Source organism: Heloderma suspectum, chromosome 4 (genome assembly GCF_057233095.1).
Source record: "Heloderma suspectum isolate Gila_16-S chromosome 4, 16-S_ref, whole genome shotgun sequence".
In the NCBI taxonomy this organism is placed as follows: domain Eukaryota; kingdom Metazoa; phylum Chordata; class Lepidosauria; order Squamata; family Helodermatidae; genus Heloderma; species Heloderma suspectum.
In genome coordinates, this window is record NC_139461.1 from 282,208,466 (window position 1) to 282,269,413 (window position 60,948).

Here is a 60,948-nt window from a genome sequence, read left to right on the forward strand (position 1 = left end):
TTAAGGGGAAAGGGAAGATAATACCTGGCATAAGAGACAACAAGTTTAAATTAGTGGTGGCTGAATATTATTATTATTTTATTACATTTATATCCCACCTTTTTTCCTCCTTAAGGAACCCAAGGGCATGCACATAATCCTCTCCATTTTTAGCCTCACAACAACAATCCTGTGAGGTGGGTTGGGCTGAGAGTCTGTGACCCAAAGTCACCCAGTGTGCTTCCATGGCTAAGTGGGGACTAGAACCCAGATCTCCTGAGTCCCAGTCCAACACTAACCACTACACCACACTGGCTAAGTATAGCACCTTAGTGGGACAAACAAGCAGAAAATAATTTCTTACTTGGAGAGACAGAAGTAAAGCTGAATGGCTTTCTGGGAGGGTAGGGAGTGATAGGTCACTTACTAAGAGAGGCTGGCTGGCTCCTGACCAGAGCGGTTGCTTCCTTATTAGAAGAGGCCAGGGCTTTAGATATTTGAGCTAGAGTTTTGAGTCTTTCCCTCTGATCTTTGCCAGTAGGCACAGGAAGAGCTACAATTGATGACTGGAGAATGGGGAAGGTGGGAGGAACCAAGCTGGCTATACACTCAGATCGATGGCACCTGGAAAAAGGGATTGCCAAGTCCCTTTGTCTGTGCAGAGAGGCACAGAGTTATTGTTCTGTGCCCCTCTCTACACCAAGAATGAGGACAGATGATATCAGGGGGTGGGGCTTTGGGGGAGGCTTCCGGGGAGACACCTGTCCCCTGATGTCATCTGGTCCCCCGTATTGGTCTCAGGAAGTAATCCGTCCCCCAGGGCCAATCCAGTCCCCCACCCCAGCCTAAAGGGTCTCTCCAAACTCTGTGAATGGGCAATAAAATGGCAAATATGGTTCAATATAAATAAGCATACAGTGGTGCACATTGGGGCAAAAAATCCTAGCCACATACACACTGATGGGATCTGAGTGACAGAGCAGTTAAGGGATCTTGGTGTTGTGGTGGACAGCTCAATGAAAATGTGTGTGGCAGCTGTGAAAAAGTGGATTCCATGCTAAGGATAGCTAGGAAAGGAATAAAAAAACTGCCAGTATTGTAATATCTTCAAAGCTATTGTATCATCACACTTGGAATACTGTGTGCACGTTCGGTCACCGCACCTCAAGAAGGATATGAAAGAGCTGGAAAAGGTGCAAAAAACGGGCAACAGTGACAATGTTTGGGGCTTTTTAGTTTAGAATGAAAGTAAGAGAGGACATGACAGTTCTATAAAAGTATGCGTGGTGCATAGAAAATGGGCAGAGAGAAATTTTTCTCATAATACTAAAATCTGGGGTCATCCAATTAAGCTAAATAGTAAGAGATTCAGGAAAGACCAAAGGACAGTGCGTAGTTGAAACTACAGAAATCACTACCACAGTGTGGTGATGGCCACCAACTTAGATGGCTTTAAAAGGGGATTAGACAAATTCATGGAGGATAAGTCTATCCTAAATATTTGTCCCTGCAGCACTAACATTATATTACGTTAGTGCACAGAAATCAGAGTGTTCCATCCAAAGTGAATATTTAGTGTCACAGCACTACTTAAGATCAGATCATAAGACAAGCTGATTGCCTTCCAAATGTAAGGATGAAAGTGGTGGATAACAAGGAAATATGTAAACAAACAAACAAAAACCATTTTGTTTTAATGGCTGAAAAATGGGTTTATAGATTTGTATACACATTTCTAAACAAGACATGACTGTTAACAGAGCATGCAAAACTTTGCCAGAGACATCTGAACTCTAGAGCATAATGAGTTAGCTTGACGATATGTCACCTTCCCTTTTTCCAAAGCACAATTAAACCAAATGCCAAAGTGCTCTTGTTCGGCAATGCTAAACCAGCTGGTGTGTGCCTATAAACTTTAGCCCCTTGCAACATGTCAGAAAAGAGAAGCACTGCATCAGTAACATGAAGCAGAAGTTGTGGGATTTCACGGGTATCTCAAGCAGAATATGGTAGACAGATCCATCAGTCCATGTCTGAGATGTGGCATGTGCATGGTGAGGGACACAATAAGGCATCTAATAATCTACAGGGACAGAGGAATAAATAATAGTTTATATTTACCACGTGAGCAAAATGTACCTTGTACAATAAAATCTGAAGTGTATATATTATTACTGAAACTTGTGTTTTCCTATACAGGAAAATAGCTGCTAAGGCTCTCTGAGTGGCTCAAGTCACTAAAATAGACCTTGCTTTGTAGCATTATTAGAAAGAGAGTTCTTTGGAGGTACCAGTTGCTTGCCACAGAAGGTGACTGTGAGATCCAGATGGCCATGGCAGTGACCTTTAACTGAGGAGCTCCTTATTGCAGTTTGACATTTTAGAAGATGAGGGAATCCCAGGTGTTGTCATCCACCCTTCCACCCTTCTGCAGCCTAAATCAGAGATCTCACAAAGTTGGTCTGTCATCGTGACCCTCTGGAGTCATTCCAGGTTTCTTCTCAGTAGCATCATCCTCCACTTGGTTTTCTGTAAAAAGAAGTGATTAAATGACCGGTTGTGGAGAAAAACAACAACAACAACAGTGTTTTTACACTGAACCTAGAGATGTAAACCCTCTGGAAATGTTGAGGTCATGGGAAAAAGTGGTTTTTTCCCGACGAGTTTTGGAAAAAATGGAAATTCTGGAAAAATTGAAAAATGAGCAATAATTCTTTGCACTCCTTACAGATCTAAAGTTGTTTTGCTGCTTTAAGATAGCCTGCCCCAACCTGGTACCCTCCAGATATTTTGGACGTCAGTTCCCATAAGCCTCAGGCAGCATTACCAATGGTTAGGAATGCTGGGCACTGTAGTCCAAAACATTCGGAGGAATCGGAGGGCACCAGGTTGGAGAGGACTGTTTTAGGATCATAAAGCAGACTTTCTGTTCCTAAAGTTATTTTATGTATGACTTAGTTTGCTCATAAAGTTATGATTACATTTTAAAACTTGTAAAAGTAAACTCAGTTAGTACATTTGTAATTATTGTCTGCTCTGAACAGATTAGAACTACATTAAATTACTGCTACAGCATCAGAAACACAGGACTCTATAGAACGAAACCCAAGCTGTCAAGAATGCACAATGGTGACTCTACTGACATGTTGGGAGAAGTAGCATAAATGTCTATCAGTAAAATATACTTTAGAACAATAATCTTAATAAGGAATGAAAGAAATAACTATGCTGGGAATCCTACAGAGAGGATTAAAAAAGGGCTTCATTATTTCCAGACATTTTACATCTCCAGTCTTTCTATAAAAGTGTTCTTATTACATAGTTTTTTGAAATCATTTTGGGCAGAGTAAAGGCTGGGTAACAATATATAAGTACTTTGTCTTAAATTCTAAAAGAAAATGTTTCATAATCCAAAGCTATTCAATTTTTCAGGGGGAAAAACAAAAACAGTGGGGTTGGGGGGAGTCCGAATTGTCCCAGTTTTTTCCCAGGCCTTCACATCTCCAACTGAACCCAATAAAAGTTCATAAATGCAGTTTGGCTAATAGCAATGATTCTCTGGTACTGGCAGGTTTGTATTTCACTCCATGCTGGCTGTCTCAATTTGTGCCTTGCATGGATAAGGGTTGAAGAGGGAGGATAAGTCATGTTTGGTATTTCCATGCTTACCTGTGCTCAGACCACTGACCTTTTGGCCCTATACTAAAAATAATTGCCAAATAACTGAGCTCTTTGAAGGAAAAGGTCTTATCAGGAAGGAAGGGTGGGATACAACTTGTGGTTGCTGCTGCTGCTGCTATTTATTTTTATTATTACTTTCTTGACATATTTCGTACTGATGCTTATTGTGCATGATGGCTGTTCAAGGGGAGTGGATGTAAGCTGACCCCAAACATTTTTTGTCACAAAGAATATGCTCTGTATGTAATTTGAGAATATTTTGTTTCTTGGCTCCCATAATGCTCTAGATGGGCAGATAGTATAATGGAAACCTTAAGTTTAAGATAAAACATGGAACAACATTTTCCGTAGGATTTCCAGTGACCTTGTCCTTATAAGTTCTCCCATCTGCCTCAGTAATGCTCCTAACAATAGCTATGTCCTTCTGCAGAGAATATGCAGAATTTTATCGCTTCTGAATCAGATTTTTTTCCTTCTGTCAGGTTTTTTGGATTGTAAGCCTGCAGGCAAGAAATGTCTCATTTTCTAATATGTGTACAGCACAATAAATTCCATGTGCAGTTATGATGGTGAGATCCACTGTAATGTGCTCTATGTGGAGCTGCCTTTGTACCTGGTTTGGAAGCTGCAACTAGTGCAGGATGCAGCAGCTAGTGTGCTCAGTGGGACACCCAACTATGTTCACATGACACCTGTGTTTAAAAAAAAAAACCCGCACTGGCTGCCTATTAGCTAGCACCAAGCCATGTTCAAGGTTATGTAGTTGATATATAAATCCCTAAACAACTTGGGATCAAGATACCTAGCGGACTGCCTTTCCCAGCCAACCTTTAAGATCTTCAGAGGAGGCCTTAGTGGTCGTTCCATGACCAACAGAGCATCGCCATGTAATATCTCGAGGGCGGGCCTTCTTGGTGGCAGCACCATCCTCTGGAAAACCCTCCCTTGTGCAGTTTGGGAGGCAGAAAATGTGGTATGTTTCAAACACGTCCTGAAAACACACTCATTCCCCCAAGCCTTCTCTGGCTTGTAAATAATTGCAGTCAATCATATGCTGCTCCATTTTACTCCTCTTCCTATTGTTCTTTATTGTTATTGTAGATTTAAATTGTTTTTAATAGTGTATTTTAAATGTGTTTCTCTTTCTATTGTAACTGAAATTGTTTTACTAGTGTATTTAAATGCATTTTTTAAATATTTATATGTGAATGGCTTAGGACGCAATCCTATTGGGATGGCTGTAAGCCTCTGAACTCAGTCTTACGGTCATCCAGTGCAGAGCAGGAGGAGTGGCAATCTTCCCCTCCACCCTCCTCCCACTCTGCATTTTGGCTCGACGGGGCTCTGTGGAGCAGGAGGGAAGGGGGCTGGGGAGGCCCAAGGTTACATCATAAGCCGGCCTCCGCAATCCCCTCCCCGCCAGCATACACCCTTTCCCTCCTCTCCAAGATTGCCTTTGTGACCTCAGAGAGGCAGCCAATGTGGTTCTCTCCACACCAGCTGGGGTGGGGGGGAGCTCAGACTCATGGGTCCAAGCACTGACTCCAACCTCGGATCCAGGAATCCAAACTATCCTATGGCCCCCCAGACTCTCTCAAGGGACCATAGGATTGCCCCCTTAGAGATGTTTATATTAAGCAGTATATAAGCATTATTAATAAAATAAATAAAATGAAATAAATGATGATGATGGAACCCGCACATTTAATTTTGCCTCCTTTGATAGCACAATGCCTTGCTCACTTGCATGAGTCATCTGAAGCAAGCTTCTCTACAGGCACACTGGTACACAGCAATTTGTTCACTCCTGCTCTCTACTAAGGGATACTGTGGTAGTATGAATTCTGTGAATCAGTCTGTAGGAAAGTTGAGGTATAGAGGACCATGCCTTAGCTGGGATTTACGGTCTTCTGCTTTCCCAGTGCCAAGATTTTACTAAAAGAAGGAAGCTGCTGAAATGAAATGGTGTTTAATTGTTGCTCACACAAAGCAATGGAGTGTGCAATCCTATAGGGATAGGTGGCCTCCTCCGAACTTGGAGGCAGCTGCCTATCCAATGCAGGGCAGGAGAAGCACAGAGGGCATCATCCCCTCCCCGCTTCAGCCGCCCTGCATTTGCAGGGAGGCAGCCAATTTCGGCTGTCTAGCCGCAGGAAGGCGGAGCAGGGGAGGCAGCTGCCGAATGACACACAGGATGTGTCGTACCGGCATTTTCTCCTTCCCCACCCCGGAACACCTCTAGGAATGCCCCATTTTCACCGCAGAGCACAGGGCCGTTCTGAGCTGCCTGCAAGGCAGCACAGGAGGGTGGAAGTTCAGTTCTCCGGGAACCGACCTCAGAGCGCAGGGTCTGAGGTCGGTTCCCAGAAACCGACGTATCCTATCGCCATCTAACCACTGACTAGCGGCCATAGGATTGCGCCCTAAAAAGTTGATCTTAAAACGTCCATAGAAATCATTTTTGAATAATATTGCCAAACTGAAAAATTGGACATAATATGCTCCAACTGTCTGTCCCTCTTTGACAGTCCTTGTTTTCTGGTACCTGTCCCTCATCAATCACTAACCCTATGTTTGCTACTTGGGGATACATTGAGAACATTTTGTTGATGCAAGTTGCTGGAGTTATCATTATTCAGGTTTACCTCCCTCCTTGGGGTCCCTAGAAGTGAAGTGTATGAGTGGGTATTGGATGCATCTTGTTTCTAGCACACATCCATGTAAATTTCATGTCCATGTACACTAAGGCACCACTCAGGCCACAGCTCGCCATTCCACACACTGTGGCTGCTCAGCTGTATTCTGAACTAAGCTGTGTTTTGAACTGATTCTATAACACATGGTCATAGAATCAAAGATTTGGAAGGGTCCTTGGGAGTCATCTAGTTTTGGTCCCTGCTCAATGTAGGATCTGCAGTGCAGAATGCAGCTACAGTATCCTTAACAGATGGCAGTCGAGCCTCTGCTTAAATACCTCCAGTGAAGGAGGACCCTATACCTCTTGGGGCAGAAGAACAAACACCCTCTTGGCTTTGCAATCAATGGAGGATTGCCTACCGTAGAGTAAACCAATGCAAAGGTAGAGGAGACCCTTCAGCAGTATGTAAGAGTGGGGAGTTGGGCACCGATCCTCCAAATGAGACTTGATGTTAGAAACATGCCCTTATCCTCATCTGTGAAATGTTGGCTGATATGACATCACACCATAGATATGGGTCCTACTCAAGGAAATATGAGCTCCATGTGAATTACAAAAACATTTGCACATGAGCTTCCTGAATTACACCTGCTGATGGGAAGCTCTAGTGGAGCGAAAAGTAGCTCACCTTCCTTTGCAATGGAAATATCATCCATGGTGCTCGCCAGTTTCTCCAGTTTAAGGGCAGCTGCAGCTGCATCTCCCTGAAGGTCGTGGACTGCATTTCTCCGGCCGCTCCGGTCACAGCTGATGAAGTCAGAGTAAGCAGGCTCAGTGTCCATAATCTCATTTACATTGTACGTGGCAGAATCCCTGTGTTAGCGGAGAGGTGAATAGTTGAAAAAACATCAAAAGGCACGGGAGACACTAAAAATCCATGTTAAGCATATGAAATCACTGTAGCTAGTCAGCATGAATGAGGCATGGTCTTCACACGATGCTTCTCGCTATCGCTCATGGCTGATACAAGATATGATATAGGAACAGGTCCAAACTGCCTGATGAAGGGTCCATCTAGCTTGGTAGGAAATGTCAGGTTCTCAATGAGGAAGAGAAAGCCCTATAGGGACGCCAGTAAAGTAAATCCTGCCCTTTATATTGAGCCCAGGGGATGGTCTAGGAGTCTTCCTCCTTTGTTTTCTAGTGAAAACCACCACGGAAGGCTGACATTGGGAATTTCCCTTCCTCCAGTTTGTCTGCACAAAAGTAGCTGCTCTGTAGCTGCTTTGAGGAGAGAAGCTTGGAGAGAGAGTCCCCATTTTGAGTAGACAGTTATATAGCCCCTCTCACCTCCTCTGGTGGGGCATTAGGAGGAAGAATGATGAAAGTGCCTGCTCTTCCCCATGTTCTTTGGCCCTCAGCTTTGGGCAATCCCAAAGATTAGGGCAGGGGTAGCCAGCCTGTGGGACATGGGAGCCACAAGCAGCAAAAGCAGTAGCTGTTTGTAGCATTCCTTGAGAGAAGCAGGTTCAGAGAACTGGTCATGGCATTCAGTTAGACCTGTCTGCCAGCCTGTACCAAACAGTTGCCAGCCTGGACTAAACCACACCAAGGCAATGTGTGCGTGTGAGAGGGGGGTGGTGATGGCTGGGGGTTGTAGATGCACTGCAGTGCACACTAGAACGACACCACCATCCTATATCATACTTTGGACAACTTGTAGCACAGCAGCTGAAAGATCTGGCCATTACTGTTTAGAGACACTTTTGGGAAACAGTTGTATGGTCTGAACATTTGAATTATCCATTGATATTTTTACCTTTCAAGGATTTGTCTTTAAAAAACACCCTATTTGCCTTTGCCACATCCCATCATGACAGTGAGCTCCCATGTGCCATGGAAAGATGGAAAGGAAAAACCTCTTGCCTTTACAGCTGTACTCATGCTCATTCAAATCATGCACCACTAAGGAATCCTCAGTTATATGGTTGGCCAACATATGAGGCTGCCTTATACTCATTCAGTGGACCACTGATCCATCTAGCCCAGTACTGTCTACTGCAGGGGTCCCTAACTTTTTAGGACCTGTGGGCACATTTGAGCATTTTAGACCATGCTGTGGCACCATCACAAAATGCCTAATCAGTGGATCACCCCTTTGGCGTCTACCTGTTGCATCTATGGACTTTTGTTTTGTATGTATTGGACACTGCAATGTCTCTTTAATAAGTGATTGTCTAATTTGGCTAATTGCTGGTGATGTAATATAGCTAATGCTTCTTTTAAACTTATGTTTTGGCAACATCCAGTAGTTGCTTCTTTTTGGGAGGAGGTTATTACACAGATAAATGTTGTACTGGAACAGTCTTTGATATCCACTGATGTACACGCTCTTTTAAATTTACCTGCTTCATGGAAATTAACAAATGGTCAGCTTACATGGATTCTCTACACCCTTTTAACTGCTAGAAGACTGACGTTACAATGCTGGAAGGATAAGCACTCACCTATAATGCAATGGACTGAGGACCTTACAATGCTTTCAATATCTGAACAGGGGCATATAGGTGCCACTTTCAAATGGATACTTTTTTGGATATATGGTCCACTTTTGTTGAAACACATGTATAATTGCTAGAAAGTTGTATGCATTTCATACATATCCATGTATGTATATTTAAAAAATGGAAAAAACACCAAAAAATAAGGAATGAATATATATATATATATATACACACACACACACACACACATACACCAAGTGCCTGAAGGTGCCACGCTGGGGACCCCTAGTCTGCTCTCTACTGAGCAGCAGCCCTCCAAGGTCTCAAGCAGATCAGTGCTCAGGATGACAGCTCTCACAGTCGACATGGCGTACCTGATAGGGCTGGGAGGTGGGGAGCTTAGTTCTCCTGCTGCAAATGACCAGTTCAGGCTCACAGAAAGAACAGGCAGCACAAAGGACTGTTTATTACTCATGAGGCACCCATGAGGCTGTTTATTCCTCCACAATGCAGGAATGGTAGGGTGAAGTTCCATTTATGTTATTTCATGCTTGTTTCCTCCCCATTCCCCACCTTTAATCTGGAGTCCTGCCCTTCAGAAATAAACCTTGCATGTAGGCTGCATCCTGCACAGCAGAGCAAAGGCAGAGTAGCTTCCAGGCGACACACTCTCTTCTCCCCTCCTTTCAGCTTAGCAGGTTTGCTGCAAAGGTCCTCTCTTTTCCTGGCCATGAAACTCCCTCCCCGCCCCCTTCCCACCAACCCAGCTGTAAAGTCCATGATTGATGAGGTGCTAAAGGAACATTGAGCTAAAAACTGATTCCCCTTGAGAAATGTTTTCTCCTTCAGCATTGTGAAGATATCCCTTTCTCCAGCTGGGGCATTCTGTCACCTACAGCACTACCCTCTGTGCACCATCCAGAATGAAATACTTGGTCTGAACTCCTGAAGTTAATGGTTTCCTCACTGTCTCTCCTCTTATCCAGGTTTGTCTTGGGTTGTCTTTTTCAGGATCTGAAAATATGGGCCTTCATTCTCAGTTATAATGTTGTCCTTTCAGACTTATTTCTTGAAACAAACATGCCCTAAATGGTGCCATACTAATTGATCAGCCTGGTATACTGGTATGGGAAGCATTCCTTCTTATGACTAGGTGATACAGAGTTGGCAGAACAGCTATATTCAAGGGCATCACTCAGTTTTGGCAATGGGATGGAAGCTTCCAGAAGAAGGTAGTGGACATTTCTTGTCTCTGTTCCCTGTACACAGCAGCATCAAGAAAGTCTCTCAAGAGCATGACCTACTGGTCTCAGGATATAAATTAAGAACCAAAAGCTGTGGGACTGGAACTGGGGGGAGACTCAGGTTCAAGTCCCCACTCAGCCACAAAGCTCACTGGGTGACTTTGCAGCAGTCAATGACTCTCAGCCTAACCTACCTCACAGGGTTGTTATAAGGATCAAATGGAGAAGAGGAGGATCATGGATGCCACCTGGGGCTACTTGGAGGAAAGGCGGGGATATAAATGTAACGAATGAAATAAATTTGTTGAATCATGAAATCAACAGGATGGTCAGAAGGGGAATAAAGAGAACTTCTATTTTCCCATCTTATTACTAGCTTTAATAGCATGTATTAATGCCATTGATCTCAGCCTAATTCTTGGCAAAAACAGGACCATTTTCTTTTACTCTCAAATTCTTTCTGTTTGCACAACTTGATTTTGTAAGCTGAGGAAAAGTAAACAAATTTGCCAGTGCAAATACTGAATTAATTTTGACTTGCAGATGAACATACAAGGACAGGTACATCTTTGACCTTCTGGAGGCAAGTGAAAATATATTTATTTCAGCAAACATTTGCCTGACTAGCGTTCTGCTTTTATTTATTTTTTCTGTTTTTCTGTTTGAATTATTGGGGGCAGGGATAGTTAGCTTAATGAAATCCACAACCCCCCCCCAGTTCCCCACTTTAACCAAATCATACCCCCTGTGACCTTCCAAAAGCAGTCACTAAGAAGGCTGTCACAAAGGCTATAAAAAAAAATGCTTGCATTTGGGAGGGAAGCCCTCTCTGTCTCCCCCCCCCCCAAATTCAAGCATTTTTTATTATAGGTTTTTATTTAGTATTTTATATGGATTAAATATCCTTAATTTTAATAAGAAAATACAGAGTAACAAATTTATACATACATTTTTACAAATGGAAAAGTACTTGTGACAGTCCTGAATCGTGCTTTCCCCAAGGGAGAGCCATATTGTGGCAAAAATAAAAGTCCAGTGGCACCTAAGAGACCAATACATTTCTTGTGACATACACTTCGATGGGCTAGTGCTTATTTTGTCAGGTACATCATGACAGGACTCTTTTTTGCTTTGGGGAGTGAATCATTAAATATGAGGTCTTCAGAGGGGAAGTCTCTAGTTAGGAGTCCTGGCTTTGATTTTAAAGCTGCAGAAGGAAAAAGGATAGTCTAGCATGCTAGGTTCAGTACGTGCTTGGCCAGCAGATGGAGCCCTTGGGTTATATTTTTCTCCTGCCGGCCCGCCCACAGCAAACACGTTGCACAGGATCTTGGCAAGGTCCCAAAGGACTGTTCTGGGGCCTTGCTGGAGTCGCTGTTAACAAACAGCATACTTGACATGGCTGAACTGCATCGGAAGCTACTTTATACACACAGATTCCCACACGAAATGGTGCTGAGGTGGCTTTGTTTTTAAGCAGCAACACTGAATGTATTAATTGGATTCGGTGGTGTCAGGGAGCGGACGGTGGCAATATGTCCCAGTCTAACTCCTCTGTGACATAAGTTGATAATCTCTGAAAGCTTTGCAAGAACAGCTATTTTTAAGATTTTATGTTTCTGAGCCCAGAGGTGGTCCATCTGGCCCCTCCACTGTGGCAGGGGGTGCTTCCAGACAAGGCCTTTATTGTGAAATCCCCCTGCCTTATTAATGGATTTTTATGGCATGACGTTGCTTTCAACTGGCAACCCTCCTGTGTTTTCCCAGTACTTCTTCCGTCTTTTTTCTTTCCACAAAATATCCATTAAGGAGGGGACAACAAAACTGCTACAGAATGCCTTCGATTGCTAGCCTTAGGAGATGTCTATCTGCATGCACCTGTATATATCTTTTATTATTGGATCCACTTCTGAAAGTAGGAAGTCTGTCAGTAGAAGCAGACTCTTTATAAAATATTTCAGAAAAAGAAAAAAGGCAGCCAAGCTGAAATATTACCACCTGGTGTGTTTTACAATCTCCTTTCAGTCCAGCTGACCTGATCCTATCTTTATCAAAGACTAGACTAGACCTATTGAACAAAGTGTGCTTGCTATAGGCATCTGTCGCCTAGCCCTTGCAATAATACATGCCCAGAACTTTATTCAGAGGATATAAAGCTGCGCCCAATTATTTGGGCAAAGAACCCAGAGAAAGGAATGGGACAAATGCATATTTAACTAGGCACAATGTTGCAGCTGCAGTCACTTAAATCTGGGGTAACATAAAAGGCACAATTCTATGCATGTTTAGTCAGAATAAAGTCCTACAACTCCCAGCATGCCCCAGCCAAGTGGCTGGGGCATGCTGAAAGTTGTAGGACTTTTTTCTGACTAAACATGCATAGAATTGTGCTCTAAATGTCTGAATTTCAAGAACTGGCATCAGAATCTCTATATAGAGATGGGATGCATACTTCATTATAAATAAGAAAATGTATTAAAATGACACTGTTGCTGTATTCATTTATGAAGACTACAGGGCAGGGGGGACCCTGCTACCCAGACTTTCTTTTTCTATTTACATGTAAACTTTGCCTGCAGAATAATGGCCCTGGGATGTGGTTAAGCATCTGAGTGATCCCTTGTCTGCATAAACAAGACACCTATGAGCTCTTTTGCTAGGACCCACTTTTAAGGTACCCTATGAAGGTTTAGAACTTAGAAGCCATGGCTGGGGACACATTTGGTTAAGAAAATATTATTCTCTTTTCCCTTCTCTCTTACTCTTATTAGTTATGTCATGCCCATCTAAGTTTCCCCATAAATGAAATAAAATTCTCTGATTTAGAACCACAATCATGAATTAGTAACTTCAGTTTTGGATGTTCTTGATGATGTACTCAATCCCAACAGGACTAGAAGTATGGCTTTTGACAAAGTGTAATCAATTGTTGTGAACCGCCCAGAGAGCTTTGGCGATTGGGTGGTATAGAAATATAATACATACATAAATTGGTTAGACTGATTTTTAAAAAACCTTTTTAAAATCAAGTAAAACTCAAAATATTGGTCTTTAATACAAGATTGCAAGTGTTATCTTGGTGTCCCCCTTCTTTCTTTCAGAGGATTGAATATCTCATCTTAAGATACTGCCTGCTATGACATACATACACATCATTTAAAAATGAACTCTGCTTTTTGCTTTGGAAGAAAACTACTGTTTTACTTATATGCAAGTACATGCCAGCATAATTGATTAATCAATTGACTAAAACTCACTAATCAATTAATATTTCTTTATTAATTTCTTTAATGCTGAAATTCTCAGGATACTCCAAATATCATTGGATGGAAAATTAGGTATGAAATACTCCACTCAGAATTCCAGGCCCTCTGCTAATGAATTTAATAGTTGAATGGGCTTAAAGAGTTTGTGATAGAGACTGATCTGTTCTATCCATGTTCAGTCCAAAGGTTCCTTGTTCTGCAGCCCAGTGGGGTATATGGGAGTCAAGTCATGCCACTAGTTTTGATTTCAAGATGGAAAAGCCAGCGACATTTCTCCCCAGTTTGCACATCACAGAGGAAAAGCACACCCATGTGGTAAGATACCAAATTAACATGTCTTGAAAAATCAGTAGAAACCCATTTTCGGTATGCGATTTTTCCAAATGGAGATGCTTTCACCACACCTCCTTATCATGTGAAAATCTAAGGGGAAAGTCATCTTATGTCAACAAGTATACAACCTGAAACAGGTCCATTCCATAGAACTCAGTGCTGGTGCAAGCTCTTGCAGAGATCACACCATCCCTAGCTCATACTGGTCAGCTAAGTGGCAGTGGGTTTGAATGGGTGACTGCTCCAATCACTTTCCTTCCCTCTCGCATAAATCCTGACTTTAAGAATGTAAGAAGGCTACTGCTGGATCAGACCAAAGACCCACCCAGTCCAGCGTTCTGTTTCCAACACTGGGCCACCAAGTGACTCCAGGACATTTACAAGCAGGGAATGAAAGCAACAAAGTTTCTCTGTTTCTCCCATCTAGCACTTAGAGGTACACTGTCTCTGAACATGGAGGTTCTATCTAGCTAACATGGCTAATAGCTATTGAGAAATCTATCCTCCATTGATTTAAGGCTTCTTTCAAAGCCATCTAACTTGTGGACGTGCCTCCCACCTCCTGTGGCAGTGAATTCCATCCCTCAGCCCAAAGCTTGCTGTTCTATTCTGCCTTACCTCTTGCCTTTTTGAATGTTTTGCTGCTCCTCTCCTGCCTTGGCTTTGCAGCGAAGACACACACCTTGCGCATCTAGCATGTCTCCGTTCATGTCGACCTGGCATTTCTGACACTGTTTGAGGCAGGCTCCCTTTCTGTTCTCAGACATTCTAAATGTTAAACTGGCCAGCTCAGCCAGCCTGGACTTACTGTAGCGAAGGGGAATTTGGAAAAGCGTTAACAACTTAACAATAGGTTTGCAGCAGCACTGTGTTTCAGTTTAACCACCTACTTCCCTTTGTATAGCCAGGAGCCACAGTCCATCCCAGTTCCACATGCTTAGGCCTACTGCAATCCTATGGCTAGGCCACAGACACAGGGTGTCAGCCTGCCATAGAGGGAGCAAACCAGAGCCCTAGCTTTGAAGTCCAGCGGCATCTTTCCCTTCAGGTAATTCCTTTTAAAAGGAATTTGGCTTTGGTAGAATGGCCAAACCAAAATATCAGTACTAGAGGCCACAGCATTTCATATTATTGGGTTGGATCCAGGACCTTCCTTCTGGGAGAGGAAGGCAGATCCTGCCCCGCACACCACAGCTCACTCCATTCGGCAGGGTCTCCTGACTCTCTGTGCAGGGGGCTGGAGGGTCTGCTGTGGGAAGGATCGGGTGGGGAAGTCAATTTCTGCCAATCCTGCCAGCACAGTTGATCCAGCGTTAATCTGGATCCCACCTAATAATAATAATAATTTAAAAGACACATGTATATAGCACTTTAGGGCAGACTTCTTCAACCTGGTGCCCTCCAAATGTTTTAGACCTCAACTCCCATCAGAACCAGCCAGAATGGCCATTGGTTAAGAAAACTGGGAATTGTAGTCTGAAACATCTGGAAGTCACCAAGCTGGGGAAGGCTGCTTTAGATATTTTGGCCACCTAATGCAAAGAGAAAACTCACTAGAAAAGACCCTGATGCTGGGAAAGATTGAAGGCAAAAGGAGAAGGGACGGCAGAGGATGAGATGGCTAGATAGCATCACCGATGCAATGAATATGAACTTGAGCACGCTCCGGGAGAGAGTGGAGGACAGGAAGGCCTGGCATGCTATGGTCCATGGGGTCACGAAGAGTCAGACACGACTTAACGACTGAACAACAACAACAACAGACAACATGGCACCCTCAGGCACTAATGTGTCCCTGGCAGCTTTCTTGGTGCCCTCCAAAGTGCCCTTCCTCTCCCACTTTTTAAAGAAAATGTACATATTTTCTTACTGCCAGCTAGAATTGCTCCAGGCAAAATGAGGGCCTCCAGTTCCTGCCATCTTCTTTTCCCATTAACGCCTAATACGTGATGGGACTCAGAGATATTCTTAGGAAATGAAGATGAGAGAAAGAGAGGATGGATGGGCATATGTATGTGAGAGACTACATCTCTGGGTGGTGATCCAGACTGAGAGAGAAAAAGAGATGGGAGGAATGCGTCGGCTGGCAGAAAAATGCGGGAGAGATAAAAGTTGCTTTATATGAAACAACTGGGTTCAAAGGAGTTGTTTAGTGCATTGTGACTCAGACCCCACCTTTCCCTTGTATACAGTCATTTGGGCAGGTTAGTAGTCCTTTGTGAGTAGCTATGCCCTGGCAGCCATTTTGTGGTGGTGCCCATGAGTCTCTCAAATTGCACGTGTGCCCACAGGCCCCAAACAGTCGTCTACCTCTGTGTTAGAGTATTCAAAGTGCATCACATAAATCACCTTGTTGTAATCCTTACAACAACCCTGTAACGTGGATCAGTATTATGATCCCCATATCGCTGAGGGAGGGATGCTGAGGCTGAAAGAGTGGCTTGCCTAAGGCCAGCTCATGGAACTATGGAGCTATGATGTCTTTTCTACTGTGTATTTTGAAACATGAACATTTTAAAATGAAAATCAGCAGATAAATTTAGCCACAGGATTGCTCCTTTGCTCTGCTGATGTGTATGTTTGTGGAGATACATATCCTCCAAGATTTCACAAAGGGAAATTATGAGACCCTTCTAACACATGTATTTTTGTATAACAAAGAACACAGCCTAAAACTTTCCCCACAACACACAATTATTTCACATTGCTTAAAAAAATGTATCCTGCCTGCTGTATTTACTTATTCTCGGTCGTGCAGCTAGGTAATTAATGGTCTTTCAAGTGCTCTGGCCCCTTTAGACAGCCTTGAGTATTACTTCAGTTGTGAAAAAAGGTAAAGGTGTCCCCAGCCAGTTGTGTCCGACTCTAGGGTGTGGTGCTCATCTCCATTTCTAAGCCGAAGAGCCAGCGCTGTCCGAAGACGCTTCCGTGGTCATGTGGCCGGCATGACTGAACACCGAGGTGCACGGAATGCTGTTACCTTTCCTGCCGAGGCGGTACCTATTTATCTACTTGCAATTTCTTGCTTTCAAACTGCTAGGTTGGCAGGAGCTGGGACTGAAGATGGGAGCTCACTCTGTCACGCGGCACTCGGGTCTCGAACTGCTGTCCTGCTGACCTTCCAGTCTGCAATTCAGCGTCTTAACCACTAAGCCACCGCAGTTCAGTTGTGAAGCAGACAACTAATAGTTCTCTTCTCCCCCACCCCTCCACTAGCATTCTGTGCTGTGTGACAACCTTGATAAAAAGACAATGTGCCATTTCACATTTTAAACTCTCTTAAACTGTAGTACCGCCATGGCTGCCGGAATAAAATGGAGTTTTCTTCGGCTGCCCTGATACTAAGCACATTTAATTGGGAATACACACTATTTTGTTGTAGAAAAGGATAGTATATTTAAAAGTAAAAAATGATAAAATGAACATCTGCAACGATGTATATGCCCAATCACCTGCCCCCTAATTTTGTAGAAGAAGAAGAAGAAGAAGAAGAAGAAGAAGAAGAAGAAGAAGAAGAAGAAGAAGAAGAGATGCTGTGCTAAACACTGTCAGCTCCAGTGGGCCCTGGCATAACCATGCTGGCCCGGGTGCTGATGCCAAGCCTGGCTGTTACTGGCCCATCACCTGCTACTCTGTGGGTGGTCATTTGGGCAGGGGGGTGGGCTGAGTTGCAGGACCCTGGACTTTGACCCCAAAGTCCAGCCCTAGTTGTGCCACTGTTTATTCTGCAACAACCTGCCCTCTACTAACTTAAAAACAAAGAGGACATTTTTGTTTTGCTGAAAAGATATACTAGGAAAATGGTAATTGTCCTCGAGCAGGGGTAGGCGATGTGACACCCGTGGGCCCCAGTGCGCACCTTTCTTGGCATGCACCATGGTGCCCTACCCCTCCCACTTTTCTTTTTTATTACAAAGTTTTTTACTGGCCACTGGGATTGCTTCAGAGTAACGTCAGGGCCTCTAACTGCACCCATCTTCTTTTCCTAGGAATACCTCTGGACCACACGTGGGGCTCAGAGACATTCTTAGGAATGAAGGTGGCAGGTGGCAGGAAAAACTTCCTGACTGTTAGAGCAATATGACAATGGAACCAATTACCTAGGGAGGTGGTGGGCTCTCCCACACTGGAGGCCTTCAAGATGAAGCTGGACAGTCACCTGTCAGGGATGCTCTGACTTGGATTCCTGCATTGAGCAGGAGGTTGGACTCAATAGCCTTGTAGGCCCCTTCCAACCCTACTATTCTATGATTCTAGGTGGTAGCAGGCTGATGCTTTCATCTGCAGTGCATCCATTTTGTGGTGGTGCCCAGGACAGTCTCTCAAATTGCCAAATTGCCCCTGGGCCCCAAAAAGGTTGCCTACCCCTGTCCTAGAGTATATTACCAGTTAAAACTAGACCTTAGCTGCTGAAGTGTGTGTGAAATGGCAGACCATGCACTGCATGGTGCCTTACTGTTCATGGGCTTGTATTTGCATTCATGTGCGAGAGAGAAAAGATGTCTCTTTCCCTCACTTGCAGTTGTAACTGCTGAAGACAAGGGAGGAGGCAGGATAGGGGCTGTTGTTGGGAAATAGGGGTAGTTGGACTGTATGGAGATATGGTAAATGAGCGCCTATTTTATTCAAACATTCTCCTGTTCTAGTCAGTCTAGCCATGTAGCACCCTTTTGCCCAGCTCCTACTTCTGAGTCCGACTGGGAGGGACGCCTGTGGTATCTATTTCTTGCTTGGCTTCTCCCCTCCCTTCCCATTCTGGCTGGTATAGTGTATGTAGGCCAGAGGCCCTATTACTTATGGAAGCCATACTGCCGAACAAAGGGTACATCATGGCAGCCATTGTCCTTTCTAGTTCTATAGAAGGATGTAGGCCAACTAGGCCTCAAGCTAGGCCTGCCACTGGCCTCATGGGAAATGGACATGTGAAGCAGCCCGCTTCATTCACATAACCCCCACCCCAACCTTATATAATTTCAGCCACAGAACGAGACATCTGCCCCACCCTACCCCATAGCATAGCCCCTTTTAAATGACCTGGCAGTGGCAGTTAGGATCCAACAGCCTCAACTGTGAAACTGACTGAACGACACGTATGGTTTCTCCTGCCACTCTGGGGGTTCCGAGTGGAATCCTTTACTGCCTCACCACTGTCAGAGCAGAGGAGATGGGATTAGAAGCAGGATTATATTCCACACACACACACATGAAAGGTTGTATGGTACAAGCAACAAAGGCTACTTCCCACTCCAATTGTGAACAGTCCTAATTTGCCCCCTGCCCCCCCCCCAAGGGACATATGTGTGAGTCACAGAGACCACGAAGAAGAAAGGATCCTGAAGTAGATTAAGACTTCCTCCCCGCAAGACGTGCTTCCAAACAGATAGCTCTCAGCACTACCAAACAAAAGACATTGTGCAGCTATTCCATCTTTTCCTCAATGGATTTCTTTTTGGCAGGGGGTGGGACAAAGAAGATGGAGGGCATTTCTACATGAGGCTTTTATCCTGCACTTTTTCCAGGGCTTCTGCTTCCGGATTATTTGCAGGATTAAGATGGGCTCCTTTTACGTGTGCTTTTTTCTCTGCCATTATATGTGTTTCATTATACAGCCACTAGATGGTGCTGTGGTATGGAATTGCGCAATTACATGCTATAAATATAAAGCCATTCAGAAAAATACTCCACTTTCCTCAATCTAAAAAACCCCCGTGTTAATGGTTGCAAAGCACAGGAGGGGCCTTAAAGGATGATGTCGTATAAAGGACCCACAGACTACCGTGAGTGAGCAATCACAAGTGCACAATAAAAGCCTCGTGTAGAAAGGCTCAGAAGCTGTGGGAAAACACGGAGGGTGCAAGAGGAAGACGTCATCATCTAATTCCCCTGTAAAATTACATGAATGAAGCAGGGTGATTGCATGATAAAAGCCTCATCTGGAAGCATCCTCAATGAGGTTTGGCACTGCAGGCACCAATGTCTCTTCTAAAAAAGCAGGCACATAACAAAATTTCCAGGAGGGAGAAGAGAACTGAGTGGACTGAACACTCCCTGAAAGAGGACCCTTACTGATCCACATTGCTGTCTTGGGCATAACTGTATTTCCACTGGCCCATCATCCCACACTCAGGGGATGGGGGTCTAAACTAGATATTATGCACAGATCTGTTTAATGTCCCCCTGACACCTTTTCTGATACCAACACCCCTGCTCAGTGCTTCCAGAGAGGTGATTGGGATTGGAGAATATGGGGGAACAGTGTTTGACCCTTCCCCTGCCTACTGTTCACACCCCCAGTAGCTTTAATGTGTGTGGGGGAGGGGGGTGCTGAGGGGTTGGAGTGGAAAGGGTAAGCAGGGAGAATGTGGATAGGAAGAAATTTTTCTCCTTCTCTCACAATCCTAGAACCTGGGGTCATCCCATGAAGCTGATTGGTGGGAGATTCCAGACAGATCAAAGGAAGTACTTCTTCACACAGCACATAGTCAAATTACAGAATTTGTTACCACAAGACGTAGTGATGGCTACCAATTTGGATGGCTTAAAAAGGGGGTTAGACAAATTCCTGGAGGAGAAGGCTATCAATGGCTACTGGTCCTGATTCTATGTGCTACCTGCAGTAAGCCTATGTACACCAGTTGCTGGGCAACATGGGTGGGAGCCTGCTGTTGCACTCATGTCCTGCTTGTGGGTTTCCCATAGATAACTGGTTGGCCACTGTTTTAACAGAATGCTGGACTGGAAATACTTCTTGGTCTGATCCAGCAGGGCTCTTCTTATGTTCTTATGCCCTACTTCATCCCTGAAGGCACATCTGATGCCCTACTTGGTAAAATAGACATGAAGGTGGGACTGACATAAGAAAAGCCCTGCTGGATAAGACCAAAGGCCTATCTAATCCAGCATTCTGTTCAAACAGTGGCCAACCAGTTATCGATGGGAAACCCACAAGCAGGACATGAGTGCAACAGCACCCTCCTGCTCATGTTCCCCAGCAACTGGTATTGAGAGGTATAGTCTGTCTGGTAATGGAGGTAATATGTAGCCATCATCATGACTAATAGCCATTGACCAGGAGGAAATTGGTGGGCTATCAAATCTCCTGCTTCACTGGGGAAGATAAAACAGTAAGTCTCCAGGTTGGAATCTGACATCTCTAACTGTGCAGGAACCTTCACAGAAAAAAGGGCAGCAACACTGATGAAAAATGTCTCACAGTGCTTCTGAAAGATGCTCTGGCTTTGAGGCTCCCCAGGAAGGAAATTGTGGGACAGCTGCCAAGAGAACACTGCTCCGCATGCCTTTGTTCTTTATATGACTGAAGTGGTTCCTGAAAGCTTTAGTATACAATTATAGGAGGAACTGTTGCACATCCATCCAGTGGGCAGTATATTCAGTTTCTATGTGCAAAGACCTGGGAGGGGGGGGTGGATCTTCATGACAATGGAATAAGAAGTGTGTTGGAGTATTATCCGGATTTTTCATGGAACTGGCTTTGGTCTGTCAGGGACACATGAAGCAAGAAAAGCCGAGTGTACCATACCTTTCACGGGCCACACAGTGCTTGGAAGCAACATACTTCCCAGTGGGTTGGAGGGAGTAGAACTGAACATCATCAACCTGGCAGGTGCTGCTCAACCAATGAGAGAGGCTTGTTTCCCACCCCTGTCCAGGCTCCCCCCTGCTACAATATTATTATGAACGGAGAGTAACTAATTCACAATTCTGAAGGCTAGAAAAAGTGCTTAAAAGGCAGGCTAGATACTCACTCCCCATGAGAGCACCTCACCAGCGCAAATAAGCCCCATTCCAGCAAACAGTCACAGACTTCTAGTACTAACCCCCCTTTCTCCTAATCTGGCCACTTCTCCCTGCTCTCAGTGACAGGCTTCTCTGCTTCTGTGATCCGGAGACTGTGCTAGATCGCTACTGTGATAAAGTGTTTGTGCGTATTTGTTTAGTGCCAAAGGGATGGTGGGGGAGAAATGCTCACTTTTCAATGAGGAAGCCAAAATCTCCAAGTATCTAGTGCAACATCTGAAGTCTCCCTATAAGAGCACCCCACCACCCCAATTTCACCCCATTCCATCAAACTGTTGTGGAGTTATAGCTTCCAACCCCCTTTTTCCTTCTCTGGGCACTTCTCCCTCCTCGCAGGGACAAATTTCTCTGCTCCTGTGATCCCGAGGCCGTGCTAGATTGCTACTGCAATAAAGCTCCTAAACACATCAGAGGAGCGAAGTAACGTGATGTCAGAGAAGCAACTTTACACAACATCAGAGAAGTGATTTAATACTACATCAGAGAAGCAACTTAACACAGCCTCAGAGAAGTGGCTTAACACAACATCAGAGAAGTGACTTAACACAATATCAGAGAAGCTAAGTAATACAAACATCAGAGAAGTGCATAATCTCAGAGGCTAGTTAGTCCCACTGGCGAGAAGGGAGTGTGGTGCAATTCTGAAGGCTCAAAAGAGTGTTGCAGCATTTTGATGTGTTGGAAAGTCAGACTAATTACTTTAGTTACCTAGGTTACCAATGGCACAATCAGGTGAAAGTCACACACACACACCCGAAATGTCCTGATCATACCAGATTTAAAGTGGAGGGATGGGCACACAGCAGCTGAACCACAGGGGAGCCGAATTAAAGAAAAACAACGGAGTAAAAGTACTCTGCAAAAATACGGCTTCCCAAAGGTAAACGCCAACATGGCTGCAGAATGGCCACAATGCCAAATGGTCCCAATCTGCAACAAATCACCTGTGAAGACAGGTCCCAGAATATCAACCGCACTAAACACTGAATATTAACTGTAAGACAACACCAGTTGTGCATAGGCTGTATGCTTTATACATAATGGACATGCGCTGCACTGCCCTTTATTAGTGAGTTCATGCATGCATTGAATATGAAAGGATATTTCCAATTACATAATATGGTAATAATCAACAGTGGTATGGTAATACTTAGCATTTCTATAGTGATTCCAAACATTCAGAGCACTTCTGATGTACACTGGATTAGATCTAGAGTTTGTTCCATGTGCCCTACCACTGGAGAAATGGAGTGGAAGCTATTTTCGCTGATTTGTTTTTTCTCTGGCACCCCATGAAAAGCTGCTGTGGAGGACTGCAGAACCTCCAAAGTAGTGTGAGAGGGGGCTGCAAGCAGAAGAGGGAACCGATGAAAATCACCTTCCCCCTTCCTCCAGTAGGAAGCTCTGCTGGCTTGCAGGTCCTCTAATGAATGGAAGAAGCCCTTCTGTTTGGGAAGGAACACCCTGGATCCAACCCAGAATCTCAGTTATTCTTGCAAATTGCTACAAAGAAGGTCGGTATTGCTATGGCCATATGTCCTATTTTACAGAAGACATTCCTCCATTTGAAGGCGTGTTCTAGCTGAAGGGCTGTCCAGCATTTTTTTGTAAAGGGTGGTATAGAAATAATAATAATAATAATAATAATAATAATAATAATAATAATATCTGACATCCCTAAATTATGCTGCTGTCACCATGTGAAGTCACATTATATGCTTGTTCCTCATCCGCAGGGTGAGTCAGATTCTTTTTGGCTTTTTGTAACATAAATGACAGACAAGCATTCCGAGAATCAAATGCTGGCTCAGCCGTCAGTCTCACAGTTCAGGGCAGCCTGACCACCTTAAAAAGAATAACAAAGTAACAGTGCCACATGGATATTCATGTGTTTCTGTTTGTTTTTTTCCTTAAAAAGTGTGGGGGGACAATGTTTTAAAAGGCAAAACCACTCTTGGGATTGTGGGGGAGGTTTTTTGGTAACATTGGTTGGTGGGCAGCCAATTAGTACTGGACACAGCTGGCTTCTGTTTCAAATTTGCAGAACGTTCCCCCTCCCCCTCCGAGTTTGATCCAGGAATGGAAACGTACATTTGGACTGAGCTCAGTAAGGGCCCTTCCTGTATAGCCCCACTGCCCTAACGTAGGGTGGCCAAAAAAGAGAAATTCCACCCTAGGGTTTCTTCACACGGAGCTTTTATCCTGCGATTGAGATGGCTCCTTCCCAGAAGTTTGCGGCCTCTTTACATGACACCATGATCCTCCAGGGTGTCTCCTGCACTAAATGCCCTTTGTTCCATTTTCAAATAGATCACAGATAATGAGTTATCAAATTGCCCCATTGTGTTCCGCTTCAGTTTCCTCTGTGAAAAGAGTTAAAGTGGCAAGAAGAGGAGCGAGATCAATGAAAGTTAATGGAAGATTCAGATATGGGGAGAAGGAGGGGGGAAGGGGATGGGGGAAAGGAAGCGCGTGTAAAGGGAGTCAGTTGTGATCCTGCATTTAAAATAGAAGCAGAAAGACCCATTTTAAATGCAGGATTTTAGGCTGGTGTAGAGATGCCCTACATGACACCATGACCATTCAAGGCGTCTTCTGCACTAAATGCCCTTTGTTCCGTTTTTAAATAGATCGCAGATAATGAGCTATCAAATTACCCTATTGTGTTCCGCTTGAGTTCCCTCTGTGAAAAGAGGAAAAGCGGCAAGAAGAGGTGCGAGATCAGTGAAAGATATGGAAGACTCAGATATGGGAGAAGGAGGGGGAAAGGGGAGAGGGGAAAGGAAGCAGGTGAAAAAGGAAGTTGTTGTGATCTTCCATTTAAAAGGGAAGCAGAAAGCCCCATTTTAAAAAATGCAGGATTTTAGGCTGGTGTAGAGATGCCCCTAGTGAGGACCTGTGCGCCCACTCAGTCTGCTATCCAGCTGCTGCTGATGGACATTCGAAGCCCCTGCTGTCTTTCCTTATGGTTCTTTTACTCTAAACCAGACTTGGCCGGGACAGCCTAGCAAACAGAGGACACCTTCAAATAGAGGACTGTCATCTGCCAGCTGTCCAAAATAGAGGACTGTCCTCTTTAAAGTGGGACACCTGGCCCCCCTCCAAAAAGCATTATGTCTGTTTTTGCCTGCCAGCAGCCCACCAGCCTTGCTGTTCTTACCCCTGAATATGTAGTTTCGTTAGCATACTCTTCTCTATGCCATCTTCCATAATTCTGTGGGAGTTGCTTACAGCTTTCCAACACAATATTCATTTCGCATGGAAAGTGAGTTTTAACTCACTCGAAGAAAATGCGTTTATAATGGTTTATAGGAAAGCAGGAAACTCCCTTTGCTCTGTCTGCAGCTCTCTGTAAACAGAAATAAAACAAGACCCAAGAGGGCATCACCATGGAACAAGGTTTTGCTGAGTGGCAACAGGAAAGGTATTTTTTTATCTCCCAAGACATTATTATTTGTATTCCACCATCTTCTTGTGGAAAACAAAATAAGCCAGCAAACAATGCATTCCTTTTATTTGGCTTGGGAGGAGGAGCTGAACATTTCCTACTTCTTGGGATTTAGCATTAGGAAGGCTAAAACAAAAAGAAAAGAAAAAAGGCTGTAGTGTAAGAATGGGTTAGAGCAAATTACTCCAGTCTTGCCATATCGATATCGCACTGCAGACTATTCATAAGGCTGATAATTCAAGGCTATATTTAGATCACTTGCTTCTCAATACAGCATTACAATAAACGGGACAGATTTGCCTCCACAAGAACTGTTTGATGCTTCATGAAAGAAAGGATAGGATGTTCATGTCCTGCAGCACCTTTCCACACACTTTGTCGTCAGATCACGCTCCCGTCCCATACAACAACTTGCTAACAACACAGCGGTTGCAGAATATGGATTCCATTGTAATGTGCACCTGGGGTGGGGAGTGGGGAATTCAGAAGCAACCCTGCCTTGCAGAAGCCCAGATAAGGTAGCAGGGTCCATGACAGCAGGGAGGAAGAAGATGGAGAGCTGGGCAGAGAGGGGCATCACAAGAAAGAAGCAGCTCTGCTGTGGAGGCAGCACTCAGCTCCTTCTGTCTCTGGTTCCTTTGACTCTGAGTGAGGCCTCCTCATGAGTAATAGCCAGCTTGTGAGTAAAGGCCTCCACATGCATAAGGGCCTGCTCATGACCGAGACAAGGAAATGGGCACTGCTGGGGAACCACACCTAAAAAGCAGAGGAAGGGAGTAGGGTGGCCATGTCTCCTACTGTTCACAGGACAGTCCTCTAGTGACCCCATAGGCACAGCTGTTTCCACATTGCCAGTACTGGCACAGAAGCAGTGATCCAGGAAGCTCTGTGTGTGTACGTGTGCCTCCCCATTACCCCAGTGTGTGTTTATGTATGGGGGTTTCCTCACCACACCCAAGTGTGTGCGTGCGCGAACCCCAGTGTGTGTGCACATGCATATGCAGCCTCCAGATCCCCTGGCAATACCGGATGTGGCCCTCAGTGCCAAAAAGGTTGTGCACCCCTGTTCTAACGTATCAGGAATGTAGAAGCAGTTATTTGTTTATTACATTTCTATACTGCCCGATAAGGCATTCCATAACTGGGGTGCCACCCTGAAAAGGCTCTCTTCTTACCCATCTGTCTCATCTCATTTGGCATGGGCATCCAGATAAGTGCTTCTAAAGATGCCCTAAGGGTCTGGGTAAGTACATATGGGAGGAGACGATCCTTCAGGTAACTTGGCCTCAAACCATTTCAGACTTTAAAAGTTAACACCAGCACTTTGAATTGGGCCCAGAAATGGACTGGAAGCTACAGCAGATTAAAAAGCACTGGTGTAATATGATCATAATGGCCAGCCCCTGTTAACAATCACACTGCCCTATTTTGGGCCCACCGAAGTATCCAGGCTGTTTTCAAGGGCAGCCCAGCATATAACACAATGCACAGTGATCCAAACGAGAGGTTACCAGAGCATGGATAACTGTAGCTAGGCTATTTCTCTCCAGTTAGGGCTGTAGTTGGTATATCAGCTATGTTGATAAATGGTGCTTTGTGCCACCCACATATGCCGCCAGTAACAATGCTGGATCGAAGAGCACCTGGTTTTTAGAGCAGGAGTGCACAATGTGTGGCCCATGGGCCAAAGGCAACCCCCCCCCCCGCCAAGCCATCTTGCATCCCCTGTCCCCCTAACTCCAGCTGTCACCAGTAATCTGCAGCTCACCTCTGTCTCTTTGCAATTGCAAACAGAGCATTCTGGGAATGGGACTTGTACACCTGGAACCGTACAGCTCCTAGCTTGATTCTCTAACTTCCATGGCTGTGACACTGGCTCTCAGAGCTGCTTTTTAAAAAGTAAAACAACAACCGCTTGTGTTTAGTCTACATGATCCAGGCTAGGTCAGAAGATAAATGGTTATACATATATTCGTTTATTCTCTTTCATCTTTCTTTTTTTTTTGCTTTTTTAAATATTTTTTATTTCAAAATCGATATGGTATGCTGTATTCAAATTTATTGTTTGAGGGTAATAGTGCACACGCATTTATATATAAAATATATTACTGATTGTTGAGGGTTTATTTTAAGTTTTATTATTATATAACACTATATTTCTTCTAATTATTATTATTAATACAGGCTACTGGGAATGAACTGTAGACCTGTTTCTTTGATATAAGATTGATGATATGATATTGAAATGTAAGGTTGTTTATTAAATTGTAAGATTGTTAAGGTTATAGATATAGTTTTTAAAATAGAATGGCATCGGAGGCCTGGGGGTATTGGAGTTTAAACTTAATTCTTTAAAGGGGAGGGAGAGGGAGAGCGGGAGGGAAGGGGAAAGAATCTTCTTTTTTCTTCACTTCCTTTCCTCCTCCCTTTTCCTTTTTTTTTTTTTTTTTTACTTTTTCCTTCTCTTTTTGTTATTGTGGTGTCCTCATCAGAATATTGTATTGTTGGGAAATTGTAGTATTGATCAGGTTGCTGGTAATTTTGGTATTGTTTATTTCATTTATAAAGATAAAATAAATAAAAATATATTCCAAAAAAAAAAGTAAAACAACAACAACAGTGGAGCTGTGGGGGCTGGAGAAATGTGAGCATTGCGCGGAGGGGGAGGGAGCGTATGTGCAGAAGTTGTCCTCAGGGGCGAAGAGGTGAGACGGCTAGAGTGCCTGTGGCGGATGTCTCGCTCCAAAGACGATCAGACACAGGCTAGAGCTGTATCTTCAGCCTATCACGTGGCGGTGAAGGCAGCAAAAAAAGGATATTATGCTGCCTCTATTGTGTCCGCAGAGTGCTGTCCCGGGAGGCTGTTCCAAGTGGTCCGGAGCCTGGTCGGTCCAGTTGCTCTGGAACCGCTGGAGCATTCTAAGGCCTCCTGTGAGGCCTTGGCAAGGCACTTTGCAGATAAAATTGATCGGATTAGGAGTGTTATTCTGTGCACTGTGGATACAGTTAGTGAGCAAGAGGCGGCCTGTGGCAAACCAGTTTTGTGGGATCGGTTCCAGCTTCTTCCTTCTGATGAAGTGGACAAGGTGCTTTCATCTGTAAGGCCGACCACCTGCTTACTTGATCCTTGCCCATCTTGGCTCATTATGGGCTGCAGAGAGAGACTGGGTGAGGGGATCAGGGCGGTGGCGAATGCCTCCCTTGTGGAGGGAGTGATGCCATCAGCCCTCAAAAAGGCAGTGATAAGACCACTCTTAAAGAAGTCCTCCTTGGATCCCCAAGTTCTGAATAACTTTCACCCAGTTTCGAATCTGCCATTTTGGGGCAAGGTGACTGAGTGGGTGGTGGCAATGCAGTTGAGGGCACACTTGGAAGAAGCCGATTATCTAGATCCATTTCAGTCGGGCTTCAGGCCTGGGCATGGGACAGAAACGGCCTTGGTCGCCTTGGTGGATGGATATGAAGAGGGCTCTGGATAGGAGCAAATGCTCCTTCCTTGTTCTCCTCGACCTCTCAGCGGCTTTTGATACCGTTGACCACGGTATCCTCCTGGACCGCCTGGAGGGGTTGGGCATTGGAGACACCATATTACGGTGGTTCCAGTCCGTCAGGAACCAGAGGGTAGCACTGGGAGAGGAGGTTTCAGACCCGTGGCCACGCACTTGTGGGGTACCACAGGGTTCCATCCACTCCCCGATGCTATTTAACATCTATGTGAAGCTGCTGGGGGCTATCATCAGGAGGTTTGGGGTGCGGTATCATAAATATGCAGATGACACAAAGCTCTACCTCTCGTTCAAGTCTTCACCAAGGTTGGACATAGAATCCCTGTCCAAATCTCTGGAGACGGTGAGTGGCTGGATGGGGAGGAATAAGCTGAAGCTGAACCCTGACAAGACCGAGGTACTTTAGGTGAGAGACAAGAGGAGGTTGGGGGATGTTGACCTGGTGTTGAATGGGGTACGGCTACCCTTGAAAGACCAGGTCCGCAGCCTGGGAGTCATTTTAGACTCCCAGCTGTCCATGAAGGCTCAGGTGTCAGCTGTGAGCTGGACAGCGCTGTACCAACTCCATCTGATACGGCAGCTACGCCCCTACCTTCCCGACCATCTGCTCCCATCGGAAGTACATGTCCTGGTCTCCTCTCGTTTAGACTACTGTAATGTGCTCTACGTGGGGTTACCCTTGAAGACAGTTCGGAAGCTGCAGCTGGTACAAAACACGGCAGCTTGCCTGATTACAGGCAGCCGCCGGCGAGATCACATCACTTCAGTGCTGAAGGAGTTGCACTGGTTACCAGTTGTTTTCCGGGCCAAATTCAAGGTGTTGGTTTTGACCTTTAAAACCCTATATGGTTCCAGCCCAGCCTATCTCAAGGAGCGCCTCCAGCAACACCAGACAGGCCGCTTAACAAGATCAGCCTCGGATGGCCATCTCTCTGTCCCATCAGCCAGGACAGCTAGGCTGGTGAGGACGAGGGAGAGGGCCTTCTCTGTGGTGGCCCCCAGTCTGTGGAACTCCCTCCCTAGGGAACTCCGCCATGCCTCCTCTTTAATGAGCTTCCGCCGTGCATTAAAAACGTGGTTGTTCAGGCAGGTATTTGGGGTGGGTTAGGGTATTTTTTTATGATGTTTTTAATGTAGAATCTTATTGTTTTAACTGTTTTGTTGTTGTACGTCGCCCGGAGTGGCTGGGTGACCAGCCAGATGAGCAATTAATAAATTTAATAAATAAATAAATTTTAAAGAGAGGTTGTGTACCCCTGCTTTAGAGGGAGTGCAACCCCCTCCAGAACAGGTTTAATATTACTCAGCGGGGCAGACAATCTACCCACTAACAGTAAAACACAGAATGGCGGGGAAGGGAGGGTAAGAAGAGAAATGTTAGTTGTGTGGTCCACAACTGGGGTAATACACATGGCTGTTTAAAGCCAGGAGGCAGGGATGTAAAAGCATTAAGTCCAGGGTCTAAAATTACCTAGCTGCATTACTGGATATACCTGACTAATACTGGAATCCTGTGCATGTTTAGACAGAAAAAGGTTTAGACAGAAAAAAGACAGAACTGTAGAATTCCCAGCATCCCCAGGGTTGGCTGGGAATTGTAGGACATTTTCTGTCTATACTTGTATAGGACTGCACTCTTAATTCATTTTTCTTCTGTATAGGACAATTCACAGAGGTCTATCCCTATACGCCACAAGGCACCAAGTAGTTCTGAGGAGCAAGAAGGGAAAGCAGGAGATAAATGCGATAAAATTGGTTAGGCCCTTAACGATGAGCCAACTCTTCTTTCACCCTCTGTGACTACACGTGCCAAGGCTAGACAAGTCTTGAGGGAGAATCACATCTCAGATCAGAAAGAGTTAAAAGAAAGCTTAAAAGAAACATCATTGAACTGACTGGAGCCCTAAATAATGAGTAAGCTCATTTTGTATACAGAATTTTTTTTATTTAGTTACTGCATTTCTTGGCACATATGAAGCTCAGGCCATTGGTGTATCTGGAGCACTCTTGTCAGGAAGAGCAACTGTCCCCTGTTTTCAAGCCAATTTGTTTTGCTGATGCAGCAAGAGTGCAGCACAAGGGCGGGGGGGGGGGGTTCTGTGAGGAGGAATAGGGTCCCCAGACTGCCTGAAGTTGCCCACCCCGGTCTACTGTGATGGCAGCAGCTATCCAAGGCCTCAGGTGGACATTCCAGCTGTAGATGCTAGGGACTGAAATTGGAACCTTCTAGATGCAAAACATGGGCTCTACCCCTGAATTATAGCCCCTTCCCCACAAAGCACACACATTGTGCATCGGATGTGAAGTGCACATGCATGTATTTCCCCCTTGTATCTTTTAAAGTATATAGAACCAGCAATGCCCTGTTCCACTTCAGTCCACTCATGTATATAGTAAAGAAACATGTAATACAAAATATATGCATGTATTCTTCACCTCTGATGTTCCGTATATATTTTGCGTATTTGGGTTTTGTATTAAAGTGCAGAAATATGAAGCAGTCTCTTGATCACCTGTGCTTACAAGTAACAAGGCAAAGGAATACTAGAGGATTCCTCTGGATACACATTAAACTGGATACACATTTTTCTTTCCTTGTTCGATAGAGTCATCACTACTGGTGGTGAATGTATTTCTCTCTGTGTGTTATGCGCGGTGGTTTTCGTGGTTTTGTGTTGCTTCTTTGCAACTCCTCCATTCACTTCAGCCTCTGATCATATTTACAAGTGAAATGCATTTATATTCAAAGGGGTGAACTTGAGAGATTAAAATGAGCTGAGAAGAGAATCTACAGATCAAATGCTCTTGGCTCAGAATAAGCACAGTTCATTGTTCCACAAAGAGACAATGAACTGTAAATGACCCCAGATAGTCCAAGACATCCTGACATTCCTGCTGATGTAGATAGCAGCTGTTATCTCAAGATAACAAAGCTGGATTCATAATGCCCGGATAACATTTGAATCTTTAGCATTAAGACAATCCCCTACCGTTATGCTTATCCAAACACGTCCTCCTTCAGTGGACTTCATAGGACTTTTCTCAAGTGAAAAAAAAAAAGATGAGACAGCCTAAAGCAGCCTTCCCCAACCTGTTGCCCTCCAGATGTTTTGTACGACAACTTCCTACATTCCTCACCATTGGCCATGTTTGGCTGGGGCCGATGGGCTTTGAAATCCAAAACATCTAGGGGGTGCTAGGTTGGGGAAGGCTGGCATTGTGAGTCTCTACTGGAACAAGTACCAACATTTCCGCTTAATTTCCCCACATACAATAAATGTGTAGCTGCTACTCATGTTTGTAGTAAATCCAACCAACTTCCCTCAGTGTAATGCTCTGTTGTGCGGATCCAACAGTTTCCCAACACCCAAACGGCAATGCTTATTCCTAAGAAAATACAGTCCCACCCAGTAGGATGACCACTGCTGCCCCGAGTTCATTCAAAGAGTGGGATGTAAATGAAATAATAAATAAAATCAATATTGTGAGGGCTGTGTGGAATGTCAAGGGCACCTACTGGATAGTACCTGTGACATCATTACACACCCCTCCCTGCATGCTTTACCATTTTGTTTTAACAATCTTATTTAGAAACTGATCATTTCTACAGTGTATCCTGGGGTGGCCTGTCCATATAGGCAAATTAGGTTGTTGCCTAGGGCACCAAATTCGAGGGGAAAAATACAAATTAAAAAGAAAATACACATAAAAATGAAAATGTTGTGTTTCTCTTATGTCTGATCTCAGAAGCATTGGTTGGACAGACGGAAAAACCGAATAATTATGACTATGTTTAAATAAATATGCTTTAAAAACATTAAACAGAAAATAGGGGCCACATGTTTCCCAGTTTATCACAAACCTAAGACTAGATCCGCCCTTGGGGTTTGAGGGTATGGGCACTGATTGCATGGTTCGCCTAGGGCAGCCCCTATGGTATTATTTCAGTACAAGAGTATTGCATTTGCCCTTCCAAAAAAGGAGGAGGAGGAGGAGGAGGAGGAAAACACCAGTAAGGCAATATCCTCCACAGGCACCAGTGTAATTCTTTTTCTTTAAAATTCTTTGTTCTTTAGGTCTTTGAAGGCTGTGCATTCTACACTCCAGTGCAGAATGAACATGTTTCTGCTTTTTATTTTAAATAAGTGAACAATGGTTATTCTTCTAGAGCTGGGATGGGGAACCTCCACTCCACGGAGGTTGCCCCTCCGACCTCCAGAGCCTCCTTGGATCCCTCCAGGGGGTGGAGCTTGGCCTCCAAGTCCCACCCCGTACAGGAATCCCTGCTATTATCTCCAATTGTGATCAGAGATAACAGTGGGGATTCCCCTGCATGCTGGTTCCCCTCCCAATTGGTCCCCTTCCCAGTCCCCCACCCAATCACAGATCAGAGATAACAGCAGGTATGTGGGCGGCAGGGGACCCAGTTGGCACTGGGAGGAGCGAGTGCTCTTCTCAGCTCTGGCCAGGTTCATGTGTCATCCCCACGCGGGTGACCTGTGACCCTCCAGATGTTGTTGGATTCTAATTCCCATCAGCCCCAGCCACCATGGCCAATGGTCAGGGACGATGGAAGCTGAAGTCCATCACCATCTGGAGGTTCCCCACACCTGAGTTAAAGTCTGTATTGCAGTGACTCCTTATGAGTATAATATTTTAGACAATTCTATTTTTGCTAATATGGAAAGATCTTGCATAGTATGTATTAAAAACAGCTGTGCAGGAAAGTTTTCTTACAAATGTCTTCTCCTTAGATTTACTGCTGGCTTGCATAAATTGGGCTATCCATCCTCCAAGTTTTTAGCCTGCTGGTTTTCTTGCAAAGTATGCAAATAAATCTGTCTCCAGCTGAGTTTTCACTTTAAATCCTGAAATTCCCTTACTAGATGATTTGAGATCAGGAAATATCTTTGTTAAGTTAGTTGCAAATTCACACAGTAAAGTCAAGATAAGAGCAAAATTCCCAGTGGTTTTAATTATTTTGGATTGCAGCCAGTACTTTTAAACTTCTCTTGGGTTCCTAGTTTTCTTTGCCATTATTTGGAGCTGCATATTTGTATCTGCTCTTAATGTTCAGTCAATATATTTCCTTTGGTTTCTGACAAGTGCTGGTGCATTGCATACTGCTGACCTGAAGACCTTAGCCAACAACTAAACATTAGCTCTTCTACCTCCCAGACCAAGGATAACAAAGTCAGGGACCTTAAGGGGGAAAAAACTCCAAGTTTCATCTCAGAAACAGGCAGAGAGCAACCTGCTGCAGATAGAGTAGATCTACAATGTTATTTCCAGCTACCTAACCAATCTGCCTTGCTCTTGCTATCACAGCAATTTTCTGGCCCTGCAATGTTTGCCTTTGGCCCACCCCCTTTCCCTTCAGCCCCACACAACTGGAATGCAGCCCTTACGAGCTTCTCCAAAATGGAATCTGGCCCTCAAGCTGAAAGAGGTTCTGCATCCTTGTCGTTAAGACTTGCGACTGTCCGCACATTTGCTTGGAAGTAAGTCCCCATTAACTCATTGGCCCCAACTCAACTCTCAACAGTGCTTTCTATTATTATTGGCCCATTGATTTTAACAGGACTTACAGCCTGAAACTAGCCAGGTTTACTCTGAAGTAGTAAGACTCACTGACCTGGTTCACATGACACGCCAGGCTCACCATGGGTTATTTAACCCACAATGAGCTGTGATGTGTGCCAGCCACCATTTTGAATATCCTGAATAGCTACCAATGTGGTTGCAGCATGTCATCCGTACCTGGCCATTGGGGGTTATGCAAAGGTTAAACAAGGAAAAGGCTATCAATGGCTACTAGTCCTGATGGCTATGTGCTACATCCAGTATCAGAGGCAGTGAGCCTATGTACACCAGTTGCTGGGGAACATGGGTGGGAGGGTGCTGTTGCGCTCATGCCCTGCTTGTGGGTTCCCAGTCGGCGGCTGGTTGGCCACTGAACAGAATGCTGGACTAGATGGACCCTTGGTCTGATCCCGCATGGCTCTTTTTATGTTTTTATGCCCCAAACAACTTCACATAACCCTCAGTTTGTTGTAGGGTTATGCGAGGATTGTTTAACCCTCACATAACCCTTGTTGGTCTGGTTCAGATGACACGCCGCAACCCCATTGGGGGTTGCATATTCAAAATGGCGTCTGGCATACATCACAGCTAATTGTGGGTTAAATAACCCAGGGAGGGCCTGGCGTGTCTTGCGAACAGGGTCAATGAGTCTTACTACTTCAGAGTAAACCTGCCTAGTTTCAGACTGTAAGTCCCGTTAAAATCGATGGGTCAATAATAATAGAATGCACTGTTGAGAGTCTGAAATTAAAGGTGCTACCTTGATTCAAATTTTCCTCCTCTTATCATCTCAAGACAAAGTAGTAAAGTACTGATAACGTTCTCCATTAAGGAATTACCAGTGCAAACCTATTCATATCTATTCAGAAGTAAACTCCATTGAATTTTTAAGTGAGACTTAGTTATTTGGTAGATTTATATCCCACTTTTTGACTCAAATCCTCAAAGTGGCTTACAATATCTTTAAAATGAAGCACATAGAACCAAGAACCACATGCTCAAAAAGCAAACTGAGCAACCCAACCATCTCCACTTGAGCAAGAGCCATCATCTGGTGTTCCTTCCCACAGGGCAGTTGGTGTCAGTTGGCCCTGTGGCTGGGGGAAGTTCCAGTGGAGCAGATCTTTGCCTGCTTCTGTCTCCCTCACTGCTGCTTCCTTCCCATAGGAAGGAACTTACTCCCAGCAGGTAAGTGTGCATAGCAGCCTTTCCCAATCTGACACCCTCCAGGTGTTTAGGACTACAGCTCTCAGCATTACTGACTATGCTGACTGGGACTGATGGGAGTTGAAGCCCAAAATATCTGGAGGACACCAGGTTGGGGAGGGTTGGCGTAGAGGCTTGCGATCTTTAGGATTGCAACCTAAAGGCATATAGATATGGTGCCATGCCCTACTAGTAGCTTTTTAACTAAAATATAAATTTTCTTGCAACCCAGAAAGCACATCTCCATATTAGCATCTCCATGTTAAGCTTCACATATCTATCCTTTTTTATTAACATACAATATCCCCCTCCTAATACTAAGCTTTCAGAACAGGTGTGGAGAACCTGTGGCCCTCCAGATGTTCTTGGAGTACAACTCCCATCACCCCTGACTATTGGCCATGCTGTCTGGGCCTACTGGGAGTACCCCCACCTCGGTTTTAGCATCACAACAAAGTTGTCCTCAAAAAGGTTTTCCCTGTTTTAGATCACCAGGTACTATCAGGTACAAATATCTCTGGTTATAAACCTGAACCAAGTGCATATGGAAGATTTTTTAATCTGAATTTCTACTATTAAACCATTTACCTCAGGGCAGATGTTCCCAAAGTGCATCTGCTCAACAGATGCTGTGTAGACCGATTTTTTTATTCCAGAGAGGAAATCCTTTTATGTGACAAGCCAAGGTGACAGCAGGATTTGAAGGTCAATCAAACAAAACATATTTTGTTTGATTGGATAAAATTGAGTAGACATGAATTGTTGCAATAGTGCCAACCCAGTTATTAATTTACCTATCTCTTTCACTAGGTGATCAATACATTATACAAAAGAGAAAAAGCATATTTACATCACAAACTAAATTGGTTTAATAGCCATGCCCTGTCCTTCAAAAACCTTGTGAACTGTAGTTCTGTGAGATGATACTGTGAGCTCTAACAGAGAATCCTCAGCCCCTTCATGAAACTACAATTCCCAGGATTCTTTGAGGAAAGCCATGAAAGTTCACGTGGGATGAGCCAGTATAAGTTTATAATGTGGATATGCCCAAGGATACTAGAGCACTCCTGTAGAGCCTCATTATGGAGTATTCAAAATGCCAAATTGTGGCATTTCTTCCAAATGTCCATTAACTAATTGCAACAGCCAATCTGCTTTGTAGAATTCTCACTAAAGATTGAAATCATCTGATATTGTGTTCCACAGATCAGTTAGAGAGTCTTTACCTCCCAATTCATCAATGAAGCAACAAAAGAAACTAAGCTATCATGTTCTTGAACTACAGTCGGTGATGATCTATCATAAAAGATGGGTTTAGTGCCTTTCTCATCACAATATTTATTGGACCAGTTACTTTTTCCTGCAATCTTTAGGATGCATGCAGTGAAGCAGAGAGAAAACAGATGAAGATGTAACTAGCAAGTCCTTGTAGTGTAGGGTGGTGGACACTTAGCATTGCCAAAGAAACGCATCACCAAAAACGAATACCAAAAAGATACTGATTTGCATAAAATTTGCATATGCTAATTTATATGTTTAGATGCAAATTTATAAATAATCACTATCATTTAAATAGAAATACCGTACATCACACCATAGTGGGAAGAATCTGACCAGAGTAGAGTCTTCACTGGAGTGTCTTTCATTTCTGAGGTGATGCTCTGTTTTTCTCACCCAGTTGCTGCTCTGTGATCACATGGAATGAATGCAGCACAGCATTCATCACATGGAGCTTTTATCCTGCTATTGAGATTGCTCACTCACGGAAGTTTGTGGGTCCTTTAGATGACGTCATGAACCTCCAGGGCACATCCAGAGGTATTTCCTGATTATTCCACCTCAAAAAAGATTAGGAAATAATGAACTATCTATTTAAGTCGGGATGTTGTGCTATTGAAACAGCCACTAGATGGTGGTGTTTCATTGAGTTCTATGGAACCTTGAAAATTAAAAGCTTCCCCTTTCAGAAATCACGTGGTTGCCGCTGTAAATGCAGAAAGGCTCCATGACTGCAGGTTTTTTCTTTAATATAAAGGCAGCCCAGAACACGATTAAGTGTCCCAAGCACAGATTTTCTGTCTGCATATCCCTTCCTCCTGAAAGAGGAAGGTTGGGTGAAATGTTGCAAAATGAGTTCTACAGCTTTGAGGCCACTCCCATTGGTAAGAGTTATAATATCGCTTGATTAGAACATACATAACTCAGTTGTGCCTGGGATTTGGAATCGCCTTTTAAAAAATCACAAAAGTAATCTGGGGAAAAAATGGAATATTGCGTCAGATCAATGGGTTGGGGAGTGCGTCGTGTTCTGCATGAGGGAGCCAGACATTACAGTACCAAGGTAAAATGCCCGTGTAGACTGGCACCTCGTGAACTGTGTGCTTGCAATGCTCAGTCTGCTGTCCAGGTGCTAACTGTGGATGGGGAATTCCAGGGCCCTCATCTCCCTTCTTAAGGTTCTTTCTCTTTAAACTGGACTTGGCCTGGACAGCCCTTCAAATGCTGCCCACTGTAAAGTACAACACAAAGCCACCCTAGTGTATGGAAGGGCCACTGTTCAGAGCAAGAACATATACTTCGTTTGCAGAAAGTTCCATGTTCTATCCTTAGAAATTCAGTAAAAAGCCTCTGAGGTAGCAGGGATAGGAAGGATCTCTGCCTCAGATCTTGAGGCACTGCTGTTGGTCAGAGTTGACAACAACTAGGCTAGGCAGATCAATTACCTAAGTATGAGGCCGCTGATGTTCATACATATTTGCTAATGATAAGCTTTGCCAACGTTTCAGACTTGGCCTCCACTCCAGCAACTCTTGCCTTTTGGGCCCGTGACACTCTGTCCTGCTCAGATGGCCAGAATTTTTCAGTTCAAACATTAGTATTCTAAGTGACCTCAAGGTATCCAAATTTCATTATACTAGCATTACCTCCAATCCAGGGTAAACATCACAGTGTCCTGCCTCTAGGCATAAATTGTTCATTAGGAAAACAAAACAAAACAGTACATTTAACAGAGAGCTTCAGCTATTGGGCAGTATAGAAATACAATGAATAAATAAATAAAATTTAAAAAGTTCACAATAGGTGAATCGGGTTAACAATCAACAGTGTTATTATTCTTATGCATACAGTTAAATAGTTTCTCTTTCTCCAATTCCTTCATTAGCAGAATATAATAAGCTGTACTATGTTAAATGCAATAATTTCCAGAGTACGTGGGATTATTACACACACCGCTATAATGAAATAGATCACCAGTGTTGCTAACAGGACTGAATGTTGGTTTTCTAACAACTTTAATCCACTTTATTTGTCCCTGGTTGCATCAAATATAAGATTCCTCATCTTTTATTTCAAAATTGACCCCTTAATTTAATCTATGGTCAATAGCTAGGAAGTTGCCATTCTTTTCGACATTGGTTATACAGTTTATGGTTAGCAAGATTCTGCCGCACCCACAATCATTCGAGCAAAAACACTCCACAAAAATATATTTAAAACACATTTATTCTCAGGACCCCATGCAACCACTCCAACGTACCTTTGTTTGGACTAGGTTGGCCCTTCAGTATAACTGCATACATTTTGTGCCATTAAAAAATACCGTTTCGACAGTTGCTGCCTAGCACTGATCAGCATGCAAAACTATACTTACAGAAGATGGCTCCAACAAGCTCTCGGAGTAACAGCTTAGGGACCCCCGTCTGTTAAAACTCAAGGCTGAAATACAGCATGATCCCACATCTCCTAAATGTGTGTGGCTGGAATGGCAAACGGCCAAAGTAGCCAGCTTAGTCACGCTTTCAGACTTACGGCTTCCTTGCTCTAAAAGCAGCTAAATGAAGTTGCACTTCTTGGGCTCAGGAGGCGTTTCCTCACTCCCATGCCAAGTAAGTCCCTGTTTGTTGTAATCCAATGCTCAGCCTCGGTGATGTCAAACGGCTACTTGCTTGGCTCTCACCTCACTGTGCACAGGAGGGATCTGTTTCCTTTCCTTTGTTTAGCTTCACGTTGAAACCTCATCTCTCAGCAGCTGGGCGCGTTGAAACATCCTTCCTCCTATTTTCTGTTTGTCAAAAGAGGCTTCCTACTGTAACGCACCCACCTGTTATTTAGGTGCGGACAGACACCTGGACTCGACGTGACCTGCTCAAGCATGGCCAGAATGCAGCGTGGATGTTGGACAGCGTGATTACTACTTGGAAGTCCTTCCGCAGGGAGATTCCAGCCCAGTTTCCACACACTACCCACTGTGCAACAAAGTTCCTTGAACTATTAGGCAACAAATGCAGTGGGCTTGATGATGACATAGGAAAGAGTGTCCGGACCAGCCTTTTGCCACATGGCCATAAATCACATGGCCTCCCAAGAGTCATCTGCATTTCCCGGCATGTGCCAAAAGTGGATGCTTGGTCTGGTTCGTAGCCCTTCACAACATGAATATGCAAATGTGAAATGCTTTACATGCCTAGCAAACAAGCTTAAGTGTGGCTGCGCTCCAGCGCTTTTCTGTGTGTGAGCTGGTGCAGCATAGTGATTAAGAATGTAAGCTGTGACTATGGCAGTTGTTGGCTCACATCTCCCCAGAGGTGGCAAACTCACTGGGTGGCCTCAGACAAGTTGCTATCTCAGTACTTTCCATCTGTGCTCCTAATAAACCAACTGCTCCCTGCCCCGACTTAGGGTTTATTATAAGATCTTTATGGTGGCAGATAGAAATATGAGTAAATAGTAAATAATCAACAGTGCAATCCCTGTAACATGTCTCCTCAGAAGTAAGCTCCACTGAGTTCAATGAGACCTACTTCCACGTAAGTGTGATTAAGATTACAGCCTAAATTTATTATTACCTAGGGATGCTTCCAGAGAGAGGGCTCATAGCACTACCAATGAGAAGGCATTGTGCAGCTATTCCATCTTTTCTTTTTTAATGGATTTTCTGTGGTAAGGAACAAGAAGGAAGAAGTGGTGGGAAAACAGAGGAGGGCCATGAATGGGAGACATCATTGTCTGGATGCCCTGTAAAATTCTGTGAAAGAGGCAGGGTGATGGCACAATAAAAGTCTTGTCTGGAAGCACCCTTTATCATGAGGCCATATAACCTTTTACCAAACTGTCTTATCAAATGACAAAAGCTAGAAATGGGTTTGTGTTTGTTTGTTTTTTAAGAAAAGCTAGAAATGATTATTATTTATTTATTATTTATTAATTACATTTCTATACTGCCCAAAAGCTGAAGCTCTCCGGGTGGATCACAAAAATTAAAACCACAAGAACAACATAAAAATGATATAAAATATAAAAACCTTAAAACTACAGTATAAAAGTACAACCAGCGTAAAACCTAACAGCAATGCAGAGATTTAAAACACAGTAACAAATTTAAAACAGCAGAGCTAAAGATCCTTTGAAGAAGCACTGCTCTGCATTTAGCATCCTCTGCTGTTCATGCATTAGTACACCAGTGATTTTGTGTAAGGCATAGAGGGTTGACTTCACACTTGAGCTGAGGGATTTCCAACAACAGCCTGGCACAAACACCGCTAGAACTGTGCTTCAGGGGTTGCAGCCTGAAGGGCTTTACTGGCATTGGGTTAACCCATCCCAAATGGGTCAGGGTATGTAAAATGCCCCCATCATGGATCACTGCCTTGTCGTGGCGAAGGGGCTTGCATAACTCAGTGAAGCCATAAGCTATGCCATGCAGGGCCACTCAAGACAGACAGGTCATGGCGGAGAGTTCTGACAAAATGTGGTCCACTGGAGAACGAAATGGCAACCCACTCCAGTATTCTTGCCAAGAAAACCCCATGGAATGTATTGCAAGGCTAAAAGATATGACGCTGGAAGATGAGCCCTGCAGGTCGGAAGGTGTCCAATATACTACTGGGGAAGAGCAGAGGGTATTTCCAAGTAGCACCAGAAAGAGTGAAGCGGCTGGGCCAAAGCCGAAAGGACACTCAGCTGTGGATGCATCTGGTGGTTCTTCTACTTCCAGAAGAAGTAGAGTAGCTTTCCCCAACTTGGTGCCCTTTGGGAGACTACAACTCCTAGTCTCCCCAGCCAACCATAGAAATAAAAAAAGAAATAAAATAAAATTATAAATATATAATTTATATATTTATTTTATTTGTTATATTGGAGGAAGGCTGAGCTAGAGGGCAGACAGAACTGGATTTTCAGGAGTCAAATCTGTGGGGTTTTAGGCTCAGCTTGGTTACTCCTCCCGGTGATTGGCAGAAGCAGAATAAACTATGCAAAAAATCAAATATATGTAGAGATGCTTAATCTGCATTATATTGAGGGTGCAGAATCCAGCTCTTCTTGATGCAGGATGTGTGCGACCCTGGTTTAGATCCCCCCCCCCAGCACACCATATACACAGCCCTCCTTTTAGCCCTCTCATAGTTTGAGCAGAGCAGGAGGAGACAGAGGAGGACCAGTAGAGGTAGACCCACACTGGTACACTACTTCAAAAGTAGGGGTCCACACTTGAAGGCCCATAGGCTAAAGCTCTTGACCCCTGAGTGCTGATTGAACCCTCAGCTGCCAACCTAGAGGCAAAAGAAGAAAGGGAGAAATAGTGCCTTAGCAAGCGAACTTGCTGACAGGCCATAGGGGGCGGATACTGAGGTACTAACCCACCTGTCACTCTATTCTCAAAGTGGCCCCTTCAAGAAAAACAGGAGCCTTTCTACACAAGGCTTTTATTGTGTGCTTATGACTGCTCACTCACAGACGTTTGAGGGTCCTTTACACGACGTTGTCATCCTCCAGGGCTTCTCCCATGCTTTGCGACCATTATCACTTTATTTCTTAATGGGGAAAGTGTGATATTTTTTCTGAATGGCCTCTATTACACCATGGAAATCTCATGCAATTGTGCAATTCTGCTATACCACAGTGCCACCTAGTGGTTGTATAGTGGAACATATAGAAAGGAATAGAAAGAAAGTCCCAGGAAAAAAAACGTGTAAGGGCGCAATCCTGTGGGGATAGACGGCTGCCTGTCCAGTGCAGGGCAGGAGAAGCACAGAGGGGATCGTCCCCTCTGCACTTTAGCCACCCTGCATTTGTGGCTAGACAGCTGATTTTGGCTGTCTAGCCATGGGAAGGCGGAGCGAGGGAAGCAGCTGCCAGACGACACATAGGATTTGTTGTACCGGCATTTCCACTTTCCCCGCCCTGGGAACGCCCCCCAGAACGCCCAGTTTTCGCCACTTTGTGCTCCTCTTCCAAGAGCAGAGCATGGGGCCATTCCAAGCTGCCTGTGAGGCAGCGCAGAATGGGGGAAGGTCAGTTCTCCAGGAACCGACCTCAGAGCGCAGGCTCTGAGGTCGGTTCCCAGAAACCGACATATCCTATGGCCATCTAGCCACGGACTAGAGGCCATGGGATTGCTCCCTCCAGTAACCAATCTTAATCCCACAAAGAATCTGGAAGCAGAAGCCTTGGTAAAGGTGAGGGTTAAAAGCTTCATGTAGAATAGCCCCAGGTTTCTAAAGCTTCTGGGACTGGATGCTGTTGTTGACTGTTGGAAAAAGAGAGAGAGAATTATTTTCTGAACAACCAGGACAGGTGTCAGCAAATGGCAATCAGCCGTCACACTTGGCTCGCTCTGTGATGCATACAGATGTTCTGAAGCTCTTTCATGGGCATGGCATCCGTACACCGCACGGAGGCACCACCAGATGTACTCAGCTGTTTGGCTTTTCTGCTTTTCTTGTAAGGAGCTATCTGCAGCTTATTGTGGGAGCAGCTCCACTGTGTACATCTCTAGATCTCTGGAAGGAGACTTGGACATGCAGAGATCCAGGTAGGTTACACAGGAAAACACAAGAGAAGGATAATGTTCATACATTTCATGAATCCTCTTTACCCAAGACAATTCCCAATTGTATAAAAAACTGCAGACCACATCCTATCCCATGTGGTTTATACTTTTAATAAACTAGAGACTAATAAATTTTGATGCATGAGGCAGAAACTCCAGAAAGCACCCATCAATGTTGTATAAATAAATAAATGTGAAGAATAATAATAAACATTGTAAGATTTGAAATTGTAAACTCCTCAGGGCAGGGACCAGTTGTACCCTGCAAAAATCCGAAAACATTGATAGAGGCCATATAAACAACAACAACAACATTTAAATAATCTTGATTTCTAATAATACTTTAAATTAATGTTTTTACTCCTTCTGTTGTGGTATTTGTAAGCCACCTTGTGGCAATGTTTATTTTTTAAAAATTGGGTATAAATGTGTAAATAAATAGACAGCTTGCTGCCTTTTAATGATCTCTCAAATCCACTGCAGGGATTAGCTGCAGGGATTAGCGGGCCACCTCACCCTGCTCATTGAAGGCCCACTCTTTCAGCAACTCATGCTTCCCCTGGTCTGAAAGACCACAATATTCAACAGCGCTACCCACTACCTTGTTGTTGTTGTTCAGTCGTTCAGTCGTGTCCGACTCTTCGTGACCCCATGGACCATAGCAAGCCAGTATACAAACAATGATAGTATTTTTATGTTCAATCCAGCTTCCCCAAGTCGTGAAAAGTTTCAAGGATACAGCATTTATCCAGGTTTGTCTTCCTTTGGGAAGGAGGTCATTAGAGGCTTATGGTGGTCACTGGAGGCTTATCGTGTTTTGTAATTTTTGAGGATGATTTATTTATTTATTTATTTATTTATTTATTTCAAATATGCAGGTTGAACATTGGCAGAGGCAAACAGCTTAAGGGCACAATCCTATGCACGTCAAGACAAAAAAAAAGTCCTACAACTCCTAGTGTGCCCCAACCACCTGTACTGGGTGGGCATGCTGGGAGTTGTAAGACTTTTTTCTGTCTAAACATCCATAGGATTGCACCCTAAACTGTCTAGCAGACAGCCAAATCCACTGGCCCACATCAGATTTCCCCAAGAGATGCATCTCTCCATCCCCTGATGTTGTTAGTTTACACAGCCCCCAAAGATCCAGGTCTCCCTCTCTCCCATACTGCTTCTATCTATGTATCTCTCCAAAACTGCTTCTGTTGTTTTCCAGGCACAGGTAGCTAGTCCCCTCCCTCTGGCTGGAGGAGGGGAAATAGATTAGTTATTTTCTGCAATTATACCCTTCTTGGGCCATGTACCTGTAGTTACCCTAACAAAAACTTTGCCTGGCAGCTTTGCCAGTGAATCTTCAGCGGCATTTCTGGCTCCATCTTCATCATAAGAACATAAGAAGAGCTTTGCTGGATCGGACAAAAGGTCCACCCAGTCCAGCATTCTGTTCACACAGTGGCCAACCAGCTGCCCACAAGAAACCCACAAGCAGGACATGAGTGCAACAGCACCCTCCCGCCCATGTTCCCCAGCAACTGGTGTACATAGGCATACTGCCTCTGATACTGGAGGTAGCATGTAGCCGTCAGGACTAGTAGCCTTCTCCTCCATGAATTGGTCCAATGTCCTTTTAAAGCCATCCAAATTGGTGGCCATCACTCCATCTTGTGGCAGCGAATTCCATAGTTTAACTATGTGAAGAAGTCCTTCCTTTTATCTGTCCTGAAGCTCTCACCAATCAGCTTCATGGGATGATGGTTCTAGTATTATGAGAGAAGGAGAAATGTCTTCCTATCATCATCATCACCACCACCACATTTATATCCCGCCTTTCTTCATCTTGCAAGGTGGTTTCCATGGCCCTCCTCTTCCTCCTCCATTAACCTTCTCCTGTCTGAACCTTAGTTAATTAATACCCACCTTAGTATTAATTGCATGTTATCCTTAAATCCAAAAATATACCAAGGGGGAATAAAAATATGGGCACCATATGAATATTAATGCTACCAGACTCTGCACCTCATTCCCCAGCCTAAGTATCACCAGATAAACAATCTTCTCTTTCTAGGCCACCATGTCTTCTTCTGACAGAGAGAAGAAAAAGACCAGCCAGCCAGCCAGTTTCAGTTAAGCCTCTATTTTGTTCCACTTCACGGAAAGGAATGGGCCGTGATAATCTAATACAATTCCCCATTAGCGACGGAAACTATCTGCCAATGCAAGCAAGAAGAGAGAAAGTTAATCGGATTAGCAAGTAGAGGAATTGCCCCCACAAAACACACCCTCCCATAAGACATTGGGAAGAGAGTTTCCCCGCAATCGCCTCCCTTGCCAGGAATAAGCCTTCTTTCTACCTGATATGTTAAAATTAGCAATATCAGAGATGGCCAGGGACATTATGGTGCCTGAGCCAAGCAAATCTCACTGTGGCCCCCAAGGTGTCATCCGTATAAGTGAAACAATTGACAGTTGGTGCCTTTTAATGGCACTTCTCAATCTGCTGTTTGAGGCAAGACACCCAAGCTGCCTACTGGTAGAGGTGACCCTAAGCACTATTACTGTGGAGTCATCTTTCTTTAACAAGATTAAGGCTGCAATCCTATGCATGTTTAGGCAGAAAAGAGTCCTACAACTCCCAGCGTGCCCCAGGAGTTGTAGGACATTTTTCTGCCTAACCATGAATAGGATTGCACCCTAGCAGCACAATCCTATACATGTCTCCTCAGAAGTAAGTGCCACTAAGTTCAATAGGACTTATTCCTAGGAACATGGGTATAAGGTTGCACTGTTATTTATTTAAAACATGTATTGGCTGCTCTTCAACCAAAGTTCCCTGGTGCCTTTCAAAGATAAAACAGTAAAACACAATAAAATACCTAAGAATAAATCATTTAAACAAAAAATCCCAGAGGAGCAATAACATTCCATCATAGCATACATTTTTATAAAACTTGGCAAATTGAGAGGCCTGCCTGGGCAAATAAAAAGGCTTTCAATTTGGCACTGAAAAGAAAACTAAAGATGGCACAATGGACTGTAGGTTTTGGTGAGTTTAGGGGTGGAACCCAGTTCAAAACCAGCCTAAGCACTGCAGGGGTATGCAATCTGGTGCCCTCCAGATATTTGGGACTATAATGCCCATAATTGGGGCTGATGGGAGTTGTAGTCCAAAATATCTGGAGGGTACCAGGTTGCCTATCCTTCACTTAAGGCCTACAGCTACAAAGAATGGGGTGTGGCCTTACCCTTTGCTTTTGTTTTTTTAATTTTTATTTCAATGATGCAAATTACATACAACAAACTCATAATAACAAAAAACAGAAACAAAAGGAAAAAAGAAAAGAAAGAGGATAACATTATCAAGGAAGTAGTAAATACAAAATTAATAGATTTTAAGATTTGATATTTCTATTATATAGCCTAAATGGCAATGATTCCTGACATAACCCATTATTTAATGTGTAACAGATAGTGAGAAGCATCTTGTGTGTATGTTAGGTTTTTTGTGCTACCCTTTGCTTTTGTGACAACTAGTCCAAAAGCAAGAGAAATAATAAAAATCTGGCCTGTTTTGTTGTTGTTATCATTATTGTTTTTCTGGTCAGCTGGCAAGCCTAAGTGGTTCTGGGATTCCTCAGACGAATCATGAATGGTAAGAAAGTGTTATACCTCAAGACGTAGTGATGACTACCAATTTGGATGACTTTAAAAGGGGGTTAGAAAAATTCAGGATAAGACTATTAATGGCTACTAGTCCTGATGCCTCTATGCTACCTCCAGTATCTCAGGCAGTAAGCCCATGTACACCAGTTGCTGGGGAAAATGGGTGGGGTGCTGTTGCACTCACGTCCTGCTTGTGGCTTTCCCAGGGGCAGCTGGTCAGCCACTGTGTGAACAGAATGCTGGACTAGATGGATCCTGGGTCTGATCCAACACAGCTCTTATGCTCTTATGCCCTAAGCAGCACATTATCTCCATCCTTGGGTTTGTAGCTTTGGGTCCTTGGGGATTGTGGATGCACAACGAGAGAAGATGGTCACCTTTGTAACTGTACTAATGAACAAGGCAGAGAGCTCTCCTGCAAGTGTTTACTCTCAAAGAACTATTTATAGCTCTAGTAATCTGTACTGAGATGATAAAGCATGGGCGGGCAAGTGAGTAGCTGTTCTTTCCGTCTCTGGAGGATTTTATTTCACAAGTGTATTCCAGCTTCTTCCTGAGAGAACCTCCCTCCTCTGTTTTAAGATGTGCATTTTTTTCTCAGTTATTTTGCTAATTAAGTGTGATTCTGAACACTTTAAAGAGAGAAGAACTTTTTCATTTCCTTTTTTGGCTACAAAACACAAACATGCTTCTCAAATTTCAGGGTTTATCATTTGTATTTGGAAGTATACAACAGTAATGGAAGTTTATGCGGGGGGGGGGAATGTTCTGCATGCTTTTGTATAATAACACTTTGCGATTAAAGACCTCCTAAAACATGAAGCTAATTAGATTATGGAAAGATAACAGATTCTAATGAACCATTCTCTATATCTGTGCAATGAGCACAACAGTACTAGTGTCAGCAGCCTTAAAAACTCATGCAAGAGCATTTCTACACTAGGCTTTTATTGCACGCTCATGACTGGTCACTCACGAAAGTTTGTGGGTCCTTTACATGACGTTGTCAACCTCCAAGGTGTCTCCTGCACTTTTTCACCTTTATCCTGCTTTTTAAAAGATTGGGGATAATCCAATAAGGAACATTAATCCAATGTGTTGGCGGTGTGTAATTGTGCAGTTCTGCTATAACGGCAGTGCCATCTAGTGGCTGTAAAATGAAACATATAGTACTTGTTGAGAAAAGAATTCCCCAATACAAAGCACATGTCTACCCATGTAATGCAGCCAATCTTAATCCTGCAAAAAATCCAGAAGCAGAAAACCCAGTAAGGATGCGGGATCTTAGCCTCGTTTGTGAAGCTCCAAGTCTTCAACCTTCCCAGATCTGGTGCCCTCCGCGCTGGCTGGGACTAATGGGAACTGTAGTCCAACACATCTGAAGGGCACCAGAATGGGAAAGGCTGAGAATATAGAATTCCTCTGTATGGACATGATGAGGCACTTTCTCTAAATATTAACTCATCTGAGTGCCAAACTAGACGTGATTGTTTTTCAATTAGTGAATAGCAACCGTGAGGAGTTGAATCCAGACTGGGACTGCAGCCAGGGATGGGGGACAAGGGATTTTACCCTTTGTCCCCACTGGGGAGGGGGGCTGATTTGGATCATGGGGCCCAGCTACCACTATTTTACTAAGAGCATCTCTGTACCAGCCTAAAATCCCGTATTTAAAATGGGGCTTTCTACTTCCTTTTTAAATGTAGGATCACAACAGACTCCATTTTGCATGCTTCCCCCCCATCCCCCTCTTATCTGAGTCTCCCATATGTTTCATTGGTCTAGCTCCTCTTCTTACAGCTTTTCCTTTTTCACAGAGGGAACTCATGCGGAACACAAGCGGGGTAATTTGATAGCTCATTATCTCCAATCTATTTTAAAACGGAATAAAGGTCATTTAGTGTGGGAGATGCCCTGGAGGTTCATGACATCATCTAAAGGGCCCACAAACTTCCTTGAGTGAGCAATCTCAATAGCAGGATAAAAGCTCCATATGAAGCCCTATAATCTGCCTTTTGCACGTATGTATTTTTGCAGATAGGAAAACTGTGTATCCCAGAGCTTAAGAATTGGTACATGTGTCTGGTGCTTATGTATTTTCTCCAGAAAAATGCGGTAATCATTTACCATTCAAAATGTTTAGAATTTAGGAACTCTTTAAGGCACAATCCTATGCATGTTTAGACAGAAAAAAGTCCTACAACTCCCAGCATTCCCCAGCCAGCAGTGCTCGTAGGAATTTTTTCTGGCTAAACATTCTTAGCTAACCTTTCTGAAAGCACAGTTTTCCACTCCATTTATCCACTGAATCCAATCTTTTGTTTCTCCATATGGGTAGGTTAAAAAAAAAAGTATAATTCTCTTTAAGGAATTCACTTTTTAAGATTTATTCATAGATTATTCTACTTATATTCAATCTTGTAGACTTGTGTTTTGTTAGGCAGATTTTCAAACATGTATTTTGTGTCTTTTTAATACAACAGCTGCATTTTGCATCTCATTTATCTTCAGGTTTTTTTCTGTAAAGGTTTTAAGCTTTCGTTTTTGTCTGTTCCTTTAATTGGGATTAGCACAGTGTTTCTAACCCTTTCTAGCCCAAGAAGTTAAAATAATAGTGGAATTCAGGAACCATCATGATTTTGTGGCTCACTATGATTAACTTTTTGGCTGCTGGTAACAGTTCAGTGTAAACTGCTCTATTGTGCTAAACACTACTGATAAGTAGATATATTGAGGCTTGTTATAAGGAATTGAGCCCCCCCCCCCCCAATACTTAGGCAGCAGAAAGAAGAGTTTCAAGGACTAAGTGTTAATCATTAAAGTACATTTGGGATGGCGGAAGCTGGTAACTACTGTTTTTGTGCATTTTTTTTTTTTTAAGAGAAAACTGGCGATCGTGCAAACCAGGCCTTTGTCTGCTTTCCCCTTTCAGAACACTATACTGTTGTTGATCCATAGGGTATATTCTTCTGTTATATGAGACTAGTCTTTTAGTGGTATTTTGGTGGATTCTGTGGCCCACAGTCCAGAGAGCTGGCGTAGATAGCTTTTTGATAACCTTTCCTGATCTGCATAAATTCTACTGGCTTACTTTTCTACATATGTAATGTCTTCTTTGAGCTGAGAGATTATCAGGGAATTGTTTGGATCCACGAAGTGTGCATTGATGACAAACAGAAAATTCCAGTGGGGTTGTCAGGGTATGATGTGGGCCAGCCTAAAAGTTGCAGAGTTGCTATGAGATGCATGAACTCTTAGCTGACCCCTTTAACACATCACCCTCCCCCACATTTAGTTGGAGACTTAGCCTTCCTTTCGTCAGGGGTATGTATCATTTACTGAGACCAGTCTCTTCCAGACATGGCTTTTATTGTGCAATTTCCCTACCTCATTCACAGAATTTTAAGGAAGGCTGATGTTGCCTTCCACTTGTAACCTTTGCTCCTTTGATCTTTTTTCTTTCCATGCAAAAAAGCCTGCTAAAGACGAATAGCTGGAACAGCTGCACAATGCCTTTTGTTTCATAGCACTAGGAGCTGTATGTCTAGATGTGCTCTTGGTTATATTTGATTTTGCAAGTGTCCACTTCCCCAAGAACTAGGATGTTTTGAGGTGTTCACATGAGTGTGTGCATGGGGGGGGTGGACTTTTAAAGGGTGCCTTTCCTTGTGAGGAGACAGCACTGGGAACGGATGGCATTTTTGTAATATCTGCATACTAACAAATACTAGTGTTGAGCATGGGGGAACAAGTAGGTAGATACCCTGACAGAAAAGGCCAGTCTGAAAAACAGCATCCCTCAATAGTGTTTGTGGAACACTCCAAAGTTCTTTCTTGTCAGCCAGGGGCAAAACCTAGCTGGGTTCACACATGCATGGGTGTATAATAAGCCGCGGTAGCTTGTTTACCACCCTTGCTTGTGCTGGGTGCAGTTTGTCATTATGTATGAACCTGGCAAGGGTGGTTAACAAACCACCCAGAACCCACACTGTAGTAGGATTCCTGGGTGGTTTGTTAACCACCCAAGCCACACACCCTTGCCAGGTTCGCATTGAGCAACGAGCTGTGCGTCTGCAAGGGTAACTGGGGGAATTGGGCGGCATGTACCCGGCACATGTGGGGAAGTGGTTACCAAGCCACTGTGGCTTATTAACCACCCATGTGCTGTGTGAACCATGCTGGCTACCTTTCAACTCCCACACTGTTTCCCTCCAGCTCCTACCCAAGCAGGTGGGGGTGAATCTGGTAGTTAGTAGGCACCAACCATCAATCTTTGTAGCAAAGGGCTGGATGCGCCTTATCTCGTCTGATCTCATAAGCTAAGCAGGGTCAGCCCTGGTTAGTACTTGGATGGGGAACCGCCTGGGAATCAGGCTTTCTGCATTGAGCAGGGGGTTGGACTTGATGATTTTGTAGGCCCCTTCCAACTCTATGATTCGTTGTTAATCTGGGTTCAAAGTTGTAATCTGGGTTAGAAGTTCAAAGTACAATCGTGCTACAACTCAAGATTGTAATTGAAATTAATTAAATGGTTTGCAGATACACAATGAAAATCAAAGAAATAATAGTGAACTTAATGGACTACATATGAACATAAAGGAAAATTCATCAAGGCAGTACAATATAAACAAAGCCCTGCAATGTGACTAAAAGAATAATAATCAAGACAGTGCAATGTAAATAATCACACAGGGAAATTGTTGAAGCCACAACAATTTGAAGAATAATAATTGACAAAGCAATCAGTAAAGCAATTTGAATAAAAATAAAATGCCCTCTGTTGGTAGGCCCTACACCGCATCTTCCTAATAAAAACTCTCTCCAGACCATTTAGTTTAAAGCATCCTCACCTGCATAGCATTTTAGCATGAAATTCATAAAGCAACCGATCTAGTACAGTGGGCTAGCTGGAGAGACAAACAAAACAATGGGAGGAAAAAGTAGATGAAAGTGAAATGGTGTGACCGGCAGCAGCTGCCCTCTCAGACCCCTTTGTATTGATTACAGATGGGAACGCATTTTTACATCATTTTGGAGATAGGACAGGAGATGTGTATTTCCAACCCTAATGTATGCTCAAAATCTTTCTAGGGGTAAGAGTCACCCTGTGTTTTGTTTTTCATTGTCTTTCCATTTCTTTTTAAGCACATTCCATCTTCAAGGGTGTTAAGGATTCACCATCTATTATGCCAGATGTTTTTCAGCCTCTTATCAAAGCATTGTTATGATCAACAAGTACTAAGACTGTATGCTGGCAGTCAGCAAAATGTTACTTTGACCCACAAGCAGCTTCCCTGCCTTCCTCAGAGGTTGCACAGAGCCTGGACATTTCCACTGCTGTCATCCACCTTAGTCCATCATGGCTGCTCTAGGATTTTCAGAATCCAGTGATTCCTTTGGTCTGGCAGTGCCAGATCAACACTCATTTAAGCAAGCTTCTTCTAATCACTATTGTTCTTTAAATGAAAATCTTATCTATACAAAAGCGTTAGAGGCAGTTATCGCTTCTGTTGCTACAACACAATAGCATTCTGTTACAATTTACAATAGCATCTGTGTGCTAAAGCTGTGCAAAGAGAGGCTATCTCAGTGGCTGCCCCAGAAGTGTGGAATTCCCTTCCCTTTGTATGTGAGGCATGGATGGGTGAGTTTCACTTCAAGTTGCATTACATGCTATTTAATGCAGGGCTGGACAACTTCAAGGGGTTGGGGCAGGGGGAATTCCCCCCCCCCGTGTTGTCCCTCCTACTGCCGCAATTGCTGCCACAAAATTCAGCAGCAGTTCAGTGGCAGCAAAAAAGCTGCATTTTTACTTTAAAATAGGGTGCATGGGGGGGTGGCCCTGGAACCCCTAAAGGAGCACAAATGTGCATTAAACAAGGTGTACCCACCCTGCACATCTTGTTTTAAAGTGAAAATGTGGCTTTTTTTGCTGATGCTGTGCTGCTGAAATTTGGTGACAGTGACTTGGGGGGTAGCGCGGGCTCAAAAAAAGCTGGGGATTGCATGCAGTCTGAATGGAGCGTGTTGCCCCCCCCGATATAATTTATACATGCCATAACATAGAATCTGTTACTGAGTGTTACTGATGTGTTATCTCATGTGAGGTATTATTCATGGAACATGGCAGGTTTGAAAATGATTCTATGTGGAATCTGGAGCTGATTAGGTTCAAATATTGTGTCTGTTACCTCATTAATCACTTACTCATACTGATAGCAATCTACACGAAATCCAAACAATGCATTGATCTAAGGAAGTGAATGAGGAAAATATGCACACGTACTAGTGCATAGATAGATGGTCTCATTAGATAGCTGTGTGGTCATATTTGGGCCTGTCTCTGTGTGAGAAAAAATGGTTTATGATTTGAGCAGGGCTAAAGAAGATGTTTTAGCTCCAGCGATATGAGATCCTCCCCGATATCCCTTAGGTTTTTAGCACAGTTGCACGTTCAGGTAATGCTTATAAACTCTGAAGTTATAAACTCTGAAGTTATACTTGCAACAGGAGAGAGGCAGCTGGTGGGGAAGTTTTAAAGAGGAATGATAAGACAGCTGTCATGTTTCTAAGTGACACATGCACAAAGTAATAATGATACTTACCTTCTGCATAGTACTTTTGAGTGTTCAAAGCACTCATCTTGTAAACCTTACAATAACCCTGTGAGTATTATTAGCTTCATACTGCAGAGGGAGGGCTGAGGGCCAAACTAAATGTGACCCCATTCATGCATTGAGCAATTGTGTGATTTATTTTTAAAAAAATAGCAGGCACTGGAAGGGGGATCTGGATCGGAACTCTGGTGGGGGAGGGAGGGAGTTTTAACCCTTTGCCCCTGCTTTGTGGTCTCAGTCCAGATCAGGACTCCACCCCCCATGCCTCCTATTTGTCCTAGAAGCACAGTTCCTGTTTGCGTAGATGGAAATTTTCCTTCCAGTAGGGCTGTAGCTCAGTGGTAGCACCTGTGCCTTGTTTGACAAAGACCCCAGGGTCAATCCTTGGCAACTCCGGCACTGTTTCCCTGCTAAAATCCACCCCCACCTCAAACCATTTTTTGCCCTGTAGGAGAAAACATGCAGGAAATGGAATGGTACACACTGAAGTTACTGTGATTTCTTGGATGATACTTATTATTAATTTATTATGGATTGGGCAGACTTTCCAGACACCTGTTAAAAAACAAACAAACTTGGTCATCCTCACCCAACTAGGCACTGTGGTTAAGTAGGACTCTCGCTTGTATGATTCAATTAGCTAGAAATTTCATTTATATTTTACCTTTCCTCCAAGGAGCTCAGGATGGCACATATTTTATCAGAACCCTGTCAGGTAGGTGAGGCTGAATGTTTTACCCAGCATCACCCAGTGAGCTTCATGACTGTAGGGATTCAAACCTGGGTCTCCCCACTCGCCGTATTAGTCCAATATGGCAATTCACACAACACACTAACCAACACTCAGTGTGTGGTTTGCATGTGGGTTGCTGTTGAACAATGGGTTGTTTTTTGAACCATGGGTTAGCATGTTGTCTGAACCCAGGACATCCACAGGGTGGCTTATTAACCATGCAGTGTGGCTTGTTAACCACCCTGAACAACCCAATAACAAACCATGGGTTCTCAAGGTGGCTTGTTCAAGAAAAATAAGCCACATTGCATGGTTAACAAGCCATGCTGCAGAAAATGTCCTGGGTTCAAACAACACTGTTCAACAAACAACCCACGGTTCAACAACAACCCACACTCAACCACTGAGTGTGAGTTAGCATGTTGTGTGAATCCAGTCTCGAACTACTGCACCACATTGGTAAACAGACAATGACAAGATAGATAAAATGGCATTCATGAGCTGAAATGCAGACATGAGCCACTCTTCTGAAGTTTTCTGAGACCTACTTTTGTTATCTCAGAAGTATTTCTGGAACTTGTGCCTTGGGGCCAAGCCAACTTTGGATAAATAAACAAACCCCAGGGAGAATAGTTAATGGTGATACTGTGGTCCAGAATGTTTGGCTGTTAAATCATTCTAAAGAAACCTTAAAGATTTATATTTTAATTTCTTGAAGTTGCTAAGTATAAAGAATAAGGTTAACCAATGCAGCTAGCTGAAATTATCTGTTCTCTGACAAAGATTATTCAGTTTAGCAAAGTAAAGGACATGAGAAGAGATTTGTCACATGGAAAAGATCATGTGAAACTATTTCTGAAAAGAAAAAGGCATCATCTCATAGCCTGATGGACTCATTTGCAAAACTATGTAAACAACACAAGGAACTGCAACATGGTGTTTTCTAGCATTTCTATAAAAATCTGGAATCTAAAACATCAACTGTGATCCCAAGAAGAATGTACATGATTAGATTACTTGGGGGGGGGGGGGAACTATTAACTCTTTAATAGGTTCTGTTCAAAAAGATTAGAGTGAGCTGAAAAGCAAACAAAAGAGTATCACTCTCAAAGAGAAATAGCACTCAATGACTTTTAGTCCAATCATTAATTTGCAAGCTAAAAACCATTAATAAAACCTATACAATGGAGTAATTAAACAATTAAAAAGATGGTTAAGTGAATTTGAACTAAATACACTTAGGCCTTTACACCAAACAATCATATTTACAGTTAACTGTGATGGCAGTTAGGGCTGTAGCACAAGTTTCTGAAGCCACTAAGGCAAAAAATACAACCTCCTGGGTCACTTGACTATCTTGATCAGACAGCAGGTAGCATATATTTCTTAAGGCACATACAGGTTTCAACCCATATATAATATCATTAAGCACACACCCATAGGTAGTGTATTGGATCTTCAGTTTGTGAGGATCCACAAAGACATAGTTGTTGGTCATAAGGAATAAGGACAGCATTGAATAGTGCTGTCAACATGCTTTGAAATTGTAAAGCTGTAAAAAGCTTGCCAGAGGGGAGAAATCCTATGGCCCTTGGACAGCATCTTAGAGCCATAGGACATTTCAGATTCTGAGTTCTGAGGCTGGAGACAGCAATCTAACCTCGGAGTGGGGAATCCATGCTCCGACAACACCACCACCACCACCACCCGCCGTAGCGGGTGCAGAAAGCACCATGCTGGCTGCTCTCTGAGGTTGAGAACTTGACCTTGGAGGACAAGGAAAGGGGATATTTTGGTCAGTGAGGAGGGGACAGGTGAGGCCAGGGGGCAACCTATCGTGAGGCCTCTGCTGCCTCCTTCCCTCCTCCTCCAAAGCACTCCAGCTAGATGGGCAAAAAAGCCCGTCTAGCAAAAATGTAGAGCGGGAGGACAGGGAAGCAAAGATCACCTGCCTTCACCGCAGTTTCCACTTCGCATTGGATGACTGTAAGCCTTCGAGTTCGAAGGCTTACTATCATCAAAATCAGAAACAATAGGACTGAGCCCTAAGTCTGGAAAATATCAAATCTACCAAATATGGGCTGCCTTGAGTGCCATTTTTTGTAAAAAGGCAGCGTACATATAAAAAATAAATAAATATGAGGCTCTCAAATAGCTGCATTTATAAAAACCACGACATTCAAAGATTTAGAAGATAAATCGGTTTGCCAATCCAACATAATCTTTTGATCACACTCAATGAGGTGGATTCAGACATACATTGGTTTCACATTAATCCAGCGGTGGGCAGCATCTGTGGGTTGGGGAGTGCATTGCCCCCTCTCGACCCCACTGGAGGCCACACTGCACAGCTCAAATTGCTACCAAATTTGCTGTGGTGGCAGCAAAACTGTGTTTTTCCTTGCAAACAAAGCGTGCGGGGAGAACGTGCCATGTTAGCAAGCATAATGACACTCTGAGGAGGTGTCCAGGAGTGCAATCTTGCTTACAAACAAGCCATGATGTTCCCCACAGCTGTTGTTTGTAAGGAAACAAGTCCTGATGGCTATGTGCTACCTCCAGTACCAGAGGCAGCATGCCTATGTACACCAGTTGCTGGGGAACATGGGTGGGAGGATGCAGTTGCACTCATGTCCTGCTTGTGGGTTTCCTGTGGGCAGTTGGTTGTCCACTGTGTGAGCAGAATGCTGGACTAGATGGACCCTTGGTCTGATCCAGCATGGCTCTACTTATGTTCTTATGAAAATCATCACATTTTTTGCTGCTGCCACCACAGCAAATTCAGTGGTGGTGGGAGCAGGGTCCCCCTACAGATATGGCCGGGAGGCCCACATGTTGCCCACAGACCACATGTTGCCCACCCCTGCTTTAGTCCATTGAAATCAATGGGACTTAAGTTTATCATGAGTACCTTGTCCCATTGATTTAAATGTGACTAAAGTGTGCCTGACTTAGTCTCGATCCGATTTATTGTCACATGAAACCCCGGGATAAATCTCTGACAGAAAACCAGTTTCTGCATATAGTCCATACCAAGTATTCCTCTACACCGAAAATTGCATGTTCGGGGAAGGTTTTATAGCCTAGTTATGTTCCAGAGATCTAAATGTCTTTGTGCAGGGATTTTTATTTTTATTTATTATATGGAACATTCCATTATGAAAGCCTCCCCACACACAAAAAAGTGGTAGAGCCCAGACAGCAATTTACCTGGAATGAGAACTAGACAATGGGTTCTTTATGCTGATTGTATTTTTTATTGATCTGGATATTATAAGAGCTGCACACAAGTGTTTTAAGATGTATTTTTGTTTCATGGGTATTTATTTATATACAGAAAAGTGGTTCTTTTGCTTGGACAAGTCAGAGATTGGGAAGCAGTTCCTCAAGAGTCTCGTATGGCAGTTCTGCTCCTAAGGCTGGACACTTATAAACTTATTTACCACTAGCCTGGCTTGGCCAAACAACTAAATTAGCGGTCACCGTTTCATGCCTTCACACCTGGATTTTTCAAGCACCAACTCACAAATAAATATGGCACATACTTTACTGTTATTCACCCCTTGCTATTTGCACCTTGCAATGGACAGTCTGTTATTTTTTAATTTTTATTTCGCAAAACCCTTCCCTTGAACATCACCATATAGTTCAAAGATGGGGAATGTGTGGCCCTCCAGATGTTCTTGGACTGCAACTCCTATCATCTCTTACCTTGCAATGCTGGCTAGGGCTGATAGGAATTGCAATCTTACAACATCTAGAGGGCTACATGTTCCCACCCCTACTAGAGTTGTATAACAGAAAAGCTGGTTCTAGTGGGAGGGGCTCCTTGGCTGAAGTGGGATGGAATACAACAAATGATAATTCTTGATACAGACTCGGGATCCAGTCTCAGCAAGACACATCCAAGTAACTATATGGCATGGTGACATGAAATCATGGAGCTTTGCTTGGCATGGGGTTTCCCTGTCCCACCACTCTGTGCTCACTTCCATCACACAACAGCTTAGGAACTTCCTGGACAGCACAGAAAAAGGCTGCAAGGTGATCAAGTGGCTTAGGATAAAGTGTATGACTACTGATAAAATTTATTATGTCTGTTTCGCTATCTAACTTTAAGCTGCATTGGGACTCTCATTAAAACATTTAAATATATTTCAATGGAAAGCATTTGTGCACATTCTTTTTTTATTTTAAATAAAGGGATACTAGCTATAGGTTTAAATGTATTAACAGAATAGAGGTAGAAATTCCAAATGCTTAACTTTTGGACCTCCCTATAATTATTCTATAGATGAATATGGATTGCTATTCAATTCATTCTGTCAAGGGGGAATTCTTGTCTGACAAGCTATTTAATGAAGGCTCAGCTGATTGGGATACCCTTCTGGCATATACTGTTCCTTTTCCCATAACAGTCAGGAAGCTGATTTCATCCTTATCACTCTTTAAATACCTGTGGTTCTAGAGGACGTTGAACAGAGTTGGGATGCTTTGTGTTGGGAAAGAGCCACAAGAAATCTCTAGTAACACAACTGGACAAACAAATATGTTATCTAGACAAATAATTTATCCGCACCATTTCATCCAAACATTTTACAGAATAACTATTTCAACTTTTCAAGCACACTGTGAGATGAGAAACGCTGCAATTCTATGCATGTTTACTCAGAAAGATGTCCACTCTGTTCTCCCAGTCAAGTCTGCATAGGACTGCAGCCTGAATAAGCTCCATTGAACACAGAAAGACTTACTTCAGAGTAAACAGGCATAGGATTGTGCTGTAATTTGATCATCATAATATATGTCATTTGGCTAGAACAGAAATGGGGAATATGGCTCTCCAGTTGTACTCCAGCTTCCATCAGCCCCAGCCAGCATGGCCAATTGTCAGGGATAATGGACTTTTCCCATAGTTATAGATGAAATGGGGATTCTGATCTATCTTAGTAACAATGGTCAGAACTGCGAAGGTAATATTTTGTCCAGATTAATGTGGAACAGAATAGTGCAATATTTAAGTTACTGAAATTAAACATGTAAATAGCTTTCAAAACAACTGTTTATCATTGAACATGCTATTGTTATGCTGTTCAGCATATAATAAGGCATGGTGTGTGTGGGGGGGTGTTGTGTGTTTCTTGTGGCTGTCGTGTGTGTGTGTGTGTGTGTGTGTGTTTCTTGTGGCTATTCTCTAGGGCTGTCTTGTTTTTAAAGATAAGCTCTACTCTAGTAATCCATGGCTAGGGCTGAAAGATGAGGCATGGGATAAAAGGCAGAGCCTATTAACAGAAAGTGAAAGGTATCAAAATGCACCTTGCCAGAAAAAAGGTATGGAACAAAGGAACTGAATAAAAATACTTACATCCCATCCAAAATAAGAAAAACTGGAATACTTTTTAATTTAAAACTAATTTACACCCAGTGAAGTAACTGCAATCTAGCACACACTTAAGGGAGCTTGTACCCTATTAAAATCCATGAGACTTTAGTGCACTTACAGTGCAATGCTATATATATATCTACTCAGAAGCAAGTCCTAATTTGTTCAATGGGGCTTCCTAAGTAAGTAGGTATTGGACTACAGCCTTAAGTCTGTTTGGAGTGCAGCCAAATGGACTGAATATCATACTATCACACTCTAGCTTAGCTGGGTTATTATTCAAGTCAGGCAGTTAAGGTGCTTTAGACACTGCCTTTACCTGAATAAGTTGAAATCATACAATAAATGTATACCATTTCTGTCATTAGACCAGCATTTATATTGTGGTATGAACATGGGTGGTGATGGAGCAATGAATTGTTGCTCTGTGCTAAGTTTCCTTCTGACCTGTGTTAATAATGTTTTATCCTGACTGCATTGTTGTATGTTCCTGGCCTGCATGAACAAGCTGTACATGAAAGAACACAAATGAATAAACTAATTCAGAAAAGGAAACAATATTGACATTATAGCTAAAACTTTAGCCTTCTCAGGCATTCAAAAGTCTAATCGTAGAGGGGCTACAAGGATGCATGCTGCCCCCGCCACCCCCACACTTCCCATGTTAAACTGGAACGTCTGAACAGAGGCTGTAGCCACATTCACTTGAATGCAGTTACAGTCATCCACCTGATCTGGAATCCTGATTGCATGGATGACTGCAACCACGTTCAGCTGGACATGGTTACAGACTCTGTTCAGCCTCTCCCTGTCAATACTGTGAGGTTGGGGGTGAAGGGGCTGGGATGCACCTTCCCTTGTCCCTTAAACAATTAGACGTTTGAACATCTGAAGAGGGCAATAATAAATGAGGAAATAAATATGATAGAACACATTCTAATGTATTAGTCTAAGCAAGACAAAATCCTGTTTTAGGATATCGGACATTATAGTACTTAATATAGATCCCCATCCTTGTAATTGTTTGTAGTGCCATTTATGTATTTGCATGTCCTCCTTACGCAGGGGCCATGCTAATCTTCTGTTACTCTCCATTTTAATATATATGCTGAAGTGAGAACATTTATAGTGTCATTCATGACAGAATATGACATCAACTCAAAGTACCACACTACAATACAAGATAATGAAATTCTGATGTGATGTCATAGTGAGCCTGTTATGACTATATAATGCCTGGTAATGTGGGCATACTAATGACCTTTCCAGATAAGGGTTGGCATAGTAACGGGATGTCATCATAACAGGCTAACTTATTCTCAAAGTCCAATTCATCTCAATATGAAATTATTATATTTATACACCACTATCAATGTACCTGACATTTAGTTTCAGAACCAAAAAAAAAAATGCCAAGTCCCTGCCCCAACACGCTTACAATGTAAAAACAACAGCAGAGAGGACAACAGAGTGGGCACTGGAGGGATACAGAAGCAGCGGATGAATGTGAGAAAATGT

General features: G+C 43.5%; 1 protein-coding gene and 1 non-coding gene across 5 annotated transcripts; both read right to left on the minus strand.

Moving 5' to 3' along the window:
• Positions 1 to 1,645: 1,645 nt before the first annotated feature.
• PKIG (cAMP-dependent protein kinase inhibitor gamma) lies at positions 1,646 to 39,030 on the minus strand. 4 transcript variants are annotated; one of them, XM_084853999.1, is made up of 4 exons: positions 18,680 to 18,802; positions 14,264 to 14,452; positions 6,987 to 7,171; positions 1,655 to 2,508 (listed from the first exon to the last, which is right to left on the minus strand). In XM_084853999.1, the coding sequence occupies exons 2-4, from the start codon at positions 14,410 to 14,412 to the stop codon at positions 2,429 to 2,431; spliced, it is 414 nt and encodes a 137-aa protein (XP_084710125.1). In that variant the 5' UTR covers positions 14,413 to 14,452; positions 18,680 to 18,802; the 3' UTR covers positions 1,655 to 2,428. The 4 variants fall into 4 exon arrangements, with proteins under 4 accessions (XP_084710126.1, XP_084710125.1, XP_084710124.1 ...); XM_084853998.1 differs by lacking the exon at positions 18,680 to 18,802 and adding an exon at positions 15,516 to 15,647; XM_084854000.1 differs by lacking the exons at positions 14,264 to 14,452; positions 18,680 to 18,802 and adding an exon at positions 38,859 to 39,030 and having other exon boundaries at positions 1,646 to 2,508.
• A 21,418-nt stretch (positions 39,031 to 60,448) lies between these two features.
• LOC146348788 (U6 spliceosomal RNA) lies at positions 60,449 to 60,553 on the minus strand. The gene has a single exon (XR_014791866.1). It is a non-coding gene; the product is annotated as a U6 spliceosomal RNA (small nuclear RNA).
• Between the last annotated feature and the right edge of the window lie 395 nt (positions 60,554 to 60,948).

What these genes read in the sequence shown, in the direction of transcription:
- PKIG (XM_084853998.1), bottom strand. Translation starts at nt 15,565, where the DNA reads ATGGCAGGAACTGGAGGCCCTCATTTTGCCTGGAGCAATTCTAGCTGG. An exon ending in TGGAGCAATTCTAGCTGGCA is followed by an intron (nt 14,453 to 15,515) that starts GTAAGAAAATAT and finishes CCTTCGCTACAG; the next exon opens with TAAGTCCAGGCTGGCTGAGC. An exon ending in AACATTCAAAAAGGCAAGAG is followed by an intron (nt 7,172 to 14,263) that starts GTAAGGCAGAAT and finishes CCGCTAACACAG; the next exon opens with GGATTCTGCCACGTACAATG.